The sequence below is a fragment of the Lutjanus erythropterus genome, chromosome 14 (genome assembly GCF_056507025.1).
Source record: "Lutjanus erythropterus isolate fLutEry1 chromosome 14, fLutEry1.hap2, whole genome shotgun sequence".
Classification (NCBI taxonomy): domain Eukaryota; kingdom Metazoa; phylum Chordata; class Actinopteri; order Lutjaniformes; family Lutjanidae; genus Lutjanus; species Lutjanus erythropterus.
Window position 1 is genome coordinate 13,140,523 of NC_139330.1, and position 51,820 is coordinate 13,192,342.

General features: G+C 40.6%; 3 protein-coding genes across 5 annotated transcripts; 1 reads left to right on the forward strand and 2 right to left on the reverse strand.

The window, feature by feature from the left end:
• Window positions 1-2,341: 2,341 nt before the first annotated feature.
• fignl1 (fidgetin-like 1) lies at window positions 2,342-7,523 on the reverse strand. 2 transcript variants are annotated; one of them, XM_084736092.1, is made up of 2 exons: window positions 7,372-7,523; window positions 2,342-4,897 (listed from the first exon to the last, which is right to left on the reverse strand). In XM_084736092.1, the coding sequence occupies exon 2, from the start codon at window positions 4,878-4,880 to the stop codon at window positions 2,943-2,945; it is 1,938 nt and encodes a 645-aa protein (XP_084592218.1). In that variant the 5' UTR covers window positions 4,881-4,897; window positions 7,372-7,523; the 3' UTR covers window positions 2,342-2,942. The 2 variants fall into 2 exon arrangements, with proteins under 2 accessions (XP_084592218.1, XP_084592217.1); XM_084736091.1 differs by lacking the exon at window positions 7,372-7,523 and adding an exon at window positions 6,870-7,287.
• A 376-nt stretch (window positions 7,524-7,899) lies between these two features.
• ttl (tubulin tyrosine ligase) lies at window positions 7,900-13,945 on the forward strand. Of its 2 annotated transcripts, XM_084736094.1 has the most exons (8): window positions 7,900-8,466; window positions 8,566-8,741; window positions 9,834-9,912; window positions 10,050-10,282; window positions 10,546-10,681; window positions 10,776-11,045; window positions 11,993-12,136; window positions 13,024-13,945. In XM_084736094.1, the coding sequence occupies exons 2-8, from the start codon at window positions 8,573-8,575 to the stop codon at window positions 13,220-13,222; spliced, it is 1,230 nt and encodes a 409-aa protein (XP_084592220.1). In that variant the 5' UTR covers window positions 7,900-8,466; window positions 8,566-8,572; the 3' UTR covers window positions 13,223-13,945. The 2 variants fall into 2 exon arrangements, with proteins under 2 accessions (XP_084592220.1, XP_084592219.1); XM_084736093.1 differs by having other exon boundaries at window positions 7,902-8,741.
• Window positions 13,946-22,208: 8,263 nt separating this feature from the next.
• LOC146315292 (putative C-type lectin domain family 20 member A) lies at window positions 22,209-24,403 on the reverse strand. The gene is made up of 3 exons (XM_084736041.1): window positions 23,132-24,403; window positions 22,880-22,971; window positions 22,209-22,754 (listed from the first exon to the last, which is right to left on the reverse strand). The coding sequence occupies exons 1-3, from the start codon at window positions 23,451-23,453 to the stop codon at window positions 22,626-22,628; spliced, it is 543 nt and encodes a 180-aa protein (XP_084592167.1). The 5' UTR covers window positions 23,454-24,403; the 3' UTR covers window positions 22,209-22,625.
• Window positions 24,404-51,820: the final 27,417 nt, after the last annotated feature.

The following is a 51,820-nucleotide window of genomic DNA, read 5'->3' on the forward strand; positions in this document are numbered from 1 at the left end:
TAATTAATAAAAAACATATTAAGTGTTGATAATAGCTGCCCTGAATTACATATTAGAGTTTATTCAGGTACATTTTTGAGGAGTTCTATTTGTAATGGAGTATTTTCACTGATACTTTTCCTCTGAGCGTATTTTCTGCCACTGTGTACCTGATCATATGGTCCAAACATAAAACAGTTATAAATATTACATTCATTTTTGTTTTTGTTCAGTAAATGTACTGTGTAATGTGTGTGTTTGTGACCACACCGCCCAGATGTGGCCACTGCTGCACAGCCACAGTCAAATTGAGCTACAAGCTTTCACCATATGGCTCCGTTTTCAGTCCATACTCTATGGATCCCACCAGCACCAGAGGAATTCTGTGCATCTGTCCCGGTCCAGCTGTGAGGACTCCCTGTGTACAGAGATGCCCGAGTTGGGGGTGTTGTGTGACTACTTTCGCTGCTGGCTAATTCAACAAAGTTTCAATACAGTGGCCAACCACACGTCTGAAATATTTATCAGGGACTTGACAAAAAGATGAAATATGAATGACAGTCTGTTTTCATGGTCTTCCAGATTTTCAAAGATTGTTTCATTAAATTTACATGAGAATTTCATTTAATGTGTGCACAATCTGTAATGGTCCTCTTCAATAGCACAGTGTGTTTCTGACCAGTGAGGCGTTCAACTCAAAAAAAAAAACATCAACAATGTTAAGAATCTCTGCTGATGGGTACGACCACAGGGCCATGGCCTAATAATGTTTCTGCTGTGTGGAGGAGCAAGTGGCTATCTTATTTATGTCCACCCCCTCCTCTTTAACCCCCACATCAGTGCTGCCACCTAAACTGAAAGATGGAACTTTTTAAACTGAGACATGGATTCTTTAATCTGAAACATGCACTTCTTTGAAATTAATGCACTTTATTGATCTGCGCTGCTAAGCTGAATGATTGAGCTGAACATTTTTTCAGTGTATTGTTGTGTTTGCTGTTGCTTTAACAGGAATTTTACACCCACACACACAAATACTGTATACACACTGTGTATGGGCTGGAAAGAACAGCCTTGTTTTTTTCATGTGGGCAGGTGCACAAGAAAATGACAATAAATTGAACCTTGACTTTTTAACTTCAGATTAGAGTCATTAAAAAAAAAAACCCTAAAAACGAAAAAAACGTGGAGCTCATGCTTATTTTCTAACAAACGAGATGTATTGCAGTAAGAGATTTTCCACGAGTCCACGGCTGTCGTAATGACTAACAGGAAGGGAGGCAAAGCAAAGTTCCTTTCTAATTTAGTTCTTGGGATACTCTGTGTTGCACAACTGTCGCAGACATGATTAGCACATGCAGGCTTGGGAACATTTGACTTGAGGCAAAGTGTGACAGAGATGTGCAGAAAAAACTCTTAACAATGTGATCACACTGCCCTCTGTGGATTAGATGAGGAGGAAGATCAAGTGGGGAAATTCCACAAAAAACTGGAGATAAACTTTCTCTTGATGTGTTTCAAATCAAGAGCTGTAACAATTAGTTCAGTAGCTGTAAACTATTAAATTAGTTGGCAAGTATTTTAATAATCAACGAATCATTTTGAGTAATTTTTTTAGAACATGCATTCGAACTCCGAACTCTGATAGTCATTTTTCACCATTTTCTGTCATTTTACTGACCATAAAAACTATTCAATTAATAGAGAATAAAACTGACACATTAATTGGCAATGAAAATAACTATTAGTTGCAGCCCTATGTAATTCTGAGACATAGATCAGGGAAATTTTTCATTTTATTATTATAAAACAGCAATGCAATTAACTGAAATAAACACGCTGTGTATGATGTAGTTTATAGAACACCTTTGGGAATGAATGCTAAATGTGCTGAATATTCATCCTCAAAAATATTACAAAAAGAGTGCTAACTGCTGTAAAAGAATTTAAACAGAGATCACTGCCTCATCTGGAACATGGTGTCAAATGTTTACCTCAAATCACAAAGAAGCTGTAAAATTAAGATCAAAACAAATAGTTTGGCCATTACAGAGATGAACTAACATGACCTGTTCGACACACGGGGTGGACAAAATAACAGAAACACTTGCTCAATATAATGTTACAATCTAACACACAGACACCTTAAACTTTGTGAAGCTTTTTGATGAGACAGTCATAGAGTTGTTGGTTTTTTTTGAGTGCAATAAAGACAGTCTTCATATTTAAAGTGGGGTTGTATGAGGTACTTATCCATAGTCAGTGTATTACCTACAGTAGATGAAGGTTGACACAGCCTGAGTTTGGAGAAGCAGCAGAGTAGTAACCTCCTACACCTCCCACACCAGTACTGGAGTACTGGTGTGGGAGGCTTAGCAATGTACTGCTGTGGACACTGTTAAAAGCAAAATGTATTGTAGCCACCTGAAAAATCAATATCAGTTTAAGGGTAGACTATATTTAGAATATTTTCACCAGTTTACCTTGGAGTCAGTCAGCCCTTTCTGACTGGAAACCAAAGTCACACAATAAGACCAACAAACTAACAGATCGAAGCAGCAACTCCTGCGAGGTAAAATTATTGATTTTGCCAAAAAGGTCTGGTTGCTTTGGAGAGACTGATTTTTGTCTTATATAACAGTGGCTGTCTGTCAGAAAAGGCCGTGTGACTGCAAGTAAAGCAGTGCTAAATGTACTGCTGCTGGCCCTGTCCACAGCAGTACATTTCTTAGCTTCCTACACCAGTGCTCGTGCTTCTCAATGCTGGGGCTGTGACAGTTGCCAAATAGTGATAATCCAGTCACAATGAATATAACCCCATGCAACCCCACTTGAAAAAATCTGAACTATGCCTTAAAGATCTATAGATTTATCCAGAGCTGCAATGTTTATCTCAACTGGGGCTAAAATAGCGTCCGTAACTTTTAACAGAGGTAGAGGATAATCAGGATGAGGAGCCAAGTTTAACGTCCACATCCAAATGTCTTGTTCCACTCTTCGTACAGCTCCAGGTCTTTTGATGAGACACTGGGACGTACCGTCTTCAGGGCCTCCTGGAAGTCAGTGTAGAGGATTGGTCGCACCTGATCTGCAGTGATAGTGGCGATGTCACTGAGCTGGATGCTGCGGATGGGCCCCAGCGCTGCCTCTCTGCACAGCTGAGTCATATCAGCCCCTGAGAAGCCCTCGGTGGCGGTAACCACGCTCTCCAGCTCTTTCTCTCCCAGCTGGTTCTTCTCTCGAGCCATGAGGTTTGTCACTATCTGCCATCGGGCGGCCGCCTCAGGCAGGGGGATGTATAACCTCTTTGCCAGGCGTCGTCGGGCAGCCTCGTCTATCTCTTGAGGCCGGTTGGTTGCGCCCACCACTAGGATGCGGTCCTCGGCTGCTGTGGCTGCCCCGTCCAGCTGAACCAAGAACTCCGTCTTTATCCTACGTGACGAGTCGTGCTCGCCGTCCGTCCGCTGGGACAACAGCGAGTCAATTTCATCAATGAAAATGACAGCAGGCTGGTGGCAGCGGGCAATGGCAAACAGGGCTCGAACCATTTTTTCTCCTTCACCCACCCACTTGGATGTGAGCGATGAAGCACTGATGCTGAAGAAGGTGGCACCTGACTGGCAGGCGATGCATTTTCCTATCAGAGTTTTTCCGGTTCCTGGGGGTCCAAACAACAGGATGCCTTTAGGCGGACCACGCAGGCCAGTAAAGATGTCAGGGCGCAGCATGGGCCAAACCACGATCTCTTTTATGGTGGTCTTGGCGAACTCCAGGCCTGCTATGTCATCCCAGGCAACAGGAGGCCCATGATCCATGATCTCACTCATGATCAGCTCGATTATCTTCGGCTCAAAGTTCTTCAGACGCTCATCCAGGATCTGAGGCTCCTGATTGGAATTACGGCTTGTGCCGCCTTCTTCCTCCTCCTGTCGTGGGATAGGTGACACGAATTTAGAAAATGCACCTCGAGGCCTGTTAGCACCCAGAGACTTCTTCACAGTTGCTGCCATCCCAGCAGCCGGACCTCTCTGGGGCTGATGGGAATGTTTTTTCTGTTGATCAACAATGAACTGTTCACGGGCTGTTTTGAAGTTGGTTCCAGCTCGCGGTTCCGTGCCTGCTTGACCTCCATGTTGTCCCCTGCCCCCATCACCTCCATCTGGGTTGTAGAAATTCTTCCGCTTGGACGGGTTGGAGGTGGAGAAGAAAGAGGACTGATAGTTTTGTGTGCCCCCTGCAGGCCCGGGGTTTCCCTGAGGAGGAGCTGAAGGATGACTGAACACAGACTGTGGTCGGGCCGGAGGCCGGGAGAATGAGTTTGGATTCCCTGACATCCCCTCAGAGCCTCTTGGCCTCTCTGATGTAATAAACGGAGAAGTGTTAGTGTTGTTAACCTCTGTTTTCAGCTGTGGTGGTCCTGTAGGTTTGAACAATGCAGCCTCTGACCTGCCTCCAGTAAAGGGAACAGACAGGGAGCTGCCTCCGCTCTCTTGCCCCACACATATGTTAACATCTCCTGGTGTCACCAGGGAGCTTCCTCCCCCACTCCCTGCCTTAATCATCTTCTGCACGCAGGGCAACTCCATCACGCTCTCCATGGTGAGGGACGACTCCCATTTGTCACTGTAGTTCCTCTGACTGCGGGCCAGATGCAGTGCGCTTTCTGCATAGTTGTTGAGCCCTGTGCGGGGGTCATCTGAGTCCAGCACTGCGGCATAGCGCTCCGAGTAGGTCCTGAGCAGGCTGGCCATGCCGGCCTGAGAGAGCTGGGAGCTTGCCCATGCATACTGAATGGAGAGGATGTGGGCCCGGTAGGCATCAGCCGTCTGTTCAGGTGTACAGTTGCCAGATGAAATGTCAAAGGACCTCCTCTGCCATTCGTCCAGGTGTGCGCCACTCATGCCTGGCCTGCTCCAGTCTGGTGAAGGAGAGGGGACAAAAGTTATTAAAAATACATGACCTCAGCTAAAGCCAAGGCACACATTACTCCTGACCCTCACAGACAAAAAGTTACATCTCATTACATTACATTCTGTGATATGTAAGGGCATATGATACAGGAATCCATTGATTTTAGTACTGAACCCCAGGAACTCAAAAGAAGAGATTAAACAAACATGGTTCAAACTGAAGCAGCAGAGGCTGAGAGGTCCTGACATTTAGTCAATAAAACGCGTCAAGCTCCGAACGCTGCATCAAACTCATTAGCATTCCAACTCGATAGCATTTCTTCATTAGGCCAGTCCCTGCCTGGTAAATGCACGTCTGTGAAACAACTCATTTTTTTTTTTTTTTTTTCTAAAAAGGATGTATTGTTAGTGTCCATTCCCAGCTGACAGAACTTATTGACATAAGGGTTTATTTCCCAGACTCACAAAGAACAATTTAACGTTACAACTGTTTCTACAGGATGAGTAACACAAAACATGACTAATAATTGCGTAAAACTGGGGGTGATGAAAGAATTTCAGATCTTTTACTAAAGAAAAAGTACTAACATCACACTTTGAAATACTCCACAACAAGTTTAAGTCCAGTAGTCAAGCCTGATGTTTCTGACTCAATATTTCTGTATTCTTGATTATGTTGCCTTTTTTTTTTTTTTTTTTTACTGATGTAGATGCTTAAAGTTGAGCTCATTTTAACTACTTGATATACTGTTGGGTAGTTTAATCTACATCAATTCATCATATGAGATCATTATATGTTCATAGTGTGGCTGACAAGTGAAAACCATATATCTCTAAAAGGTCAAATTTTCACGAGCTCAGAAAAACAACCTTGTTTCAAACTTTGTTTTCACTTCCTCAGCCGAGCAAGTGGGTCAGAAATGTACTTGCCCTAAGTCAATATTTACTTGCCCCTATACAGTAATTGTCATAAGTAAATTAATCACAACAAGGGCACAGTTTGTGATAGAGGGAAGAAACAAAAACTCTTAGATATTCTTAGATTTACTAGCCTGATGTGGTTTTCGTTGAGCCCTGGACAATGTAGTGGTGTAAAAAGTACAATATTTGCCTCTGCAGTGGAGTAGAAATATGAAGTCAATAAATGGATATAGTCAAGTAAAGTACAGTTCATCAAGTTTCATCACAATAAGATACTACATCAATTTTTTGGACGACGATGCGGTACTGGTTCAATTCAATTCAGGGGTCTGTGATAGATATCAGACGATATCATGTGTCCATTTAACCACATTAGTTACATTTATATCAGTACAAAAAATAAATAAATTATGATACAATTTTACGACTGAACACTTCCAGACATCTGTGATACAGACATGCCATGGGAATTTCAAAATATTGGTTCATTTTAAAGATGACGATGTAGATCTGTATTTTCCCTTTGCATTACATTCAATCAATAGATTCTTAGGTTTATCTGAAAAATATGAAATCAGCAGATCCATAGTTTTTTTCCCCAACTGGTCAGGAAATGTATGGAAAATTGTGCATTGTTAAGTAGTGAAGCTGACAAACAAATGTTGTGGAGTAAAAGTACAATAATTGCTTCTGAGATGCAGCAGAATATAAATATATATACATCAAATAGAAATAGTCAAGTAAAGCACAGTACTTGAATAAATGTACCACTGGAACTTGTTGGAACGCCCCTTTACTGTATGCAACTAGGATAAACATGTATTCATTAATTTGCAGCTGTACCAGAGGGAAGTTCACTGGCATAGCTGCTAAAGTGTCCTTTATCTTTAGGTTACCGTTCATTTAACTGTGAGGGAAAGCTATCTTAGCCTCAGTAACATGCAGTTATAAACCGTCTATGGAGAGGACTCACTACAGACAACATGCATTGAGTGTTCACTGAAAATACCCCGCACCACACAACAGGCCGCAATACTGTGGATGAAGGACGTTACTTACTATTGATGATATCTTCATATGATAATATGATAAAAATAAATAAGTGCCGCACTACAGGTGCACGTTTTATTGAGTTTTTATAACGTTAACTTGTGGAAAGCTGCTGTACTTTCACTTGGCGTGCTCATGTCCCCTTCCCGCCAGCTGTTTGTTTCACAAGACTACGACTTCCGGGACCGTTCCAATTCGTTCTCTGACAACCTAAATGTCTCTCTCAGCATCGCTTTCACCAAGTGTAGAAGCCCAGCCTAACCTTATCTAAGTTTATCTTTTTTTTACTTGACAGAAATGGCGTTTTAAGATGAAAATATAGGAACAACGAAGAGCTAAACTGAAGCACGTAACTTATTTAAAAATATCGGAATGGGACCCGTAACTTGCTACAGCTAGGCGGTGCTCCATTTAGCCTTCAGATCCACCCACAGACTGGTCACTGTCTGCCGCTCTATCAGTTTCCACCTAAAGCTTCTTCATCAGTGTTCATCAAGTAAAGCAATCTTACCTACAATGAGAACCCCCTTTCTTGAGTTTAAAAACTTATTTTCTCCGGACTGTGACCTGGTTTAAACACTTGGGTTCTAGCTGCCCACTTGTAGCGAGGTCTATGACGCCATCTTGTGGGCATAATACTCAGAATAAATTGGTCTGGAATGGAACCGTAGATTTGCGAAACTCTCGCGATATTTGTATGCGCTATTTCTTCATTGTGCGCGTTTTACGAACTTAAACATAACATTTTATTTATTGAACGTGCTAGAGTTACGATTTGCTTAGTTAAGGTTAGGGAAAGCATATAGTTTGGGTTAAAATCGTCACTATCGCGAGATCTTTCACGCGTCTGGGGTTCCCATGTAGCCATGGCCCAAAACGTTCGCTTTATCGTGTTGCATTCTGGGAAATGTATTACCAATGTTGTTTGAATTCAGTCAGGTAGTAAATTTTGACAGAAATTATCGTTAAAGAAATTATATTTGTACTTAAATTGCATTCCAATTGATGTTCATATACTTTAATTATGTATAAGAAACCTATAAATAGCATCTAACCGTGGTACCAGCGAAAGCGTAGACTACACTAACCACAACCGTGGAGCTTTTTGTTTATGCTGTCGACAGGAGATGACAGCGGCTGCAGAGCGTCAAGCATACACCGCCGGTGGGAAAATAGGGTGCATTTGTGATTTTCTGTGTAGCCACTGAGGTAGTTAGTCAATGTATCTGACTGTTCCTCATTAAAGTATCTGTCTTTGACGAGGGACGCCGGAAAAGTTTCCTGGAGAGCTGTTCACAGTGGTCGCAGTCCGTTAGCTGTAACGTTAGCTAAACCGGAGACGGGATGTAAATTAATCCAGACGGGACCAGCCCCAGGAACCGGTAGCAGCAGTCAGTCACACCCTTGTCTGGGGATACTGAAGGCACCCTGTCTGCCTAGCAGCATTCAGTTGCTATCCATCACTCATAGTTTTTTATATAAATAAATATTAGCGACAGACTTCTGAATAGGAGCTTCAGAAAGATAGTGTGAGTGTACTGGGAAGTGTGGACTGGATATGACTGACTCATCATCATGGCACGGACAGAGGAGATAACCCTGAACGGTTTGTCTGCTGCAGTGCCAACCAGATAGCCTCATAACTAACCACACAGCTAAGTTATTTACACATTCAGTCGCCTCTATTGTATGCTCCCCCTCGTAGTGGCATTATGAATTCCCCGATGTACACCTTTGTCACCCGCGACGACAACAGCACTGTTTATGCAGAAGTTTCCAAAATCCTCGTCTCGACTGGACAGTGGAAGAGGTTGAAAAGAGACAATCCCAGATTCAACTTAATGCTTGGTGAACGGAACAGACTGCCCTTTGGACGTCTAGGTAAAGGCTGCTCTTACTTATTTCATATGCTGTTTGTGCTATATTTGGTGCACACCCACTCAGGATGAGACAGCTGCTGTGACTGTGCAGGGCTGCATGCTCCAGCATCCTGTGGAAAGAGTGTGTCTCCCATTTAGATGAGCAGAATAATGCATCTTAAAGGGACAGTTCACCCCCAAATCAAAAATACACATTGTTCCTGACACCTGTAGTGCTATTTATTGCTTTGGTGTGAGTTGCATGGGGTTTCTGCATGGTCTCGAGGAGTCTAACTCAGTAATCTGAACTTTACCTTTGGCAGCTCTTAACAAATTATTTAAGGGTTATTATTTAAGTCAGTTCACTGAAGTCTCAGTTTTAAATGGGTTTTGGGGAAAAATATAGGCTATTGATTACACTTTAACAACTATAAAACACAACTTACATTAATGTCAATTCCCTAAAAGCAACTAACTCATGATTTGTCAATTTTATGACTGAAGTCTTCCAGGCATTAGTAACAGACATGCCATGGGTATTTTAAAATAAATATGCATCTCAAACATGACAATATCTAGACATTTTAACTTTGCATCTGTTATATTGGGTTGTTGAACATTGAATTGATATATTGAGCAAGATTGATGTATCATTACAGCCCTATTATGAACGTGAAATTGGTCTTAAATTGCATTCATAATTGTTTTATAAAGTTTTACATTTAACTTGATGTAATCTGCAGTAATCCATCAGAGGTTTGGAGATATTGTCTGTAGAGATGTATGTTGTCTCTCAAATATAATGGAACTAGGTGACACTTGGCTTGTGGTGCTTGAAGCACCAAAAACTACATTTGAAAAACTCAACAGCAACTTCTCTTTCCAAAAATCATGACCTTGTTGTGAGCAATTTCATGTAGGAATTATTTTCTTTATAGCAAACTATAACCAACTGTAGGCACAAGGCAGACATCTGTACGGCTGATACCTCCAAAACTCTGCACCTCACACCAAAACAATCTAGATGGATAAATAGCACTACAGCTAAGCGGAATTTTTTTGTTGTTGGTTTTAAGGTGAGCTTTAACTTCAAAATGTCACTTGGACTTTGCAGGTCATGAACCAGGACTTGTGCAGCTGGTGAATTACTACAGAGGAGCAGACAAGCTTTGCAGGAAGGCGTCTTTGGTCAAGTGTGTATCTGTCTTTTTAAATTAAAAATCTATATCTTTAGTCTTGGCGTTACTCATGTTACAGATGGTACTTCTCTACAAATGAATTATTCACATGGGTTTTACATTAACTGACCATTTCCTTTTTTGACCATTAGGCTAATAAAGACCAGCCCAGAGCTGTCCGACTCCTCTAACTGGTTCCCAGAATCCTACATCATCTATCCCACTAACCTCAACACCCCTGTTGCTCCTGCTACAAACGGCATCAGCCATCTGAAGAACAATCCCAAGACGGATGAGCGGGAAGTTTTCTTGGCCTCGTATCACTCTAAAAAAGAAAATGGGGAGGGCACAGTGTGGATAGCCAAGTCCTCTGCTGGAGCTAAAGGTAAAATCTATTATCCATGTTTCACCGGTTTAAATCCAAGATACAAGTTGGTCTTAGTCAGACATTTTCCCAACCGAATCTTCATAATTTATTTAAACTTGAATCAAAGATATTAGGCTACATATTGTAGCTCTTTCTGAGCGATTGTGAAAAGTTTTGCTCTGCTAAAGGCAACCGTTTTCTCTTTCTTTTATGTGATCGACTGCTTTTTTTTGTAGTAGATGACATATTTAACATAAACATATTTATTTTTATTGCAACAGGTGCTGGTATTTTGATATCCCACGATGCTAATCAGCTGCTGGAGTACATCGATAATCAGGGACAGGTTCATGTTATTCAGAAGTACCTGGAGAAACCTCTGCTTCTGGAGCCGGGACATCGGAAATTTGACATCAGGCAAGTCCTTTATATTTAACTCAAATGCACAGAGAAAGTGCCAGTCTGTCTGGACTTTGTAACTGAGGTTCTTATGGGTTTATGCTATTGCTAGGAGCTGGGTGCTAGTGGACCATCAGTACAACATCTATTTATACCGGGAAGGTGTGCTGCGGACTTCCTCAGAGCCCTACAACAGCTCTGACCTCCAGGACATGACCAGCCACCTCACCAACCACTGCATCCAGAAGGAGCACTCGCAGAACTACGGACGATATGAGGAGGGGAACGAGATGTTCTTCGATGAATTCAGGCTCTACCTGCTGAACACTCACAACGTCACCCTGGAGACCACCATATTACCTCAGATCAAACAGATTATAAAGTAAGTCCTTATTGCTTTTGTTGCTGTTTTTATTCTTGGAGCTCATCTTACAGAAAAAATATGTTCATATATTAATACATATCGGTGTCGTTCTGTATCCCTAACACAAAAACTAGCATATTTGTGTGGTTGGAGACATTCTCCAAATCCTAATAATGAGCTGTCAAGTAAAATATGTTGTAGTTGACAGTGTTAGTAAATAACATGTTCTTGTTCAAGTTATTTGGTTGGTTGGATACAAAAAAGAGAAGTGATGAGGCAAGTTTTATGTAGTTTGAGGACATGTGGTAAATGTGAATGTCACTGATTTGCTAATTGGCAAATAGTAGCATGCTAAACTAACACCATGAACATGGTAAACAACATCCTAACATTAGAATTGTGAGCATGTAAAAATGCCAATATGAGCATTTAGCTCAAGTGCAGCTGCACACAGTTGCTAACATGGCTGTTGAGTTTTAGTCTTAACCGCATTACGAGTGAGAGTAAAGTTACTCTCACCTGACATTTGAATTGTGTTTTAAAACATCTCAGCAAGTAAAGCTCCAAAGTTATTGTTAGGACGGAAAAGCAAATCACAGAGCAGTAATATTAGTACAAATCAGATATTTAGTCTCTGTAATTGTGGTGTATTACCTCTTAGTTAGACATTTAAGTTGCATCTCCTCTGTGTTTAGCTCCCTTATGTGTTACTGCGTTGAAAATGTGACTTTGGTGTCTATGAAATAGCAGCTAGCATCACTTGATGGAAAAGGTGTGACCTAGGCAGGAGGCTTTTTATTGTGCATTACCTTTTCAAATGGCAGTGGATGTCTATAAAGGTCAGCGAGCACTTAATGCTTGAAATATTCCTATTGAATTAGTGTTCACAGACAGCATGGAGTTGTTTAAGTGTTTGTTATTAACAGCCAGATGGCTGGAAATGATTTTGCTTTCTGCTTTTACAGGAGCTGTCTGACATGTATTGAGCCGACAATCAGCACTAAGCACCTGTCCTACCAGAGCTTCCAGCTCTTTGGATTTGATTTCATGGTGGATGAGAGCTTCAAAGTGTGGCTCATTGAGATCAATGGAGCTCCAGCCTGTGCACAGTCAGTAACATTCAGCTGTTCATTCACATTAAAAATGCTTCTTTTTTTAGCATCCCTTTCAGCTTTACTTGTCTTTTACCACATTTGATTCCATCTATTAATCTTACAACCCTGTACTCTGTCTCCTATTCACATGTATTCCTTCAGTCTACATTTGGACAGACAATATGGGGAAGGCATGCTTTTAATCTGCAATCCAGATTCCAAAAAAGACAAAAAAAAAGACTGACCTGCCAGCAGTCCAGACCTGTCTCCCATTGAAAATGTGAGGTGCATTATGAAGCGAAAAATACAACATAGACTCCTGACTGTCGAGCAACTTAAGTCGTAGATCAAGCAATAATATAAAGTAATTTCACTTTCAAAACTTCACCACTTAGTGTCCTCAGTTCCCAAACACTTACTGAGTGTTATTAAAAGAGAAGCTGATGTAACACAGTGGCAAACATGCCACTGTCCCATTTTTTTTGGAACATGTTGCAGGCAAGAAATTCAGAATGAGTGTATATTTACAAAAAATGAAGTTTATTAGAGGTTGAAAATGACTTGCATTTTACACAGCACTCAACGTTTTTGGAACTGGGATTGTATTTCCGTATCTAAAAATGTCTTGGGTGAAATGTTGGAATTGTTTGTTTTGTTTCTATGGGGGCAGAGTTGAGAACAGGAAAGCTTTGAAAAAGTTACCATTGTTTTATAGCTAAATATTTGGATTTTAATTTTTGACTTTTAAGTTTGATTCTTCAGTGAAGAAAGATTGTTGACTGTTGAGTCTCATTCCCAGGTCCCAGTCCAAAATTGTCAGCATTTGACAACATGGGAATGAGAGTCAGCAATCAGCTACGCTTAACTCTCTTTGACACTTGTATTCTCCCTCCCTCCACCAGGAAACTATATTCAGAGCTATGTCAAGGTATCGTGGATGTGGCCATTTCCAGTGTCTTCACCCTGAACAGCGGCGGTGACTCCTCATCTGCTTCGTCTTCTCCTTATTCCTCCTCCCCTTCCTCCACATTCACCACCAACTCCTGCTCCTCTCCCAAACTGAGAGCACCTCTTCACGTGGGACCTTTCACTCGACTGTAAGCACACACAAATAAATATTCTCCCCCTCTCCTCCGCACCAGAAGCTTCTTCATGCTCTGTCCTCACTCCTAAACACCACCTGAAGAGTAGCACATGCCAGTGAGTCGAGCCTTTAATCGTTCCTTGCCTGTCACGCCTTGACGTTATGAACGGATCAACAGACTTTCTGGGAGTTTCTGAATGAGGACGGACGCCCTTCCAACTCCGGTTTCACCACCAGTTTCTCCCCAAGCAGATTAATGGAGGTGTGAAGGATGCAGAAACGCTCCAACTGAGACTGTAGTGCCTTACATTTGCAACCACGCTCCCTTAAAAAGACTGCCAGTTAGCTTGCTGTGTTACTGTGACTTGTACTTGTTCAATAAGCCTTTGCACTGTTGCTCTATGAAGTCAATGCGGCCATGATCAGTCCACAACAATTAGCATAAAACAGATTCCTTGATATTTGAGATCTCATTGGATATGTGTAGTTTTGAATGCTATTTTTTGTCATTAGACATGTTTCTCTCTTTTTAAAATCTTTTTCTTATTGCAGCCTGCCTTCAGCTATGTGTACCCTTTAGTTTTAGTGAGGAATACTAACAGTGATCATGAAACTATAAAGATGTTTAAATTTAAAAAGACTAACACACTAACCTAATGTCTGATGAGCTAAACGTTCAAGATATCAAGGTTTGTCTTGAATATCAACATTCCTCTTAAAAGGACAGTTCGCTCCAATGTTGTGAGCAGTTTAACATAGAAACTACTTTCTCTCTAGTGATGTGTGGTCAAAGGAGGCCGTGCCTCTAGCAAAGCTAAAAAAGAAATACTGAGATTACATGACAGTGATGAGCTATTGATCATGTCTTCAGTTCATTTTTATTTATTTATATGTTTTATTTTAAATTTTCATCAATCACAATTTGTCTTTAAATTACACAGAATCCAGTAAAAGTCCTAACAGCTTGCTCCTAAAAAACTACCTTTCCGGAAAGCTGAGGCAGCGTCACCTCTGCCTCTGCCTCTGTTCACCCAAAGGTCAAGGTTTTTGTAGGTTTGTGTGTGCATAGTCTGCGTGTAACTGTGCCTCAGCGCTACAGTCACTGGCCATGTCAAATGGGTCGGCTCTGGACTGCGCTCTTCTCTGCCCAGTTAACACTAGCAGTGCACTTAATGATGACCATCTACTGCGAGTTAGCTGATCAGTTAGCTTGTTTACATGCTGTAGTGGATATTATGTACACTTTTTAAGGCTTTTCTTGAAAGTTTTACTGTGATGCTCACAGCTGCAGAGTCAGAACGCTCCCTAACTTCTGACACTTTAGCGCAGATAGCTTAGCAGCGGTCAGTGTTGGTATTTCTTACTTGAACAGATTCGGTCAACATTGTCTTATGAAGAAAAAGGCTGTGAACAGTGCAGCGCATATCAGCATGCATCATGCAAAGGTAAAGAAAAACTGAAATCCTAAAAAGTCTCATTGATGTGACCTGTTACATTGGCAAACACAATAATTGTAATAGTTGGCCCTAGACATATTTGTTTATTTACAGCCTAACTAATGCAGACTATGCTTTGTCTGCCCATGTGTAGAGGAATGCGACCCAGACAAAGATTTCACTGCACGATACTGTTTCTCTCTATGGTATAAAGAAAGTAGTTCCTTCATAAAACTGCTCACAACAAGGTCTGTGGATTATCTTGAGTAAACAGGTCATAATTACTGGAAAGAGACATTTATGTTTTTCCAAATGTAATTTTTTAGCACTTTGAGCTCCACAGGCCAAGTGACATCTAGTTCTGTTATATTCAAGAGAAGGCAGCCTTTTCTAATATCTCCAAAAGTTGGAAACTTGCGCCAAAAGGATCTAGGTGGATAAATAGCACTACAGGCCAGACGTATTTTTTTCTGTTGGGGTGAATTGTCTCTTTAAGTTGACCATGTGGACACAATACATTATTTACATTCAGGGCGGCAGGGTGGCATAACTGAACAGGGAGGTTGTCCTTCATATGTCAGGTTTAAGTCCGTCCTAACAGGTTCTGCTGGAGTATCCCTGACCTCTGACTTCTGTATGTCAGAGAGGGAAATATAACTCCCATAAGGGGGATGAATAAAGTATTACAGTAGCTGTTCTGTTTTCAACAAATTCTTTACAAATTAGTCCAGCTGAAGATGTTTTGTTTGTCACTTGAAGAGAGCATGTTTGTGTGAAAGCATGTAGTAGTAGTACAGAATGCATCCTCATACAGGCCCCCACAGCACTTTTTGCCCCAGTTTGTAAAGAGCTGCCCTAATATCTGTGTTATATTTCAGATGGATGAAAAGATAGACTGTCATTGTAAATTGTGTGGATTTATGTTTTTGAGCTGTTAAAATGAAAGTAGAGTAGATTGTACAAAGTGTGTTAGTAATTATTTAAAGGTCCGGTGTGTAAGATTTACAGGGATTTATTGGCAGAATATGGTAGAAATGGAGTAAAATATTAATAAGTATGTTTTCATTAGTGTATAATCACCTGAAAATAAGAGTCATTGTGTTTTTATCCGCCATGTTTCTGCAGTAGCCCACAGTGGACAAACCAGACATTGACTCTGGATGCAGCCTTTTGTGTTTTTCAGGCGATGCATTTTCAATCTGCAAGCTCACCACTAGATGCCACTAAAACCTACACACTGGGCCTTTAAATCATTTAAAGACCCCATGAAATGAAACTGACTGGACACAGTAAACATTTGCTTGTAAGATAACAGCTGATGGAGACCAAACCATGCACACTACTTCATACAACTTAGACTAGTCTTGTAAAATACTGTGTATGTGTTGTTACCAAAGAGACGTCAGAGAAAGGAAGTCACAGGTCTTCATATCGTCACTGCCTCTTCTTCAGTTCTCGCAGGTCTTTGGTCATGTCACTTTCTCACACGCTCTTGTTGCTCCTTGTTTTGTTCTATGCATTTCATGGATGTTTTTTTTTTTGTTTGTTTGTTTGTTTCATGGGGCCTTTAAAATATTTCAGTTCTTTGCTTTTCTTTGTGAATAGATGAGACGTTAGAGGTGTAAATGTCTAAGATGACTTGTGTCAAATGTATTCTATGTTATCATTTGGACTGTTTCTTAGAAAAGAATGTTTAGTTTGACTTTACAGCTGAAACTTTAAATTAGCACACGCTGAGTAGTTGATTCAACTGTTGTGTTTCCAGGGGCTCGTTTTAAAGACAGAATAAGTCATTATAGGAGTTTTAGTAGGTGTGTCTCTCATAATAATGTTATACTCCCTGCTGTTCCTCTCTTTTAACCTCAGTTCAAACGTGTGAGGCGTTGCTTCCCATGTTGTGAGTAACCTAAGTTAAGGGACACCATTAGAGCATTTATTTATGTTTTTAATCACTGTGTATTTGTGTTTACAAGATGACTCTGGGGAATGAATATGTAAGTGGCGGAAAGTCAGAGAGATGCAATAGTTGAAGAGCAGGTTATAATGATAAATTAAACCTTGTTCTTTTAAAGGACTAGGGCTACTCTAAAGACTGAATGATGAATTAATTTCTGTGATGTATTTAAGAGCCCTGCTGTAGCTGAAATGTAGGTTTGGAAAGATGTTGATGTTAGCAGAAAAATGGGTATTTATATCACGATTGTGTTGGGAAGTGAGTCACAAGTGTTTTTGAAGTATCAAAAGCAAACTATCAGTATTTGTTTCTATTAAATTTGTAGGGAAAAGTCTTTCCATCAAAGGGAAGGGTGCCTTAGAGGGAATTGCATATTGATACCAAGAAGCAATGGACCTCCAGCATTCAAATGCACCTTCATTTGTTTGTTTATATTGAAGTGAATTTGCCTCATTCATTATTAGACCTCTTTTCAATTTTAATGATGTCATTTCCTGTAGTTCAGAGTTTCTTTGCACATCTGACTCAGTTTATTGTGTTTTTCTTATGTGTGTTGTACTTCTCCTGGATTTCCTCATCCTTACCAAAGATCGAATTCATGCTGTATTTCCAGTGTCAAATAATGTTTTATAGTTGCTATAATCTGGATATTCTCACATCATTTGGCCAACATGATTCAAAAGCAAGTATGATATTCAGAGGGATGTCTGTGCTGTGTGTTTAGTAGGTGATGTTTTATCCAAAGTCTTGCATGAACATTTGTCTTTATGAGAAACAATATTACTACTGTAGAATAAAAAACATTACTATTATCAAGTGTCTGTTGTGTGCTTTTCTGCTTTGCATGCCACGTTTAATTTCCTCCAGGTTCAAGTCTTCATCCTGAGCTGAACTACACACAATCCAGACCCAAACTGTTCTGCAAACAGAGATGAAGGTGATATGCAACTGTGAGTAGGATGTAAATGAGTGTAATTCCCAATATGTCATACTCATTCTACATATATATACTGTAGTCCTCAGCATGAAGCAACTCAAAACAGGAGAGCCCTGTAATAAATGGTCAGTTTAAATTAAAATTTAGTTTGTGTGTTGAGTTAATTATGTGGTATGATCTGGGGATGCACTTTGAATTTCTTGTGTAACATCTTTAACAGTTAAAGGTCCACTTCACCCACTTCAGTGTTGTTTGTCTAGAGTGTTGTGGAAATGACAATTAATGAACATGGATCTAGAAAATTGAAAACAGTAGAAACCTTTATTCCTATATTTTGTAAAGCTGCGGTACAGAAACACTGTTAAATATTTGCAGCCCTGTATGTCTGATTATTTTTTCTGGGGGAATTTCTTCTCTCAATCATATAAAGAAAACCTGCTAACTTCCTGAATGTGAGGCGTTACATTGACTGGTGGTCACTGCTCCTCTCCTCCAGGTGGAGGCGCTGTAGAACAAACAAACTGAGCTGATTTGTGATGTTTTTAATGAAAACAAGATAATAAAGCAGCAGTGATGAAGCTGTTATAAGCTGTGCAGACATTGTTGTTGATAGTGTGTGTTGTCTAAAACGTAAAAAAGACTGGGTCCCGCTGTATTACTCAGGCTGCACTACAGCGTCTATTCACAGGCGCGATCCCACTACTGAGCGGCACGGGGGCTTTGACCTGCTCCGTGTCCGACCTGGGCCGGTGCACCCCTCCTTAGACGACCTGGTGGTCCCGAGCTCCCCCAGGAGCACCATATCGATACCGAACTTAGTGCGGACACCCGATCGACATAGTCCGCTGCAGCTCAGAGCTCCTGAGCTCAAACGATCCGCCAGCCTCAGCCTCCCAGTAACTTGGATTACAGGCGCGCGCCACCGCACCCGGCGAGTAGCAGCGTCACTCACCGGTGTTTTAACCTGTACGAACGTGACGTCATCGGGCAGCAAGCCCAGGTGCATTAAATCCAAGTCATTCATGTATTTGTACAGGGTTTGATTTTTAGTCTTTTTGCATGAATGTTGTCTGCAGCACTGGTGCAGCTACTGTAAAGACATATTATACATAAAATATTTAGATATTTCTCATAAAACCGATTAATCAAAAAGACTTCATTTTTATGGGGACATTATTTTTTCTGTGTACCACAAAAACCAACTTAAACTTAAAGCAGGATGAACTTATAAGACTATATTTTAAGAACGAGACCTCCGAGAGTTCCCTTTTTTTAAGGAACACCGTTAAAGGATTTAGTTGTGTTTTTAATCACTGTGTATTTGTGTTTACAAGATGACTATAGGGAATGAGCAATATGTAAGTGGCAGAAAGTCAGAGATGCAATAGTGAAAGAGCAGGTTATAAAGACAAATTTAACCTTGTTCTTTTAAAGTAACAGGGCTATTATGGAGAGATTCATGTGATGAAATGCAATACCAGAGCCCTGTAATAAATGTTCATTTTTTGTTGACACATTAGTTGTTTGTGTGTTGACATAATTATGTGGGATGATCTAGGGATGCACTTTGAATTTCTTGTGTATTCGAAGGTCCAATTCATCTAGATTGTTGTGGAAATGACAATTAATAAACAATGATCTAGAAAATCTTAAACTGAAAACAGCAGAAACCTTTATTCATTTATTTTTTTTTAAAGGTGGGGTGCATCAAGACTGCGTTAAATGTTTGCATCTCTGATGTTTTGTATGCCTGATTATTATTAGAAATGTCTTCTCTCAATCAAGTTTATTCAATCATATAAAGAAAACCTGCTAACTTCCTGAATGTGAGGCGTTACATTGACTGGTGGTCATTGCTCCTCTCCTCCAGGTGGAGGCGCTGTAGAACAAACAAACTGAGCTGGTTTATGAAGGTTTTTCATGGAAACAAGATAATAAAGCAGCAGTGATGAAGCTGTTGTAAGATGTGCAGACATTGTTGTTGATGTTGTGTTTTGTCCCAGCTGTTTGTTGAAGAACAAAAAGACTGGGTCCCGCTGTATTACTCAGGCTGCACTACAGCGTCTATTCACAGGCGCGATCCCACTACTGAGCGGCACGGGGGCTTTGACCTGCTCCGTGTCCGACCTGGGTCGGTGCACCCCTCCTTAGACGACCTGGTGGTCCCGGGCTTCCCCAGGAGCACCATATCGATACCGAACTTAGTGCGGACACCCGATCGACATAGTCCGCTGCAGCTCAGAGCTCCTGAGCTCAAACGATCCGCCAGCCTCATCCTCCCAGTAACTTGGATTACAGGCGCGCGCCACCGCACCCGGCGAGGAGCAGCGTCACTCACCGGTGTTTTAACCTGTACGAACGTGACGTCATCAGGCATTCAGATGCATTTAGTGATGGAGAAACCCATAGCTGCAGCTGAAGACTTGTCATCATTTGCACAATTTTCCTAAAGCTCCATCACTGATAAAACCTGATTTCTGTAAAGATAATCATATCTTTAAAATAAACGGTGTCCTCAGTAAAATGTAACTCCACCAAGAACATTCAAAACACAGCAGATGACTTGACTCCCAAATGAAGAAACAGGTCTTTACAGTAGCTGCACCAGTGCTGCAGACAACATTCATGCTAATAGACTGAATATCAAACCCTGTACAAATACATGAATGACTTGAATTTAATGCGCCTCAGGCGCCTGGGCTTGCTGCCTGATGACGTCACGCTCGTACAGGTTAAAACACCGGTGAGTGACGCTGTTCCTCGCCGGGTGCGGTGGCGCGCGCCTGTAATCCAAGTTACTGGGAGGCTGAGGCTGGCGGATCGTTTGAGCTCAGGAGCTCTGAGCTGCAGCGGACTATGTCGATCGGGTGTCCGCACTAAGTTCGGTATCGATATGGTGCTCCTGGGGGAGCCCGGGACCACCAGGTCGTCTAAGGAGGGGTGCACCGGCCCAGGTCGGACACGGAGCAGGTCAAAGCCCCCGTGCCGCTCAGTAGTGGGATCGCGCCTGTGAATAGACGCTGTAGTGCAGCCTGAGTAATACAGCGGGACCCAGTCTTTTTATTCTTCAACAAACAGCTGGAACAAAACACAACATCAACAACAATGTCTGCACAACTTACAACAGCTTCATCACTGCTGCTTTATTATCTTGTTTGCATGAAAAACCTTCACAAACCAGCTCAGTTTGTTTGTTCTACAGCGCCTCCACCTGGAGGAGAGGAGCAGCGACCACCAATGTAACACCAACGTGAAATACCCTACAAAAGTAAGCAAGTGCTGTTAATGAACAGAGCATCTATGAAAAAATCCATATTTTTTCAGTTTAATCCGTGATGGAAAGTACTTTGATTTAAAGGTGGAAACAAGTACAGTTGGATTCAAGTTTCCAGGCTGTTGTCTGAATAAGAACAATCATAAACTAACTGATCCACCCTCCAGACTACAAAGTATAGGCACAGGCAACAGCCTGATGCTCCCTATAGTGCACACACACACTAAATGTTTAAACTCAAATGCAGTTGGGCATTAAGTCATATGTTTTTAACAGAGATTTGATGTCATGAGCTAAATTTAAAATGTAAAATAGAAAATTAGAAAAAGAAAAAATAACATATCTAGTCAGAGGCCAAAAGGGCTGGTGTTTGAATACCATCCTAGGGTTTATATGTGCATGTGCCTGTTGATCATATGTTTTGTGTGTCAAGTCAAACTACCTAGTCACTTTAGCTGTCAAATAACTATAGTTAGTAGTTTTACTCAGAAATATAGTGGAATAGAAATCTTTACATGAATGCAGAACAGGTACATGTTACATTTCCTCCTATGTAAGGTTAAATGACAACAAAACAGTAGCATTTCTCCAAATGTGATATAAAATTCAAAACATCAAATAGATCTTTTACATATAATCGTGTAGCACAGCTTTGTCAGTTTTTCTCCTATAAGTATAAATGTAAAAGTTTGCACACCTGAATGACCTTTCATGCAGAACAGAACCTGATTCAGTTTTGCAGAGACCCAGGAGGAGCTGTAACACCGTCTGTAGGTCAATCCCAATATAACATTGAACAATGACTACACTGATGGCAAGTCTTAAGACCATCCACTTTGCAGAAACCTCATTAAGGTTGAGTAGAGGTCAATGCATACATGATATCACTGATACACTGGTCTGCAGACCTAATGTGTCATGACTGTACTTACATGAAAAAACTCTACTACAAGTTAAAGTCCTGCAATCAGAACCTTTCATCAGTAAAAATAAGTTTTATCAGCAAAATATACTTAAAGCATGACAAGTAAAAGTACTCATTATCCAGTAAAATGTTAACTGTCAGTCTTAATTATGATGGTTTTGGATGAATATTACTGTAATGCAAACACAAGAGGGCAGTGTTAAACTCTGAATGCCTGAAAGAGCTCAGTTTATGCGCAGTTTGAAACAGGATGTGCTGCTTATACTACACTCGTTATTCTCACCTCCTGCATATTCTTCAAGTCTTGTATTAAGGTTTGGATTGTTGTGTGTAAATGTAGTTTTATCAGACTGGTTCACAAACTGGAAACCTGAAGCCACATGAAGCCACACGTTTTATTTTGAAGAGAATTATGTTTCATTAACACACTTCACACAGTAATATTGATGATAGGGGACAAAACTCTTCTATGACAGTCTACAACAGTGGTTCCCAAACTTTTTTCCTTGGAGCTCCCCAACAACCTCAGTGCAGACAAAACCTTGGGGACTCTATGTGATCTTTGCCACCCCCAAATTCCAGGCTGGGAACCACTGGTCTACAGGATGCATTCAGGATTCTGGTTCAGCACTCAGTGATAATAGTTTACTGTATGTATCAGCAGATAGAGAATCAACCTTCACCATGGATTACAGATGAACACAAGTACAGCTGGATTTAAAGGGACTGTAGAGCAACAATAAATGTGTTCTGATTTTTAAAAAATGCTAAGTGTCTCAAATTAATGAGAAAATGAACACTTTTCTGTTGTGTTTTAATGTTTTCACCAACTATATTCTAACATGTATAATGTATTTAGAAGAAAAACTTTTTCCCTTACAGTCCCTTTAAATTTCAGAGCTCAGTCTTTTCTTTTTTCTTCTGAGAAGTTTCTCCCTCCTTGTGGAAGACTTTCCCATCCGGCTGCTTTCTCCACTTCAGGGTGACTCCACTCACTCCTTTCTCCTTCAGTCTGTCCTCAAACTGCATGGGAAACACAAGAGGCAACCAGTTTTAAACATTTGTCAAAATCTACATTGTTTGTTGGACAGCACGTTGTCATTTGGCCTCACAGAGAAACAAAACAAAAAAGACACACAGAGACTCACCTTTCTGAGGACTTCTGCTTGCACAGCAGGGTCATTCAGGTCCATAGAGGAGTCGCTTCTTATCTTCACCTTTACTATCTGCCTCTTGATTGCTGCATAGACAGAAAAAGAAAAACGTGCAGTGGAGTTACTTTTGTGATACCAAACTCATAAAAGTAAATGAGCACCATGTTTTAGTGCAGTTTAACATCATTTATTCTAATTCAATGCAGCTTTCTCTCTCCTCTCTCTGAAGGACAGTAAACTACTCACCAGGAGGTGGAGGGACGCTGTGGCAGACAAATGGCAATTTAGTTTCACAGGAACGAACCGTCCATTTTCCTGAACTCTGCAGAGCTGCAACCCCACATACGACACTCTTTGAGGCAATTGGTTTTGGACCCATGAACCAGTATCTGAATGAATAGCCACTCCCATCAGACCAGTAAATGTGAGGATCTCTGAACAAGCCAATCCATGACCAGGCTCCTGCTGGCACCATCCTCTGGACCTCCTGGTTCTGAATGTCATTCACCACAGTGGCCAGGTCTCTGAAGTTCTCCCTGCAGTACCTCTGAGCACTGGACCAACTCATACGCTGACTCACAAAAACAAATTCAGGATCCAGCTGTGTTCCTGCGGTGAGAGTTTTTAAAAGATGAATTGTTGAGTTCACATACTGAATTTTGAAATAATCTTTGTCTCCAGATCCAAAGATGCCTTATTATATTCTTACCGTTGTAACAGAAAAATGAAAGCTGCGCAGAGCAACTCACATCAAGCCACTGTGCAGTGTCTGCAATGAACACACAAAACTCATCATCAAAGTGAAAACTTGGTTCACTATGATACCATCTCCTATATTCAGCTCCTCTCCCCGTGTAGCCATCTGACCACATCCAGTTGATTTTACTGTACAGACCGATCCAGACCTCAGAGCTGTGGCCAGCAGAAGAAACTGTGCTGAAAAGTTTGTTCATTTCGTCAGTGTTTTCAATGGTGGCCAGGTCTGTGTATTTCTCTCTGCAGTAGGTCTGAGCTTCAGCCCAATTCATACTCTCAGAAACAAAGTGGTACTGATGGCATGTGGAGAAGCTGACCCACCCTGAGGACGACAAAATTTGTTCAAATCCCAAGCATCCAGGTAACTGCTCAGTAGATCATACTGAGTAATCTTAGTAATGTGTATATAAACGTAATCTGAAGCGTTGCCATTTTTTCCCCTCAATTTCCACATTAATATGATGTAATATATATGTTAATAAGCACTGTAAAAAATTATCAAGGAATTCACTGACCTGAGAGACACAAGACACCCAGCAAGATCCTCTCCATCATCCTGCTGCTGTGGGCTGTGTGTGTCAATGTGAACAACTCAGAGGAAACATTACCTTTATATTTCTTTAGTAATGCAAATCATGAGAAATTAAACAAAGCTTCCCTGTTCTGTGTTCCTGGCAGCACCCCGTCCTGGTGCACTCTTTATGCAAAAAGCATTGTCAAGACAGGCTTTTTGTACAAAAGGGGCCTTTTGGAGCCAGTTTTTTTTTTTTTTTTTTTTTTTTTTTTACACCATTGACATGAACATGGTGTCAGTTCACATAAATGATCAAGAGTATATATTTTTTGAACATATGTTGTCAAAAGCACAAGGCTATATGTCTCTGAGGATTGAGGCAAAGAAAACAGCACAAACAAGTGGTTGTATAACTGACAAAAAGGAATTTTGTCATTAAACTTAATCAGAAGTAAAAGAAACAAGCAGAACAAAAATGGGAAGAGGCAGGTATAAAATACTATATTAGAAATTTAATAATACAAAAGTTATTATAGGTATATTTGCCCTTTTCTGCATAATCTTAAGTATATTTAAAATATATTTTTAAAAGGTGTTCTTCTTCTTCTTCTTCTTGTCATGAAGTTAAAAAAAAAATAAATAAATATACTAATTCTGGAATACTTAATACAGAATTTCAATGTACTTGAAGTCTACTTTATTGTAGGTGTATTGTAAATTGTATATTAGTGTACTTATAGTACATATAGTGGTAAGTTAGTTTACTCTTGAAAAGTATAATTATTTCCATGTCCTTTGTCATTTTGTCATACATTATTACTACGGGTGTGTATCTCACCGACTGAGACGATTCGATACGTATCTCGATACATGTTCAACGATACGATATATTTTATAAATCTTTAAGTGGCCGACAATTCGGTTCGATACGATTCAGCTCTGTCACAATACGATATGATACAAGACAATGCAATGTGTCAGTCTTTACATTTTGATTCAATAATGTTACATTTGTAGAGTGCTGTTAGTTGCCAAAAAATCCTGATAGTTTTTCTAAATATAGTAACAATAGTGACAGAGAGAAGGAGACATTACAGTGATGTTTATATCTTATTATGAGTCTCGTGTAAATGAGATTAGATAAATGAGAAAATTTAAAACTATTTAAAATATCAGTATTTCTGCAGTAAGATGATCTGCTGCTCTGTTTCATATTTCATATGAAAAGTGCTGTGGTTTTGATCAGTGTGGAGGAAGTGATGCTCTGTTACCTGATCTCACAGTGACATGACGTCTCTGTGGTTCAGACTCATGTCTCTGTTCTCTGCTGTCAGACACGTTTTGCATAAATGATCCGCAGCAGCGTTTCTCATCTTTCTTATGAAACCCAAACTTAGTCTACACACTTAAGCATTATGGAAGTTTGGTGGTGCGACGTGGTACAATGTCACTTCTGTTGCTGTTTTCAGCACCGTCTGTTTTGAGGAAATGAAGAGGAGACACAGGAGAGGGAGGAGGGAGCGCTTGTTTTGTGAGCAGTGCAGGCAGAGACAGCAGGAGAGAGAAGACGGAGGAAAGTTAACAATGGCAGTTCATTATTATCACAGTTTGATTTGAATTGTCCTCACTGAGTATTCAGGGTTTAAAGCATTATTTGGCTGAACTGATTGTGACTGCCAAGTAATGTCTCCCGTTTTTCAGTTTAGGTCATTATTGATCTGATCTTATTAATCAACTATTAAGTGTTTTTTTAAGTAATTGGAATAAGCCAAGAGTATAACTGAGCACACTATTACTACAGTAAGAATATAATATAATAATATTTTTTATGTACTTATTACACAAACAAGGTAAATTTTTAATTTCACCAGTCAAGCATGTATATTAGTACATACAGGGCGACATATTTTTAGTGTGTCAAGTATACTTGAAGTTGTTCAACTTTAGCACATTAGTACACTAAATATACTTCCAACTGTGTTTTTCTACAATTTAATTACTCAACTCATACAATGGAAAGTTATATTTCAAAACAACTATACACCAATTAAATGAATAAATACATTCTAAATATACTTTTACTTCAAGCTTCAAGCTTTTTCGTCGTGTTTGAGGTTGTTGTTGTTGCTCTGCTTCTTCATGTCCTTGTTCTTCGTCTCGCCCTCTGACGAACACGTGAGGTATGAGTCTCTGTTTTTAGCCATAAAAGAAAAAAAACAACTCATAAACATAATAACTGTAAATACTGTAGCATAAAGTTAACTCTAAATTGAGTGCACCAACACATATAAAGCTGCAGCTACATATTTTCGTTGCTAGATGTCGCTGCGCTTTTTGATGACGTAATTTTTGTGCAGGATAAAAGCCCGATGAGTAAAACTATTCCTCGCCGGGTGCGGTGGCGCGCGCCTGTAATCCAAGCTACTGGGAGGCTGAGGCTGGCGGATCGTTTGAGCTCAGGAGCTCTGAGCTGCAGCGGACTATGCCGATCGGGTGTCCGCACTAAGTTCGGTATCGATATGGTGCTCCTGGGGAAGCCCGGGACCACCAGGTCGTCTAAGGAGGGGTGCACCGGCCCAGGTCGGAAACGGAGCAGGTCAAAGCCCCCGTGCCGCTCAGTAGTGGGATCGCGCCTGTGAATAGACGCTGTAGTGCAGCCTGAGTAATACAGCGGGACTCAGTCTTTTTTACGCTTTAGACAACACACACTATCAACAGCAATGTCTGCACAGCTTATAACAGCTTCATCACTGCTGCTTTATTATCTTGTTTCCATGAAAAACCTTCATAAATCAGCTCAGTTTGTTTGTTCTACAGCGACTCCACCTGGAGGAGAGGAGCAATGACCACCAGTCACACCAGTCAATGTAACACCACACATACAGGAAGTTAACAGGTTTTCTTTACATGATTGAATAAACTTGATTGAGAGAAGAAAATCCTCCAGGAAAAATAATCAGACATACAGAACATTTAACACAGTGTTTGTGTACCTCAGCTTTACAAAACATATGAATAAATGTTTCTACTGTTTTCCAGTAGATTTTCTATTTCCATTTACTGTCATTTCCACAATACAATTAAAAAAATATTTTTAAAACGTTCTAACCATACATCAAACACACATCATCAACAGACATTGTGTGCTGTTTACAGAAAATGATAGATTGTTCTTTGCATTGGAGTTTGTGTCTGAGGTGCAATTGTCCATGTGGCCACCAGGTGGCTCTGTTATGTCAGGCTTCGTCACAGAGGCAAACAAAACAACTAAACATATACACAAAAGGCAGAATCCTCATCCGTCTATGTTTTGACTCAGGCGGTGGGGGTGTGGAGACCACCCAGCTGAGTATACTCTAAAGCTTTCCACAAACACAACCCTGCTCAGGTCACTTGCTGAATTTGGTTCCCTGCATCTTGACTGGCAGGCTGGATTAACTCAACTGAACAACTGTGTAACCTCCCAGGACCCCAGCTGCTATCAGCATTTCCCATGATGCTAAACTCAGTCCAGGCCATATAGCAGAGACGAATGACCCTCTCACTCTGCACCGGATACTAGGAAGTAGATCCACTCGTGTGCCACTCAGGACAGAGTCATGTCAGGGCATCACGGAAGGCTGGAATGACTTTTTATCAGCGGTCAAACAAGACAGTAATTCGTCATAGCCTATATTTGTTGAACAATGCTATTTGCTTGTGCGTGCAGCAGTAGCAGTAGTGTCTACTTTAGAAAACCCTGCTCATGTTGGGCACATGCAGCTTACGCAAGGAAGCCACTTATAAAATTAGATAAGACTTTTAGTCACACTTCATTTTACAGTACATGAATAAGACATAGCAAGCAGTACTTTGAGAGGGCAATTAGGGACAATTTACAACAGAAATGTACTGTAAACTAAAGTGTGTATTATTTCCCACTGTTAGGCCCTTATTAGACTTTCTTAGAGGATATCTAGATGCTATGAAGAGAACCATAATGTCCACCTCAGCAGTGAATTATGTCAGAGTATCATGGAAGAAAAGAAGGAAGACAGTGAATCATCATGGACTATATTTGTTGAACAATGTTATTTGATTGTGCATGTAGTGTAACTAGTGTCTGCTTTCAAGAACTCGTGTTGGGCACATGCAGCTTAGTCATGGAGGTTAGTTCAGTTGCACTTCAGTTTACAGTACACTAATAACATTTAATATGTCATACTTTTTTTTTGTTTAAACAAATTAAACAAAAGCTATTTTCCCCTTTTACAGCCTTATTAGATTTTAACCAGGAACCAGCCAGAGAGGGTGTGTCTCAAATAGCAGATATGTGAGCTTACTTTAATTTACAGTGCAGTTCAGTTGTAATTACCAGGCCTGGGTAGTAACAGATTACATGTAATGGGATTACATAATTTTGGTACAAAAAATAGGTAACTGTGTTACATTGCTGTTACAGAGAAGTTTTTGTCTAATTTGATACAAAGTACTTTTTGTTACATCTTATCTGTATACTGTAAAATAAAGTACTGTGTTGTGTTTTTCATAGTGATGAATTCTATTTAGCGGCTCTCCTTCTTGTATAACATCTTTCATATCATGAGCCATTTGACCCGAGCGATACATGTGACTCCCAGGAATCACTAAATCAGAAGTTCAAACGCAGACTGGAGATGTGTCACACTGATACAGTAGATTGTCCCCCCCACCCTCCCCTCCGTCTCGGCCCAAGATCCTTGCCAGGAAAGTGTAATAGACAAAATGAAGTGACTGAACGACCTCCGCTGTAGAAGCAGTCCTGCAGGAGCGTCTTTTATGTATGTATGAATTCTCTGGTTGAATTTACAAATTATCCTTTGAGATGGAACCAACTTTGCTGAAGATTCCTTGAGAAAAGTCCCTGGCCTTGTTCTGGCCGCTCTACGCTGCAACATTTAATTTGATTCCTTGTGACACGTCGTCTGCGAGGGCCAAGTCCTGTGTGTCCTGGAAGAGCTTCCATCTCTCCTGCATTGTGTGTGTGTGTGTGTGTGTGTGTGTGTGTGTGTGTGTGTGTGTGTGTGTGTGTGCGCGTGTGTGTGCGACTGCCAAGTCCTCTACAGATCTCATATTCAGCTCACATGTTTCCTGTCCCAGACGACGACTCAGCCACAAACCCCCAGCAAAGCAAACTGAGGCTGGCTGTGTTTACTGTCTGCATCTCCACTTCTCACCCTAATAAATAATATATATTGCTAAACTCGATAATAATCAATAAGTATCATGTTATTTGTTTTCAGAAAAAGATTTGGAGGAGTTTGGTTTATCTCACTGGGAGATCTTTGCACTCAAATGAGCAACAACTACTACAAATTTTATATCTCAAAATCAAGACCATATTTCGGCAAAAACCCAGACTTCCTGTCTTCCTAGTCTCAAAGAGGATGTGACCATATGTGCACTTCTTCGCTCCAGATGTTGATCCATGGGAATCTGGATGAAGGCACAAAAAGCGTAAATGAACATTTGCCATTAGAATAATGAAACTGAAGGGAAATTTGGATTTGTGCCATAAAGCAATTCTTTTTTTTTGTGCTGTAAAGCAGCACATCAAACTCCTGCTGGCACGATAGAATGAGGCTGCCATTGTTTCTAAAGACTGGCTTGTTTTTACTAGTTTTAGTAGTGACTATGACCTGATATAGCTTTTTTATTATTTTCTTATTTTTAAACTTCTGGCGGGTCCAGTAGTTTCATTGTCAGGGCTAACAGAAATAATCTGTTAATTAGGCTTTAGTTGGATGTTGCATTAGAGTAGGGGGAAGAACCACAATCCACCAGCCCTCTGTGGGCAGATCAGTGGTGGCTACTTCGAAACAAACAGCTCTTTTTACTGAATTCGGATTGACAAGTCACTGACTCATCCCTCCTACTTGATAATGGCTAGTGCCAATGGCAAAGCCAAGGTGACTATTGTGCAACTTAACTGTGTTTCTGGAGACGTATCAAGTTATTTACTTTATTAATGTTGCTCTCTGAGAAAAGCAACCACTCCATGAACGAATGTCAAAACACCCATGATATGACTTGTTTTACTATCAGAATGTGATTTATTCAGTCTGATAACATTTGGAAAGTCTAAAAGAGTCCATGACCAAAATTAAAACCATGAATTAGCCAGCTTGGCCAGCGTGAGTCTATGGTGTGCATGCTCTATGTGGTTGGTGAGGGATTCGTGAAGCTCTGGGTGACTAATATGGAGACTTGAATGACTTGAACGTGACTCTTTTCTGTGAGTGACTCATAGAAATTTGAGTTAGTAAAGAGTCGAACCTCCTAACTCCATTATCATATGATCTGCCTGTTTCAGTGAGACATTAGTGCAGAATGTGGAGGCTAGTGCATCTTGTTCCATCTGCAGACATCCTTTTTGTTTGAGCCAGCCGGTTCTCATTCGCAGCTTGTCAAATACTGACATTTTGCCCCTGAAAACTGCAGCTCATACAGATGTGCACTGCACCCATTGTCTGTATGAGATGCACCAGGCGTTTTATGTAGTAAAAAGAGTAATACAGTCAGCATCTAGAGGAGGTGGGTGGATGGATGGCTCAAACAAACACAGGACTTTCACCCAGGAGACTGGGATTTATGTCCCATGTGAAAACCAAAATTCACATTCACATGCAACTAAATGTTCAGAGACTTTTATTTTCTGGACTTGCCGCTAGTGAAATTTAGAGTAAACGGCAGCATGCCGTAAATGAGCCGTACACTATGATGGACATTTTAATTCATGAAACCTTTTGGGAAATATACTCTTATTTTGTTAAAGCCACAGTGAGCCACTGGAGAGGGACAAAATAGCTGCGTGCATCTCCGGAGCCTCAGGTTGCTGTAAACATACCCCAGTAGTTTTGTTGCCTAAACCTACCCAAACTGCAACTGTTTGACAACATTAACCACATATTAAAAAGAGTCATACAGCTGCTAACTTGTGCATCAGTACGAGACTCAAACGGACAGAAACAAACTGCTGATATTTGATGAGTTAGGATGAGAATGGGTTGCAGCCAGCCAGGCTTGAGTGCACTACTCTACATGAGTACACAGAAAAAATACGACCATCTCAACCCCACTAATGCACACATCCCTGTTGAGCCATAACAACAAGTGTGTAATGCAGCACAAACCAGCACCGCACAGTGTATAAACTTTGGCCCTTTTCTGTTCCTGTAAGTTTCCATCTTTCTATTGTTAGGCTGCAGCGAGAGTCAGAAGACCTGGAATCTTCTGCAAGCATCTATCATCAGTGGGTTGTTGTACAGGGTGTAAAACTGGTGGACAGGACAGGAGATGTAGTGATGTCTGGAGGTTCAAGCATTGATTTAGTGCATGGATCTGATTTCTGAAAAGTACAATAACAGTTTGTGATCCAACGTGATCATTAGAGGTCACAGGTTTGATCAGTGCAGCTGTCAGTGTGTTCTATTGAATTCTCACTGAACTGTGAGCGAATATCTTCTTACGTAGAAGAGTAAGTAAAATGTTAAAAATATTGTAGATACAATTCATCTCAGTTTCACTTTCTGTATTACACACACGTGCACAGACACACACACACATAAGCTGCGGAGGACACACACATGCCAATACAATTTGATACAGCGTGCTCATGTACGCACACACCACATACTAACCCACCTCTCCTAAAATGTACTTGCGAGAAAATGACATGCAAGTCATATCACACTGGGTTCTCGGTTTCAAACACCACACACACACGCACACACATATGTGCCCTGGGTGCACACAGGCCTCTGTGTGGTTGTGGCTGTGTCCAGTATGGACACATAGAGGAAATTCTTCCCTCCCAATTTCCCGGGACTGAACTGGGAGTGACCTGGTTGGCAGACACACAGCCTCGATGGAAGGAATGTAACTCAACTCCCCCCGCCTGCCCCTCAACACCCCCCCTCATCCATCCAGCAGTCTGCTGGCCCAGCTGTGTGAGGATAGAGGGAGAAACATACAGAGCTGTAGGATGAGAGGGATGTCTTTTATCTCCTACCAATTCATGAAATTCCTCTCTATACTTTGCTGAAAGTTCATCTTTGAGGATTCTGGCGTGTGTTCATTGTGCAAAAGATTCATCGTCTCTGGGTGTCACTGAAACGCCAACAGACGGTTTAATACATGTGTTTTTTCCTTGTGTAACTCAGAAAGTACTTCCAGTCCCACCAAAGCAATAATCATGAGAGAAGCAACAACTGAAACAGGAACAAAAGGGCAGAAGCATTAACAAGAGTTGGAAAAAGTGAAAACAGACCCCGTGGGTCTAATTATAACCTAAGAAGAAATACTGTATTAAAATAACTGCAAAACAAGAATAGCAAAAACACAGAAAAACAACAGCAACCACATAATCATTCATAACTCAAAACAGCAATAAAACAACAGCAGGAACAGTAACAGAAATAGCATGTTAAATTTAACACTAACCTAATGTCCAATGCCTAATGTCAAATTCAAATTAAATAAAAGGTATCATACAAAATATCTGACTACAGCCAAGCTGTAAATATATGTGAAAATATAGGAGAGACACAGCAGTTTCATACATATAGGTAGGTTCAAGGTGCTGTACATAGAAGTAGCTCCAACACAAGTTAAAACACTTAACACAATTAAAACAAGCAAGATAAAACAAATAAATATATTAAAATATAAGATAATACATTCTAGAGCAACATAGCTTTAATTCAATCTCCAAATGCTCTAATTTAAAGCTATTTCTTTAACAGAAAGTATATCTACCAATACATGACCGACTCTGTCTGTCAGCTAACTGAATGTTAACCACGAAGTGTGTCCCAAATCCACCGGACGCGGCTGCATCACGTTACAGCTTTGTCACAGCTGCCAGGGATGATTCTACCTGCTGTGCCAACATCTCACTCAGGTCTCTGAGCCTGTAAATAACTTGTGAATGGATATAAGTTACTATATTTATTGACAACTGTAATTGAATTAATGTTTAAAGTGGCACTAATAAATATTCTCATATATTCATTGATTGTATAATGTGACAGAGTGTAAGAGACAGGGGCGAAAAAAATATAAAAAAATCTTTTAAGATTCAACTTCAGATTAATGTTGTTTAAAGGACAACTACTACAGCTCTGTAATAGAACCACAGAGCAAACAGTTACCTACTTATCATTTAAAGGCTCACCAATTATCTGGCATGAGGGGCCGCCTGTGTGGCACTGCATGCGTTTTTCTCCACTGGAGGGCACCCTCGAGCTCTGACTGTCAAAGTGGGGGCCCCCAGGAAATGCCAGGGGGGCTCAGCAAAATGCTAAAAAATAAGATGAAATGATCATTATGTGAATTATTCTAAAATATAGTTTCCAATAATATATAACATATAACAAATCTTTGTGCTGTGCCCCTCTTTCTATTTGGCTGACAGTCAAAACATCATTGATCACATCATAAGCTGTCAGTGTTGGTCTTCTACCTGACATCTCCCACAAAGCTGCCCTCCTCCTGAAATTTAGTGCTAAATCACAAATATGGACACATTTTTGAAAATGAAAAGACCTGGCGAGCTCACCAACTGCCCAGCTGACAAAAGCTTGGCTGCAAAAAAATCTGAACAACGCCTGGCCAAATAAAACCTGCAAGCATGATGCAGAACACACAAAATATGGATTTACTGCCACTCGTAACAAATGTGTTCTGGTTCGAGACCCTCTCAAAGAAATATTTTAAACCGTCTAAACTTCAGCGTCACTTGAAACAAAAGTGCCGTACAAAGGCCGAAAAAACAGTTGACTGGATTTTTGAAGACATTTTGCAAAAACGAATGCTTATTTTGGGGCATTTCTTCTTACTACATAATTCCATATAATTCTGTATCTCATAGTTTTGATTTCTCCAGTATGAATTGTAGAAAAATTAAGAAAAAACATCAAATGAGAAGTTCTGTCCAAATTTTGACTGGTACTTTATATACATTATATTAATTGTGGTAGAACAACATTATTAGTACGATGCATGTTAGTTACCTGCTAGCAGAATTACCCGTTCATGGGTGCGGTAAACATTTCCTTGGTAACAGCTAAGTCCACCAATCAGAGACACTGCTGTTACACGCTTTAGCATATGGGTAGTGTAGTACTTCTCCATGACTTTGCGAAAAAAACAAATAAAAAAAAAACTTAAAACAAGGCTGATATCATACAAACTTTTGCTTTCTAGAGGAGCATATACATCATTTCACAATCCCATAGCTCATGGACATTAATACAAGTTTAAATGCACATTTTTTTATGTGTCGCAACCCGTTGATAGATAGATTGTCATGGAGTGTTTTACTCATTTGTAACACAGGCCACCTTTTGAAGTGTTGAGTGGTATGAACTCTGACCATTGAAATCCTTCTCATTACTTTTAGTCTCGCGTCACTTGAATGCAACATCAGTACCATGAGGCTGACAAAATACAACTGATTTGATTAAGGTATTAACAACATGGCTGTTCCATTTGGAACAGTCCGCAGGCCAAACTTTATAGTGTTTTTGCCTCCCAAGTGGAGTCTATGTATAGCAATGTTGTATCTCAGTTTTGTTTTCTGATCATTACAACCTCATTAGTGGGGGATTTTAGTGCTTTAGTTTTGTTCTTTGAAAGCTTTTTGGCATAAATTGTCCTTACTTTCCATTTTATTCAGACAGATTTACAATTTGTTACACTTGGATAATATGCATGGTTACTGAAGCAAAGTATGGCTATCCATCTCAGTAAGGTGCAATCTGAATCACTCTGGTTGTGGGTCTGTCTGTCTCTGACCACCGGGCCAGTCTTGCAGGCTTGAAGTGGGAACCACTGCGCCCATTATGACTCAGCAGATGGTGCGGTATGCAGCACCACCTCTCAGTGCCCATGTGTCTGCAGCAGTACTCTGTGTTCTCTAATGACATTTAACTCATCTAGGCCGTCATATTACCCTGCGCCGTGGGAATCTCATCTTTCCCAGCTACAGATAGAAAGCCAAGAATGCCAGGTTTGGACTGGACAGGTTGTTCTGGGCACGGCAAAGATGTTTCATTCAGCAAGTCATACAGAGCAGCTTTTAGTCCTGCAACCTCAAATATTATAAAAATGAAGTACTTCTTGCCTGTAGCTTTAAATGTAATTCTACGAAGATTTTTTTTTTTTTTTTTTTTACTGTTTCTGTTGCACTTCCATGAAACTGTCAGCTTTATTGTAGAGTGATTGAGATAATGGTGGCGTGTGGCAGCTTGCCCTGCCTGAGGTTTTCGAGGTTCAGCTGTTTGGCAGGGAGGGCCAGTGGATTTGCAGAGCTGTTGTCTGGATGCCTCCTCCTGCTCCAGACTCCCTTGGTGGTGTCCCCTTTCTCCCCCCCGACAGCCTTTTATTGGCTCCACGGGCCTCCTGTGGTCCTCAAAGGCACTCCCTGCACTCAAGCATGATATTCTGCACCCAACCCTGCCTCCCCACCCCTGCCCTTATCCGCCGCCACGGGGGAGGAAATGGCCTGGAGGAGCTAGAGTGTGGCATGGTATAATTATCTTCCTTCTACATCTCTCTCTTCACCTTGGTTTCCGCACAACACCTCTCATGATACCTCTATGGCTCAACTGCATAGTAGACTGGGTCAATATATATATATATATATATATATTTAACATACCATGAACTCACTAAACTCTGAGCCAGTGGTTCTCAGCCTGGGGATCGGGACCCCAAAGGAGTTAAAGATAATTTCTGGGGCTCGCCAGATGGTTGGAGAATAAAATAAAATTACATATTGTGGCGAGCAGCACAGAATGAGAGCCAGAAAGCAGTTTGCAGCAATATCAGCCCCTTAAAGAATTTTAAAATAAGGGACAAGCAATCAAAGATATGGGTCACAAAAACAACCTGATTATTTTGCTCTTAGCTATTTCAAAGATGTGGTGTAATTTACCAGTGCAAAACCTGCTCATATCAAATTATCCACAGACAAATTAAAGCAAAGACTGACTGACAGGATATCATTGCTTAATTATAATTTGCTATTATTTGCTAAGCCTTAGCTACAGTTGCAAATCCTGTCATGCATGTCTCTACCACCCAGAATTCTCAGTAATGTTTTAAACCAGCCATTCCCAAACTTAAGCATGCAATGACCCAATTTGAAATCTTCAGATCACCAAATATGGTGTAACACCCAATAAACTAGTCAGATAAATGAAGAATAACCCCTAATTTAAATCCAGTGGCTTTGGTTTATTAGTTCTGATTACTTTAAAAAAAACAAAAAATACTAGCTAACTACCTAATCAATCGATACCTAACTAGCTATATAGTCTTTGCTTTTCATGTGTTAAACTGATTTATTTTTACAATAAGAACCCTGAGAGGCTTTAAATATGCACTTAAAGGACCAGTGTGTAGGATTTTGTGGCATAGTGAGCGTGTAGGAGAACCTACTTATGCAAAACACAAAAGGCCACATCCAGAGCCAGTGTTAGTTTTGTCTGTTCTGTGTGACTTTAGAAACATGGCAGTGATCTCCATGGAAGATCTGTAGATAAACACCATCTGTAGATATAAAAGGCTCATTCTAAGGAAACGAAAACACAACAATTCTTATTTTCAGGTGATTATGCACTAATGAAAACCTGCTTATGAAAATGATATTCCATTTCTGCTGTATTCTGCCCATAATCTTTGCAAACAGATCCTTTAGTGGCTACATGCATGGTAACATGCTAAAAGACCGAGGCTAAAACTACATATCCCAGGCAAAAAGTCAGTGTCAAACTAATCATGTGACTAATTTAGTTTCATGAAATGTTGATTCTGATCTAATTATTTCCATAATATATATCAGGAAATTATAGTTATTATAAAGAAAATATGTATATTGAGATATGTATAGCAGAATAGCCTAAATTATTATTATTATATTAATTTTCTTATAAACAAACCTATCCAGAGTTTTTGAGAACCCCCAACCTAAAGTTTAAATGGCATCTGTGCCATCTTAGTAACTCTTTATGTGGAGGATCTCTCTTACTACAGCCTCACACAGCTTCAACATGTAGAGAAATCCAAAACTTGACAGGCCTGCTATGCCTCGTGGGCGCTGATTCTGATTGGAGGAGGGCTGAGCAAACTTTCAGTTGGACATAGTTTACAAAACTAGCAGCTAAACTGATCCACTACAAAAAAAAAAGGATTTTTAAAGCAATCTTTGTTCTCATATAAGTTATTACTTACAAGATAATTTTAGACTCACTGCATGCTAAATACCACTCCTCCACAACCCTTTGGTTATGTCTTCTTTGCTTGAGCAACTGTGTTTATGAGCATCTATTTGCATTGATTTTTAAGTGCTTCCTCTTGTGCAACAACTTGCTTTTCATAGGCGGGGTGTGTCAGCATCTTGGTGGTTGTAACCATGGTGACGGCAGCTGGTCTAAAAAAGCCGCTCGGTGCTTCTCCTCCGTGTCTGTACTACACTCTTGCCGTCATATCATGGTCATCTGTGCTAAGCCCCACTCTGACCCCCAGCACGCTACACTAACACTGCAGAGCACATGCCTGTTCATCACCAGCCAATCGTACGCTGTAAGGTCACACACGCACATATTTATACTCATGTAGACATGCATGCTTCCCGACTTAACACACATGTAGGCTATATATTGCAGCGAAAGCTCATATGTGCTCTCTTAACTCAGATCATTGCTTGCATTTACACTTTGTGACCTCTAGAGTGGTGTTGGATTTCTGCTGCGATTACGGTGCATATTGTAGTCTAGTCTGCAGACTATTCTTAGCAAAGCTATAAGTGAAAACATGAGGAGGAAAGCTGGAAGCTTTTTAAAGGCTGCAGATCAGATATGCGCCGCATATCATCAACTTAGATGTCTGATGCAGAGAGCCAGCAATATTCATAAACTGTCTTGTTCTGTTTCCGCTTGTTTTTTGAAATAAGTCCAGCAAAGGCAGATATACCTTTGTTTCCAACATTGCTTTCTAGTCTCCTTTATGGTACTGTAGCTGATGTGAAGTAGTGGCTGTGGGAGAGAGGAGTGGAAGTGTGCAAAATGAGCTGAACTGGCCAGTCCCAAGCTGAGACACAGGGGAGAATCCAAAAATAAAAAAAGAACACAGTAAGAAAAGAACACCCATTAATGCCATTTATTTGACCCTGTATCAAACCTGACTGCAAACCATGCCACAGCTCTTTTTACTTTGCAACTTTGACTCTGCCAAAGAATCATATAAAACTAAATGCACTGGATAGCTTAAAGCATTTTGGACTCAGTTTGACTCACGATCTGACCACCCATTATGCTAATAAATTCAAAACAGTTTTACTATTGGTCAAAGGTATAAATTTGCATGTAAAAAGTTCACTAAAGTTAAAGTCAGCATGAAAGCAGTGCTGCAGTTCCATCCAAACGATTGAATCTGGTGTCAAGTGTTGCTGTCATTAATACTGGTAGGATGGGTCCTAAATATAATATGCTCTTCCTATGTTACCCTGCAGCTACTGTGTAAATCTGGCTTTCATGTGGCAAACCAATGATTAGATAAATATTGATCAATTACAGCCACAAAAGTAGGGCTGAGATATGAACTTCAACATATTTTAGATAAATGAGATCAGTAAATTCAGGTACTTTGCCTTTGCATCATGCTCCCCATGCAAATTCAGAGATCTTTGCCCATTTAAAAGCATAAAATAAGAAAACCATATTGCTTTTTAGCCATTATGATGCTATGGTCGGTCACTTCACTTAAAATCCTCCATAGAACTAAAAGAAAACTACAGAGTTTGGTAATAATCGTCCGTGAGTATGAACAACATCTTACACACTATCCATAGTCCTATGACCCATTCTTAATATGAAGATATTGATTAATGCAGCTTTATCCTTATCTATTTTGTCAGTCTGATGTGTTCGTATTCTCTGGTACATTGCTGAACTTCACTGTATGTTATAACATTCAGATTACAATCTAGTAAATAAATTGAATTAACCCTAATAAATTGACCCAACCCGAGGAAATTAAGCTGGACTAACAGAATTGCTTCATGCTGAAAGAAAGCCATTTAATCATGTGGAAATACTTTCTATGATTTAATAATGAAATTAACTCAAAGAGGTTGAGGTTTTTTTGAGTGGTTGCATTTCACCAAAATCCACTCAAAATTCTAGCAATTTAAGGTTGCCTCGTTTGTTGACTTGTGTACAAATCTGCTTAGAATATATTACTATTTATTTCTTTAGCACCGCACCTGCTGGGTCACCATCTTTAATCCAGTGTTAGGTCAAATTTATCCAACCTGAACCCAGCATTTAAAATAGTCCAGCATCTTTCAGTGTAAAGTATATGTGAGTACTAATACTTGTGTCAGCCTGCGTACAGTAACACACACATACAATAACAACCAGCAGCATGCCTCTTCTCTTGTGGTCTCAATTAATGAACAGGAGTTTGTGAAGGTTTCCTGTGGTGCCAGCAGCAGCCACGCCCAAACAGCTGGAACGAGGACAGAAGCACACAGCTGGGAGGGAGAGAGAGAGTCGGGTGTCAATTCAGCGTAAGGCCGCCAACACCACCAAAACCAGCCGAAAGACGGGGGAGAGAGGGCGAGAAAACACAAAGTCCACAGGTTGAGTAGCTAAAACGCACTGTTGATGCCCTGTGCGACTGAGTGTGTACTTTTAACAGCAGATTTGAGGGCACATTACGAGTGATTCAGAATAGTTATGGCATAAAAAGCCTCAGTGTGTATGCGAGTGTGTATGTGAACGGGAACAATGTGGCCATTTATGGGGTGAATACCGCAGCCTTTAACAAGGGCCCTTAACATATTAACCATGTGACCCACTTGAGCTCAGAAAATGTCTTGTAACAACCTCGGCTCCCTTCATACACCTCTACACCCAAAAAGATACAAATATCCATGTAAACAACGTAAGATGTGGGAAGTAACTAAGTAAACATACTCTGTTCTTACGGTATCTGTACTTTACTTGAGTATTTGTTTTTCTGTCTGTATCTGAAGAGACTCTGCCCCCATATTTCCTTATTTTCTCATTATTTTGCTGTGCTTTACTGACCTAAAACATCAATATTTGATATCCTAGCATCTTTCAGGTGCATTTACGAACAGCTTGGAAAAATCCAACTGATTCTACCTTTAACAAAAATACAAATAAAAAATATTATGTGTAGACCTGAAGTAATTTAATGACACACTTTTGCATGGAATGATAAAATTTGCCTGAGTCACATGTCCTTGAATATAGTCATTTAAAGTTAAAAACTTGATTTTAGGGAATGATATCTTAAAAAATACCAAAAGATGCACGATCATTAGAGGTGGCAAAAGTACACACATTCTTTACTGAAGTAGAAGCACAGATATTTATGTAAAACACTCTGGTAAAAGTGAAAAGGCACAGGCTCTAAAAGGAGACAACCTAAAGGAAGTTTCCAGTGAGGACACACTATAGAGAATATCATATCACAAAATAAGCACAGCAGAAGTATCAGATAGGTCGGACCACCGTGTTTAACTATATATCTTTAAATGTTACAGTTACAGCTGAAAAACACAACAGAGATAAATAAGTCTGCAATTACCAGTTTTCTACCTGTAAGTGACTTTTGTTGTTTAGTATGACGTCACCATGTTCCAGCCACACACCTGTGCATGGATTATCTTATAACAAAATTTGAGAGAAATAAACCTTTAATGTGCAAAAAAAGTCTTAGATCTTTTTAAAAAAAAATGGGAGCAAAAACAAAAGTGTTGCATTTATATTTTTGTTGAGTGTACAACACTATGATGTGAGGTTTAGGCAGCTTTGCACAGAAACAGACAGTAGAAATGTCCTTTAGAGGGATAATTTCACATTTGTACTGCCCAAACTTTCACTTTTACTCTAGTAAATAAATTATTATTATGTGTATGTTATTATTGTACTATGTTTGCCACAATCTCCTTCCTTAGTGTGTACTTTTGCTACCTATGACAGTCCTGCAGGTTTCAGTATTGTTTAAGATATTAAACAGTACTGAAATACTAAAATCAGGTTCTTAACCTTAAATGACTGTATTCAAGGACATGTGACTCAGGCAAATTTTATGATCCCATGCAAAAGTGTTTCATAAAATTACATCAGGTCTGCACGTAAGAAATAGGGATTAAGTATGTGTGAACGAGTGGGAGCAGCCCTGACCTCTGACCTGCAGAGTATACGAGCCGGGCCGCCTTTTGCCCCATCGAGGCTGTGATGTCACCCCGAGTACAGAACAGGCAGTGCTGGAAAAGAAGCCCTGAAAAAAGAACTGAGAAACACGGTCCAGCAGAATAATTATATGAGAGAGGGAGTGAATCAGGAAATAGCTTTTGGTTTGGGAAACTCAAGAGTTTGAGGGAGCGCTGCCATGTGCTAAATGAAAACAGAATTTAAAAAAAAAAAAAACGGAGAAAGAGAGGAGTGAGAGAGGAGGCGAAAGAAGCCAAATGCACTTTTTTTTTCATGCAGAGGGGTGGCAGGGTATCCAGTGGTCAGTCAGCGAGGAGAATATCCCTCAACCTCCCCTCCCTGATCCTTCTGTTCCTCCAACTTTTCTCTACAAGACTCCCCCCCCCTCTCCATCTCCTGCCTTCCTCCTCCTCCTCCTCCTCCTCTTCAATCTTTGCTTTCTCATTCTTTGTTGGCTGGCAGGCTCTCGGCTCTTTCCTCACACATTTTAATGGGTATCTTCCCAATCACGTTTTTATTGCAGGAAATTTCAGCACACCACATTGCGTGAGCTGAAGGAGTGCTCCATTCTTAGCTCGGCACCGCTGAGTGCCAGGGTGTGTTGAGCTTGCCAGTGTGTATGCATGTGTGTGTATGTGTGTTAGAGAGAGAGTGGGGTTAGGAAAGGGGGAGGTGAACTGGAGTGGTGTCAGTTTGATGCCAGCATTACAGCTCTCTGCGCCCCCTCCTCCTCCTCTTCCTCCTCCTCCTCCTCCTTCTCTTGGTAACAATAGTGGAGTCAGGGAAGGAGGTGGTGGAAGCCGTTGCGAAAAAAGCCTTAAAAAAAAAGTTGTCCTCTGTGAGTCAGTGCACTGTGGCATAACTTCACAGGAATTTTACTCAGAAACCCCCCTCACTCCACCCATCACCATCACCAACACCCAACCTTTGACTCTGTTTGTGAGCGCTTCAACTCCTCACCTCGCCCTCTCCTCTCCTCACTTTATTTTTTCCCCTGGCAGCCACCTGGGTTTTTCTCTGAAAAGAAGGCCGTGGTTTTGGGCCTGCGGTTTAATTGAAATAATATTTGCTGTACTCCGCTGCCTCCCCGGCTCTATTCTCCCTTAACAACGGGCATTATTTTTAGCCTCTGCGCCGAGTTCTGTCATTTCCTGTTGCAGGCCCTCACTGTGCTTTTGACCACAAGCAGGCTCAAACACTCTGTGCTTCGCTTCCACCGTCACACCATTCCTCACACACCCTCGCACAGCAGGTCCCTCGTGAACTGTCCATGTCTTCACACGACGTCCACACGAGACGATCCAAAAGACACCGCTGCATTTAATTTAGGATCAACACCTAAAACTGTCTTGTCAAACAAGTGAAAAAATCTGATTTAATAAGGCTGTCAAGATTTTCACCACACTATTATCATGGCCAAAATAATTCACAATAACAATATTATTGCAACATCTATAGAAATTTTGAAAAAAATAATACTTTGTTTACAGTGCTTTTTGAATTTTATTTGTCAGATCAATTACACTCAAAGTATGAGTGAGGGAGACAAAGTGAAAATGGAAAGAAAACTGGATTATTTACACAATATTATCATATGTGTATTATTTTAACATGATACCACTATTTCATTTTTAAAATCTCAGTTATTGTTAGTACAGGTATTTCACAGCACCTTCTGATGCAAATCACTCGCAGGCCCACACAAAATCTGATATTAAACAAATAGAAATACTGCTTGTACAAAACCCTAGTAATTAATTATTGATGTATTTGTTTATATAATTGTTGGGAGATGTCTGATTAATGCTTTTGCAGATTATTTTTTGTTCTCTCTGCTCCACACTGAACCGTGCATTTTAGTGGCCACGTGTCCTACATTTTATGCAGGTTGACTTTTCCAGCAATCACATCTTGTTTTGAACTGTTGGCAGTGAAATAAAAGCTCAAATTTAAAGGTCCTACTAAAATCGAAATATTTCCTTCAGATGTACTCTTCAGATTCTGGATTTTCATTCTGGATCACGACTGAAACTGTTAAAAAAATAAAAAAAATAAAAATCTGCAGATTCTGTTTGAGTCTGCAAATTAGCAATAAAGTGGTGAGCCAACCTGCACGTTAGCATTGCTGTGGCTCCCTCCATAAAATGTCAATGGGATTATTCAATTAGATTTTGGATTAGTGCAGAAAATAAACTCAAAAGTTTGTGACAGCCTGCTTAGAAGTTTTGTTCAGCAACACAATCTTGAAGATAACATACTATGAACAAACTGTCTTGTTTAGCTACCATTTAGCTATTTGTTAGCAAGTGCCTTTTTTAAAGACCCTTACAAGCTTCAGAATTCATGTGTGGGGTATTTAATGAACAAAATATGAAGCTCAAAAACACATTTGACCTCAAGATGAGGGAACTGGAGAATTTAGGACTCATTCCTGAAGCACTCTATAAGCAAAACCATTTTATTTTAAATGCACAATGTGTAAGTTCTGTAACAAGGGCTCTCTCCAAAAGATCCAGATCTCCAAAAGACCTAGTTTGATGACGCCATGAAGTAGCGTTGTTAAACAACCTCCACTGGCGATGAAAGTCTATCTGAGTTTATGACTGAGGCAGAAATCATGTTCACAGACGAGGTAATGTCAAAGTTTTCTTTATGATACGTTTAGTGACGCTCAGCAAATTCCTTCCTCACTCTCTGACGTGTTACGTGTTTTCCTGTGATACATATAGCTTAGACTTTTACTTGGTCTACAAAGTCTATGAACCATTTATTTTCCTGACAGTCCCTCATTTTTACAGCCCTTTTATGCAGAGCCAGCCTGATAAATGTACAGAAATCTATCCTGACATTGTGACATTTACAGCGTATACCACACTCTGCCATATGGTACAAAGACATGAGACCTCACATGCAGTGCAAGACAAAGTTTGGACAGTAGACTATACAGATCACTCTACAAATATACATTTAACAGTCGGCAGAATGGCTGTGTGCATTCAAGCAGTGTGTCTCACAGCATGGCTGCAGCTGCAGAGGGAAGTGCAGTGACTGACCTGTGCACTGACCGAGCAGATCATCAGGGACTGAATCCAGCACACTAATATGAATGGTAAGTGCTGATGAGCCACATTCATATAAAGAGCTACATCTCAAGTATTCTGTATAGTAATATTATATTAGTTATGACAGGAAACAGCTAGTGTATCCAAATTTGCGGTCTCTTATTTTTTCCATGCCATTTTACAATAGGTTTATATTTATTCCTCTGAACATATTGAGCAGGGTTGGGTCTTCTTTAGAAATAACCTAATTAATACAGTTCAAACCCAAGACATTTAATGTTCAAACTGAAACTTCATTTTTTTTAACAATAGTAACCATTTGAGAACATTTCCCAACGCACAATTGCAGAGAATTTAGGTATTTAACCATTTACAATTTATAATATCAGAAGAAGAAGAAAGCAACACGTAAGGGGCAAGGCTGAAAACAATGAATGCCTGTGACCTTTGACCCCCTCAGACAGCACTGCAATTAAAACCCATATAATTGTATAAAGGACGGTACATGGACTCTGGAACATTTAGGAAAACCCTTGTCAGTAAACACAGATTGTCGCTGCGTCTACAAATGCAAGTTAAGACTCCACCATGCAAAGCAAAGCCATATATCAACCTCCAGAAACACTGCGGACTTCTCTGGGCCAAGACCACATTTCAGATTGTTTTTGGAAATCATGGACGTCTTGTCCTCTGGGGTAAAGAAGAGAAGGACCATCCAGATTGTTATCAGTTAAAAAGCCAGCATCTGTGATGATATGGGGGTGTGTTAGTGCCCATGGTATGACCAGCTGTCATCTGTGAAGGCCCCATAAATGCTGAAAGAGACTTAAAAAATGTTCTTTTTCAGAAGCTTATTTCAGTAAGACAGTAAGACAGTAAGTCCCAACATTTAAAAAAAGGTCTGGTCTCATTTTCATAATTTTCGTCATCATTTGCCAACAGTTTATCCTCGTTACTGAAACCACTTCATTTGGTAGTGAAACTGAAAGTGAGCATGCCTGTAATGTCTATAATTATCCAGCACTGCACAGGAAAATTTTAAGTGGGCACAATTACAGTGAGTAAGGAAGGTAAATTAGAGCCATGAAGTCAGTCTGTCAACTGTGATGGATGTTTACAATGGACAGTTTCCGTAATAATGGCATTGTCAGGCCCGAAATTAGCCTGCTTTGGCTAAATTAGGTAGTTTGGGGCTTTATTTAGAGGAGGCTGGTAGAGCTCTACATTTTTATGACTGTCAACAAATCAAAAGACTCAAAACAGCTCATTCATTCCTACTGAAGACATTAATCTTTAAAAACATAAATAACACAAATATATATTTTAAGGTCTAAAACAGCTGAGCACTGTAGGTTTTTTTCTTTTTTTTAAAGCAAATGTAATTCAAACATTGGTTTTTGGTTTCAGCTGTGCATTATTACACATTTGGTGCTCAAGAAGGTGTATAAACCACAGTGTGTGTGTGTGTTTATGAAAATGAAGGAACGTATCTTTATTTTAATAGAGCTGTTTGGCACAGAGGAATGAGATCAGTCTGACAAAATGATAAAAACTGAGAATATTACCAGATGTATCTTTCAAAACCAATATGATCATCTTACTGCTCTTGTTTCCTGCCTTATTGGACTTCTTTGTAGTATAAGTATAAAAGTATACTCATAAAAGTATACTTTACCAAAAGTACTGATTATGCAGGATAACCTATTTCAGAATAATATATATTATATTATTGAATAATACCAATAATACCACATTACACCAAACCACACTGCCATTATAGGACCATTATACTCTTCAACTGGATATTGGACTTCCTCACAAACAGACCCCAGACAGTTCGAACTGGCAGTCTCACCTTCTCCACCCTCTCCTGTTCATGCTGTACACCCACGACTGCTGCCCCCGACATGAAGAGAACTCTATTGTGAAATTCGTGGATGGCACCGCCATTACCGGACGGATTTAATAAGGAGACTCCATATCAGGAACGGTGCACAGACAAAAACATACCGCTCAACATCAGAAAAACCAAGTAGCTGATTGGAGAAAGGAGGCAAAGACACACACCCCTGTCTACATCAATGGAGCTGATGTGGAGAAGGTGAACAGTTTGAGTTTCCTGGGAATCACTGATAACCATATTCAAACTTCAGAGGGCAAAATTCCTGTGCTGAGTCAAGTTCTTCTTAACTGCTACAGAGGAAGAATTTAAACATCCTGGTTGGAAACATGACTTTTTGTTACCTCTAATTATGTCCAACAAAGGTTTAGCTGTGGGAAAAAATGTATCCCTAATTTCCCTCCCTCTAACAATGGTCTAATAAAGGATCTGATACTGTCTAATAAAGCACTTTATATCTAGTTTTCTAATTTAATAAAGTACAGCAGTACAGTACAGTACAGTACAGTACCAACTACTTTCTGTCACAGGTTGACAATTACAAATAGCTTGGTGAGTACCAAATTATTATTATTATAAATAATAATGTTATTCTAACAAAGGCCAAAAGTACAGAAACAAGACCCAAGTAGCAATAATCTAGAGTTGTCCTTTATTATTCTCATTTAAATTGTAGAACTCAAGGGGAAATGGTCTTACAGAATTGGACAAAGCATGTGAGAGTCAGATTACCTTGGAATCACTGGGTGGATATAAATGTTGTGCGCAGAGGTCAGAGGTTCAGCACCGCAGATGCCCTTGAGCAAGTTACTCAACAAGCATCAGCTCCACTGGAGTTGCTCAATGACTTGTGGTTGTTTTGGGCAGTTCCCATGCAGGATGTGAAGCCCGAGCCCTTGCAGAGAGAAGAGCAGAGAGCGCCAAGAATCTTCTCTAGTGAAACAAATATTTCAAAAAACAGTGGCTAAAATTACTTTAAAATTCCACTGGAGCGAAAACTATTGCCATGCCTGATAAGATAAGATTCTGTCTAAGGCAAAAAGAACTGAACGTGGTCTACAGAACATCCTGGTAGTCAGAGGGTTGGAACCCTTTCTCTGGAAAACAAACAGCATTTATACAACATAGATAAGAAACATGAGGTTATGCACAAGAATTAGAGAAGAGCAGTAAAGTCAAACTATTCACTAAGGCTACAGCCGCACTACACTTTCATTTTAAAATGCAGTGAGTTTCAGTCTGATGTGCAGAAACAGATTTTTGGAAATGATACCTACATGTGATTCCCCTAATTCGGCACATCACAGGCTTACAGACGGTGTGAGGCTGCTGTTGCTTAACTGATTTACTTTTAGTTTAATGCTCTTTTAAAAGTTAATGTCTCTGGATGTCAAGTTTGCAACCGATCTTTTTTTTTTGCCTTTTAATCTGTGCCTCAATAATCCCACACTGGACTTTGCTGTCACATGTCAATAGCCACGGCAGCCAGTGAGGATTATCCAACATCATCGTTGCTGGTGTTTCACTAAGAAAGGAGGCATTCTGGGTTTGATTCTGGCGGTTTTGAGACATTGACCGCTGCCTTGTGGACACAGCAATATGATTAACAGAGCTAAGGGCTACTTACAAGGTTAGCATGCTTGTTGCATGAGTGAAGACTCCGCTAATGCATCTGGACTATCTGGACTACAAATCTGTGTGTGCAGATAACGTTTCGATGCACCGATGTTTGAAAGTTTGCTTCTATATGTTCAGGGGTGTTTCCAGGCTTTATTGACTTGAGGAGGCCCAAGTGGGACACAGACTTATGCATACATTTCTGCTATTTTTTCATTTAAAAGATAAATAGTTCTACTAATCACAACACAACGTGTGGCATCACAAATATAATATAAAGCTTCCAAACTTTCTTTTTTAAGTCTTCAAAAAGAAATGACTACCTTTATACCATTATCTTCAGGCTCTTCGCCATGACAAAACTGTTATTTTTATGATTTATTATTCCAGTAAATTAACCTTGTAGGTGAAAGTAGGCTACATGCAAAAGGAAAACAAAAGAACATTTTAAAATACTCACCAAACAGTTGGTTTAAACTAAAGTCCTGCCTCTCACTGGACAGTGAGCTTGAAAACACAATGATGGAAAAGAGAGACAATCACTGAACACCACAGAAACTCAGACATTGCGTTTGTATCCCCGGAGCAGAGTTACATGTGACATAGCGGCCTGACAAAATAAAACAGGCCAGCAGCGTGTAAACAGCATAATGGGACCAGATCTGTCAACACATGAACAAAACAAGTGAACCCTCCACAACCTGGGTGGGTTGTAGTCATATAGCTGGTGCCCAGTGGTGTGACAACAGCTGTGTGAGTCACTGGGAAACTGAGAGAGGGGCCAGTGTGATAGTTAAGTTCAGCCCCCCCCCCCCGCTCCCCTCACTTGTCCTAGAAGAGACCCTTGGGCCGGGATGAAAAGCCTCTGGGCTCCTTTGTGGTCACCCTTAGCTGATTACTCTTCTGGGAAAGCCGGCTCAGAGAGGAAACCACAGAACAGCCTTGTTTCTCGCTGTCTTTGTCTTGATCCCCTCTCATTCTCTTGCGTGTTTCTTGTTGTTTCACTTTGTGCCTCGCAGACACCATGACGGTAAAGGGACAGAGCTGCTGACACTTTTCATTGTTCAGGCTGTAAAAGAGCTTTCTGCACGTCATCAGTGCGGTTACACTTATTAATAACAAATGATTAACGGCATTTTTTAGCACTGCCACATAAGCGAGGCTTTAAAGGGACAGTTCACCCCAAAATATAAATTACAATTATTCCTTTTACCTGTACTATTTATCCATCTAGATTGTTGGGGTGTGAGTTGCAGACTTTTGGAGGTGTCACCCTTCTCTCAAATATAATGGAGCTGGATGGCACTCAGCTTGTAGTACGTAAAGTGCCAAAATACATTTAAAAAACTCAACAGTGCTGTCTCTGTACAGAAATCATGACACAGTTACTCAAGATGATCTACAGACCTTAATGTGAGCAGTATCAAGCAAGAACTATTTTCCCTCTACTGAACTGGACGAGAGGCTTGTGCTCGTGACAGCGTGGGATGTAAACATTAATGGTGTCCTCCTGGGCTGAGCTGTACCTTGTCATCCATGAATAGATGCATGTGTCCTTCTGCTCAGTAAGGCCCCTGTCAAACAGAGTGCAGTTTTTAGGTGTCTTTTTCCAGTTGTTTTATGTAGGCATGAAATGATTTAATTTCTAGCAAGCTAAATAATAAATTAAGCTCTGCACTAGTAAAAAGCAGAGGATGAACTGACAGGTGGATGTCATGATATTATTGGCTGATAATGGTTTGTTCTAGCTTAAATAAGCATGCATATTTTGTTTTATAGGCAGAAAAAAATGAATGGATATCCCATGATTTTGATATAAAAATACAAAGAAAATATTATTTTTTATTTTGGGCATATATGGTTAAATAGGTGCACAATATGGCTGGAGATGTGATCTGAAAATGTAAAAAAAAAAAACATTTTTCATTTGGTCTTGACTTTAATACCAGGTCTGAATGGACACTCTGAATCAACCCAGTATGATAAACTACTGATGCAGTGCTCAAGTGTTTCTTTGCAACTGTAATTTGACCCCGGGATAGAGGCAAAACTGTCTACAAACAGCGTTGTTATGGGACTAATTTATACTTCTTGCACTATATGTGGTGTACCATTACGTGTGGTAACTTTACTATGCGTTTTTATGTTTTACTTCAGCTGTAATGTGGCTTGGTACAATTGAGTCTAGCTCACACAAAAGCAGGCACAGCCAGTTGTTTTTCAGTATCTACTGGAGAACCTAATACTCACTGGATTTGAGCAGCTTATTCATAATTCAATCAATTAAAGAGTGACCAGTATTCCCAGTGCCAATGACCCAGGCAGCACCCCGCCGTAAGAAAATACAGCTCCACCACATATCCCATAGCTCTACCACAAGGCCCATCTGAACCCATCGCTCGCCTGTCCTGCTGCCTCCATAATGGTGCACCAGCCACCACAGAGGTCGTAGCTCCAACTCCAGGCCCCATAGCTCCTCCACCACACTGCCTCTGCCTGCACGGGGAATGAGGGATTAAATATAATGCTCGCATGTCAAGTCTGCAACGCAACAGAGAGAGCGAGGAGGAAGGAATTTGTCAGAACTCCATAAACACATACATGGATTCGGCTCCCGATGCCAGCGCTCAGAGCGAGGAGAACTTTCCGGAGGCGCGCTGAGCGACGGGGAGACCGAGGGTGAGAGTAAGCAGGGCTGCTGAACGAGCCCAGGGTTTACGCAGAGGCCAGCCAAGCAGCAATGATACACTGCACTGGAGGAGAAGGACACAGGGGAATGGGAGAGAAGAAAAGTGGTAGAAATGAGAGCAGAGAAGCAGAAAGAAAGAGACACTAAACCCCTGCGATCTGAACTGGATATGCTTAGAATCAAAACATTCCCTTTATATGTATGTATGTGCACATATATATAGAATGAGGCTGAGATATGACCAGGGAGGGAGACATTAATGGAGAATAAGAAAGAGTGAAAGAGGGGGGAAAGACAGAGGAATTAACAGGACATGCCCACTGAAATTTTCCAGTGTCTCTGCCAGAGAACAACAAAAAAAAGAGGTCAGTCCAGATGCCGTTCACTGACTGTTCACATGTGGTCCAACTTCTCTGGAGCGGAGGGGTGGAGAGACTGACGAAGAAAAGCAAAGGGATGTCAAAGAAGGAGGTTAAGCGCGGTTCGGACGGGGAGGGGAGGAAGGTGGGATATGAATGGGGGTTTGGCAGATTATGTGGCGCAGAACCTGGACTTCATTTGGCCAGCAGATGCTGGACAGGTGTGGAACTTTCCTGGAGGTCATGAGGTGAAGCTCCCACTCACTGTAACCTGTTCAATAGCTTTCGTGATAAAGATCCGGCTGAGTTAATGATGAATAAATCAAATAAAGTGATGGATCTTCCTCTGCCTCCTCTCTCCTGCTCCAGATGATTGTGCGATTGGCCCTGTTGCTCTTGGCTCAGTCGATGGAAGAAGAGCAGCCTCCAGGCCCGGCCCTCCTCGGCCCTCTCAGCCACTGGGAGGTGAGCTCCGCAGTGGGTGTAAAATACTGTCGGGCGGATATATTTCTGCAATGAAATATGGATGTAAGCCTTGTGTGAGCGCGTGCACCCGTCTATTTACGCGCGTCCGCGTAAGGTTAACTGGAGGTCAACGCTCACTTTGCCGCCACAGACTTGGCGGCACTCCAACGTTGGAAAAGCAGCAGCAGTGTCTCTTTACTCACTCTCTGTCCTGTCCCTCTCCCAGTGTGCTTTTCCTCCTCGTTCCTCGTCTTCTTGCCAGTGTTACTGTAGTTTGCGTGCAGATAACATGCAGGGAGCCAT

Excerpts from the sequence above, each read along its gene's own strand:
- fignl1 (XM_084736092.1), bottom strand. The coding sequence starts at position 4,880 with ATGAGTGGCGCACACCTGGACGAATGGCAGAGGAGGTCCTTTGACATT.
- ttl (XM_084736094.1), top strand. The coding sequence starts at position 8,573 with ATGAATTCCCCGATGTACACCTTTGTCACCCGCGACGACAACAGCACT. Across the intron at positions 10,682-10,775 it reads CATCGGAAATTTGACATCAG|GAGCTGGGTGCTAGTGGACC; the intron begins GCAAGTCCTTTA and ends TGCTATTGCTAG. Across the intron at positions 12,137-13,023 it reads GGAGCTCCAGCCTGTGCACA|GAAACTATATTCAGAGCTAT; the intron begins GTCAGTAACATT and ends TCCCTCCACCAG.
- LOC146315292 (XM_084736041.1), bottom strand. The coding sequence starts at position 23,453 with ATGAGTTGGTCCAGTGCTCAGAGGTACTGCAGGGAGAACTTCAGAGAC. Across the intron at positions 22,972-23,131 it reads CAGCGTCCCTCCACCTCCTG|CAATCAAGAGGCAGATAGTA; the intron begins GTGAGTAGTTTA and ends CTGTCTATGCAG. Across the intron at positions 22,755-22,879 it reads AAGCAGAAGTCCTCAGAAAG|TTTGAGGACAGACTGAAGGA; the intron begins GTGAGTCTCTGT and ends TTTCCCATGCAG.